This window comes from Coregonus clupeaformis, chromosome 20 (genome assembly GCF_020615455.1).
Source record: "Coregonus clupeaformis isolate EN_2021a chromosome 20, ASM2061545v1, whole genome shotgun sequence".
Taxonomy (NCBI): domain Eukaryota; kingdom Metazoa; phylum Chordata; class Actinopteri; order Salmoniformes; family Salmonidae; genus Coregonus; species Coregonus clupeaformis.
This window is the reverse complement of record NC_059211.1, coordinates 56,468,229-56,535,728: the sequence shown is the minus strand read 5'-3', so window position 1 is coordinate 56,535,728 and position 67,500 is coordinate 56,468,229. Positions and strand designations below refer to the sequence as shown.

At 42.5% G+C, this 67,500-nt stretch overlaps 1 protein-coding gene, 2 long non-coding RNA genes and 1 pseudogene across 5 annotated transcripts in view; all 4 read right to left on the bottom strand.

The window, feature by feature from the left end:
- LOC121543574 (protein kinase C theta type) overlaps nt 1–6,163 on the bottom strand; it is a 17,503-nt gene extending 11,340 nt beyond the window's left edge. The window contains exons 1-4 of one of the 3 annotated variants that reach the window (XM_041853565.2): nt 6,062–6,163; nt 2,444–2,606; nt 1,622–1,988; nt 1,441–1,585 (exon numbers count right to left, since the gene is read on the bottom strand). In XM_041853565.2, coding sequence (XP_041709499.1) covers nt 1,441–1,558 — 118 coding nt within the window. In that variant the 5' untranslated portion in view covers nt 1,559–1,585; nt 1,622–1,988; nt 2,444–2,606; nt 6,062–6,163. Of the gene's footprint in view, nt 1–1,440; nt 1,989–2,443; nt 2,607–6,061 lie in introns of all 3 variants that reach the window. The other 2 variants (XM_045205590.1, XM_041853564.2) reach the window with 2 other exon arrangements.
- Nucleotides 6,164–20,751: 14,588 nt separating this feature from the next.
- LOC123481505 lies at nt 20,752–30,870 on the bottom strand (annotated as a pseudogene).
- Nucleotides 30,871–33,213: 2,343 nt separating this feature from the next.
- Nucleotides 33,214–47,269, bottom strand: LOC123481439. Its single transcript, XR_006657109.1, has 3 exons — nt 47,214–47,269; nt 44,762–44,782; nt 33,214–33,243 (listed from the first exon to the last, which is right to left on the bottom strand). It is a non-coding gene; the product is annotated as an uncharacterized LOC123481439 (long non-coding RNA).
- Nucleotides 47,270–52,586: 5,317 nt separating this feature from the next.
- On the bottom strand, nt 52,587–60,934 carry LOC123481438. The gene is made up of 3 exons (XR_006657108.1): nt 60,848–60,934; nt 56,200–56,384; nt 52,587–52,628 (listed from the first exon to the last, which is right to left on the bottom strand). It is a non-coding gene; the product is annotated as an uncharacterized LOC123481438 (long non-coding RNA).
- Nucleotides 60,935–67,500: the final 6,566 nt, after the last annotated feature.

Genomic DNA, 67,500 nt, shown 5'->3' with positions numbered 1-67,500 from the left:
GGGGAGGACGGGCTCGTGGTAATGGCTGGTTTCCATATGTTGGATGCCATTCCAATGGCTCCGTTCCAGACATTATTATGAGTCGTCCTCCCCTCAGCAGCCTACTGTGGTGTACTGTATACCTACAGTATAGCTTTCACTTCACAGCATTTTCCTTCTGCCATTTGACAAGCATTCCATTCCAGAAATGTATGTTCCTGCCATAGAATGATAATTATATTTCTATGGTTCTATCTCTATCACTGGCCCATAGACTGTCTATTCTGGACAGAGACAACGCTACCAGCTGTTGTCTATACTGAAAATAATTTCCCTCTGACAGGGAAAAACTGCCTAATTCTCCCCAGACAGACGGCTCATATTTTTCATAATGTTGCCTTTGGCATGAGAGGGCAATATGTTTTGCTGTAGTCAGCCCATGTCATCGATCAGATACTTTTTTTTTGCTCTCTGTAGTGGTTAAGTGACATTTGACTGAGGTGTTGCTTTCATATTTCTGTTAGGTGCTTTAGCCACAGTGGAGTTAAGAAACATGTCTGAGCCAGTCACAGCTTTGTAGTAAGGATTCCCCTATACTACAACTCTGACTCCAGACCCAAAACACTCCTCCTCAGTAAGGTGTTCAGTTCAATTTCAAATTGGTCTTAGCAATGATTTCCAATCGCTCTATTGGCACAACTGAATGCAGTCAGTTTGCAGCTGCTTGTAGGCTAGCTAGACCAACAGCGGAATATTGGTGCTAAACCTCATACTGCACTACTATTTACTATCATCTGGGCCTTTTGATGCCATTGCAAAAAGCAGGACAGAAATCATACTGAATTGAAACTGAATGACACAGGTCTTCCTGTGAATACACCCACGCACATCCCGCACACACACGCAGACACACACAAATGCGGACACACACACACACACAGTGTTTCTCTACTACTCTATCTCCGTCCAACTACCAGAACAGCTCTGTGGTTAAAGTGAGAAAGAAGTAGGAAAAACAACCTAGATCCATCCTCTTTCCTTCCCACGTCTCTCTCTGTTTTTAGCCCTATAACTGTCATCTTTACCAACGGTTAAATATAGTCAGCAAGGAAACAAAACTGTCCATTAGCACTCTGAAGTACTGCTAATCAGAGATAATACTGATATGAATCATAAGCCCATTTACACTAATGGAACCCCTGGAGAAGAAAAGCCTATTCTATTGAATGTCTATAAATGTCTTTCTATAAATATGTCTGCCCTCTTTAATGCATAGACACTGTCGGTAGAGTAAACAGTGACACAATCACTGGGCACAACTTCTTTCCTCACTTGCAGCCCATGGGACACAACAGTCCTACAGAAAATCAGAGGTTCCCATGTTTCCCCATCACATCTCTCTGACACACACACACACACGCACGCATGCACACACACACACACACACACCCTCAAACTGACCTGTGTCTACAGCTTCCTTCATGTAGACAGCACAGTATGGATTGATCACCTCTTCATGGTAGGCCAGACCTGGGTCCATCTCAAAGCTGGAGAAGCCGATACGCAGGAACGGAGACATGGCTGCAGGTACCACTCACTCACTGACCTCCAGACAAAAACCTTAACACAACAGTCACACAACCTCCAGAAAACCTTCAGAGAACCTCTCCTGCCACTGTAACAGTGATCCTCGCAGTGAAGAGTTGTGTTTCAGTTCGTTTTTGATGAGGCAAGTCCTTCTCTTCACAGAGAGTGTCAGTGTTGTTTCGGGGAGAGTAGTCTTTGTGTGGATGTCACCCCCCTCTCTGGCACAGGCTCCACGCGCTGACTGGCTTTTTCCTCCAGATGAGAGATGGGTTGGCAAGGGGAGGAAGGGAGGGAGAGAGAGAGAGAGAGAGAGAGAGAGAGAGAGAGAGAGAGGGGGGAGAGAGGAGGGCTCTTTGGCTCGCAGCGGCAGTTCCACCCTTGACGCCTCGCTCCTCTGGTACTGATAAGAACTGTCCGTCACCCTAAGAAAGGAAGAGAGAGAGGGAGAGAGAGGGAGAGAGAGAGAGAGAGAGAGAGAGAGGGAGAGAGGGAGAGAGTCAGAGAGCGAGAGAGAGAGAGAGAGAGAGAGAGAGAGAGAGAGAGAGAGAGAGAGAGAGAGAGAGAGAGAGAGAGAGAGAGAGAGAGAGAGAGAGAGAGAGAGAGAGAGAGAGAGAGAGAGAGAGAGAGAGAGAGAGGGGTGGAGAGAGGATGAGAGAGGATGAGAGACAAGTCACAAGTCAGCATTAGTTATACCAATTCTCTAGAATGAATACCACCAGACCAGTACATAATTCACCAAACAAATACAAACCAGTACCCCTTGTTTACATTACAAACAAACTAATCAGCCCTCTTAGGACCTAAAGCAAAACACCATATATTTAGCACCAAAGACTGAACCAACCAGCACTCTCTGAGTATCTAAAACAGTTCATACCTCCAGGGGCTAGTAAACCTCAGCTAGCCTATTTCCACAGGCACTTTGGAGTCCAGTATAATCCCTGAGTATGAGCCACTGCACACTCAGGTGCTACCAGCTAGCTCTAAGCTGTGGTGGTCCCAACATCAGTGAGCTGTCTGTGGTTGGCTCAGTAGCAGTGCTGATGGAGGAGAAAGAGACTGAGCGTCAGAGTGATATTTGAGGCCAGGCTGTCAGAGAGCTGTGTGTCAGCCTCAGTGTCAGAGAGGAGACTGGGAAGGCCCTATTAATAGATGTGTAATGCTAAACTCTGATCGGGAATACGCAGGGAAGAACTCCCAGCAGTTACAGCCCAACCCGGGCCTGGGTCACCCACAAACATACCTCCCATAAACCCCCCATACCCACATGTGCGCGCACACACACACACACACACACACACACACAGTGCCAAATGCTGTGTGTGATGTCACCATAAGTTCTGTTGACAGGTGTGATTTGTGCAGAAGGATCAACAGAGCAACAACTAAGTGTAACGGATGTCATGCTGCCTGCTTCCTCCTGATTAGTCTCAAACCGAGGCTCGAACCTAGGACCTCTGCCTTGCTAGCGCACGTGACTACCCTCCTGACTAACCAGCGGCGCAAGTGGCGACACCTCAGGCTGAGGAGTAAGTTTCACACATCCCCATGTGCTACTGTACATAAGCAACAACACAACTATTGATATACACACAACAAAGTTCAGTTGTGCTACAGAATAGATACAAAGCTCTTCTGTTCTGGGTAACTACTAGGAATAAATCTATAGTACTATACAACAATATAAAGTACTCAGTCTCAATAATTAACAACTGTTGACACACACACACACACATCCATACCTCCCAAACTGTGATTCTGCACCACCAAGCACTTTGCAGCTCACTTTAGCACCCACCACCTCTCTGCATGTTACATAGCTCTCTCGTTAACATGATGGGACTTCCTGTAGTCTGACTCGTTAACCACACTTCCTGTTTCTGAGCTGAGTTCTGTGAAGTCACACAGATGGGTCTCTCTCTCTGACAAACAAAAGAGAGAAAAACACTCAAATGTACCTACCATGTACCAACGTGACTTCAAGTAACACTAGAGAGGCTGCGTGAGAGATTGTTGGTTTAGGAAATGTTCAGTCAATATCAAAACATGGAGAGTTCAGCTGCTTTGGTTGTTCTGTAACAGTAAGAGACAGTTAGGTGAGGACCACCTCAGGGCATATTGATGTGTGGCCATCACCATCACCTCTCTCATTTCTTTGACTCGCTCCCTCCCTCGCTCCCTCTTTCTCTCTCACTCTCTCTCTGCCTCCCTCCCTCTCTCCCTCCCTCTCTCTCACTCTCTCTCTACCTCCCTCCCTCTCTCCCTCTCTCTCTCTCTCTCTCTCTCTCTATCTCTCTCTCGCTCTCCCCCCCACTCTCTCTCTCTCTCTCTCTCTCTCTCTCTCTCTCTCTCTCTCTCGCTCTCTCTCTCTTGCTCTCTCTCGCTCTCTCTCGCTCTCTCAATTCATTTCAATTCGACTGGCTTTATTGGCATGGGAAACATGTTTACAAAGCAAGTGAAATGGATAAACAAAAGTGAAATAAACAATAAAAAGTGAACGGTAAATATTACACTCACTCATACTATCTCTCTCTCTCTCTCTCTCTCCCTTTCTCTCTCTACTGTGTTGTAAGTGGCCCTAATTCCCATGTATTTATGCTGAAACAACAACAGTGGTCATTGTTACAATCAGAGGTTCTTATATCAGATTAGCAACCCCAGTATTTCTGTTGTAAACCTAGCCACTTCATGTCCTGTACAGTCAAAGTGTTGGTGATGATGATCTGTTGTCACCTTAAGGGGCATAGAGGTTTAACTCTTTCAATACTGTTTCACTCAACTACTCAACTTACTGTAGTGTTTGTGTGTGTATACGTGTGTCTCCCCACAAGCCCTCATGAAAGGCTAGTGATCTCTTTCATCCTGACCTCTCCACTTCAAACAACCACACACACGCACGTACACATGCACACGCACACACACACACAGAGAGAGACTGAAGGTCAAGCACAATGACCATCACCATATAAACAACCTTTTCCTCAGTGTGCCCTTTAATGGACCTTTCATGAGGGTCAAAGTCAAAGAGCCTCCCATCAAACCTTATTCTGTAGGCTACACCATCAGAGAGGAGTGTGTGTGTGTGTGTGTGCAGCCAGGTAACCCATGATATAAGTCAGTATTCGACGTCCATCCATGTCTGAGGCAGTTAGGAGATTACATTGAAACTGGCCACTAGGGGCAACAGTGAGTGCTGTTACCTTCAAGTAGCTTTCAGTTTTGCTGGGGTGTTGTGGACAGGGATGGAGGACAGGTGTAAGCATCTGCCTCTGGTGCCAAAGGTTGCATGATTGAATCCAGCATTAGAAAGTTGTTTTTTAGATTTTTGTTTTAAGCCTATCCCAAAACTTTACCCTAACCTTCAAAATGTGGCTTTAATGCCTAAACTTAACCTTAAACACTTCGATAATTGATGTTTGAAACAACTTCGAAATTTGATGTTTGAGAAACATGGATGAACGTCTAATTCTGACGTGAGACTGTGAGAGCTTGTCGGTGTGTGTGTGTTTGTGTAGTCTTTGAATAACTTCCCTTTGTTGTAATTGACATGGACACATGTGTCTGACATCTGTAGAGGTCCTCAAACATGTGACGGTTAGAGTGTTATGAGACCAAAGGGGAAATAAGAGCAAAGTGGTTGACCTCTGTTTCCACAAAATCCCTTTGAAAGGAATTACAACAAGGTGCTATCTAGAACCTAAAAGGGTTCTGCGGCTGTCCCCATAGGAAAACCATTTGAAGAACCCTTTTTGGTTCTAGGTAGATCCCGTTTGAGTTCCATGTTGAACCCTTTACACAGAGGCTTCTACATGGAACCCAAAAGAGTTCTACCTGGAACCAAAAAAGGGTTATCCTATGGGGACAGCCAAAGAACCCTTTTGGAACCCTTTTCTCTAAGAGTGTAGCCTCAACCCATGAGGTGTGCATCATAATTACATTGACTGATCACATCAATGGAGTACAAGTAAAAACAGCGAGAGCTTTGTCCATAAGTACCACTACTTAACTAATTCATGGCTTACATTTCGAAACATAGTAAGTCTTACAGAACTGAATACATGAAATGCAAAAATTATGTCAGCAAATAAGTGTCCATGGTAGGCTACGAATCCTATTACGCCATTCTACTCCACAAATATGCATATTAGGCTACATTGCAGCATATCATTCATATTTCATTCATCTTTCTCTACCATTGACTATAGGCCTACATCTTCTTGAAGTCTCTGGTGTCTTTTCAAAAGAGAAGATTGTATCTCTGACAAGTTGGTGCATGGGTGGGAAGGTTATAAGTGCATACCAATCAGGAATTACATTTGAAAGTGTCTTTTAATTTGCAGTAGCCTATATTTCAGACTAATGGAATGATCAAAATATCAAAAGAAATCAAAAGAAATAGGCATAGCTAGTAATATACTATTTTCTTCTATTACAGACTGGAAATTAGTCTATATGCAAAATATGAAAAGGTATAATAGAATAAATGCATGCCTACCTTTAAAAGTCAAACTCCAAACTCCAAAACACAACTTCCTTCATTTAAGGCTAATGTCCATGTTGCTGCTTCAGAGTTTTGTAATAACTGTGTGTAACTAGCCTTGTGGAGGCACCAATGATAGCCTATCAGAATAAGTGCACCTCTATTTTCCCACCAGCAGCGCCACCGCAGACATCAAGCTAACGCCCCTTTACTATAAATGGGATACATTCATGAAGGATTCAATGCTGCCCTCCTGTGGAGTAAATGGATATTATAGGTGTGCAAAGCACAGGTAGGCTGGAATATATTTCCGCAATGCGTCTGTGGTTGAATATCGCAAATGGACCGAGTCTTTTCAGATTCTGAACGCTCCCCACTCTGGCTTGTCCTATTTACTACCAGTACTTGTAGAAACTATACCACGTCGATCAGTTTATAATTGGATAGGAAAATTGGCCGAAACCAGGGGTAGGCTATCACGCCAGGAAAGGGTCAGCAGTATAGGGTCATTGGAAGATTGACGATAATCCAGCTGTCCCGCAGCTGTTGAGCTGCTCAATTCCCATTCCAGTTGCAATTCTATTAATTCAACTCATATCGTGCATGTCAGCTGCATCCATTAGATGGCGATACTTGACTATGGAGTAAATGGTGTCTCTGGTGAATGCACAGTACATAATCCACAATGCCTAATATCTGGACGCAGATACTTAAACCATGTGGGTGTGGAGTGGGAGTTATGTGGGGGTGTAAATATGCGGTTTTAGATATATTTCAATGGGGTCTTTTTCTTTACAAAAACACTTGAAAGTAGGCTATTCTACCACTGATAAAAATGAATGTTTGTTGTCTTCCACCCAGTAGGTGCCTGTTAGTCTGGAATCCCAGCGCTTGTGCAATGTGCATCTAATGCTATGCTGGTCATGCAAACCAAGGCTGCAGCCTCAGCCCAGTCAGTCTCTGAGTCAGGAGATATGAGAGACAGCTAGGCAGCCAATGCCATGCGTAAACACAGTACTGTACTGGCAGTTTCATATCCATTTCTTCTGCTATTAGTTAGTCATGCTATTGCATTGAAAACCCTTCACAGTGTAATTTCCCTTTTAAAAAATCCTATGACGTACTCTTATGGTGTAGTATATGGGAAATGTATATTTCTCTCTCTCTCTCTCTCTCTCTCTCTCTCTCTCTCTCTCTCTCTCTCTCTCTCTCTCTCTCTCTCTCTCTCTCTCTCTCTCTCTCTGTGATATAATAAGAGATAGATTCTTTGGAAAAATAAAAGAGAAGGATTTTTGATTAATTCTGCTCTACACTGGTAGTCAATGCCCCTTACTGTTAGACATGATATTAACAGTACACTCTTAGAAAAAAGGTGCTATCTATAACCTAAAAGGGTTTATCAGCTGTCCCCATAGGATAACCCTTTGAAGAACTATTTTTGGTTCCAGGTGTAAGCCTTTTGGGTTTCTTGGACAACCCTTTCTATAGATAGTTCTACATTGAACGCAAAATGCTTCTACCGAGAACCAAAAAGGGTTCTACCTGGAGCCAAAAAGGGTTATCCTATGGGGACTGCCGAATAACCCTTTTGGAACCCCTTTTTCTAAGAGTGTAGCCCAATGCCATTTTATAACGTCATCATTTCTTTTTAATTTCTCTTTTCTTTTTTCTTTACTATGATGTAACCTCTTGGAAAAAACATATATTAATTATTAAATCCATCCAATAAAATCCAAGAGATTCAGCAATTCAGTAGATTTTGTTCCACTGAAAGAGGAAAGCACATTATTGTTTACATTTGTTATCTCTGTCTTTCTCTCTCCTCCCTCTCTCTCTGTCTTTCTCTCTCCCCCCTCTCTCTCTGTCTTCCTCTGCTTTTCTGAAGTAGCCTATAGCTGGGGGAATTTATTTTGCATTGCCAAAAATCCTGTTTGATTGTGACCCAGGTGTGTTAAACCACTAGGACTCCCTACACCATCTAAGTCTTAGTTTCCAGCTAAATTTATCAGCCAGAGCTACATTACACTTGGATTTTGATGGAGTCTTTTAGCTGACAAGATCTGCATAAAACTCCTCAATCCTTTTCCTGTTTAATGAGCCATTGAATTTCCATGTATTAAGAAATGGTATCTTCATAATCTCTCAGCTAAAGCCTCACACCAAACTGCACTTATTACAGTTTTTCTCAATTGCTAAAACACTAAAACCCATTGGCTGAACAAAGTTCTCAGTTGCCTGGACTCATTTAGCTAATTATGCAGTCTGTTGTCAATACCTTCAACCATTTCACATGGTAAAACACAATTTGCAGATCTCACTTAGACTTTTAAGCAAAGCTCTAAACACATTCTCATTCTCAAAACACATTCTGCACTCTAATGCACATGTCATCCATACTGGTAAACACAAGTGGCAACAATCAAATAGAGAACACATGTCATTGATTGAACACAACCACTCAAAATTGATTTAACCTGTTTCAGATGATGCGACACAACCAATATAAGCCAGTTCAGAGAGCAAACAGGTTGTTGAAGGTGGGAAGGAGAAAGTCTGAGAATGGATAGAAGAAACAATGTGAGAGGACGAGGACGAGTGCGTATGCGAGGTGGGCGACGAGGAGGAAGAGGAGGAGGAGGGCAAGAAAGAGGAAGAGGAGGATGAAGAGGAAGAGGAAGACAAAGAGTGGAAATATCTGATGAAATTCGAGCAACAGTCATAGACCATGTTCTTGTCCATGGACTGACAATGAGGGAAGCAGGACTTAGAGTACAACCCAATTTGAGCCGATTTTCTGTGTCCACCATAGTAAGGGCATTCAGAGAAGAGAACAGGTACAGTATACTACTGTATTTTTGTAATTGCAAATTTACTGTACTACACTATATGCATCTGTTTCAATAGACATTTGTAAAGTTAATCACTGTATGTATTGTACTACATGAATATGTTTTGTAACTGCACAACTACTTTTTGTAGAATTGCAAGGCTGCCACATGCAGGTGGAAGGACAGCTATATTAACTCGGGAGCAAGAGGCCGTTATAGTTGGCATGGTCCTTCAAGATAATGCAATACGAGTGATACAAGACAACACACACTTCCAGGGAATCGACAGTGTGAGCATTTCCACAATTGACCGTGTCCTCCATCGTAACAGGATGTGAATGAAACAAGTATACAGAGTACCTTTTGAGCGCAACTCACCAAGGGTGAAAGAACTGCGAGCTCAGTATGTGCAAGTAAGTGTACATTCAGAAACATTTACTGTAATCCAGATTGTCTACAGTACTAACACATACTATGTGAATGACATTACTCTTCAGTACATACAATGTATGTGAATCCGAAGTGCATACAGTAGGCCTAATTGTACTCTACAGTATAGCACTGTCTCTGTTCGACTTACAAAATCCTACATACAGTATATTGTATTTCTACACAGACAATATTTGACTTGAAATCCTTGGACAGACCCCATGAGTTCATCTTTGTCGATGAAGCAGGCTTCAATCTAACAAAGAGGAGAAGGAGAGGCCGAAACATGATTGGACAGCGGGCCATTGTTGAAGTCCCTGGTCAACGAGGTGGCAATGTCACAATCTGTGCTGCTATCAGCAACCATGGTGTTCTACATCACCATGTTACACTCGGGCCATATAACACCCAGCACCTTCTAAGATTTATTGCCAATCTAAGATATATTTTATTTGAGCAGCAGGTTCAAGAGCAGCAGGGTCAAGAGCTAAATGAGAATCCCATTCCCACCTATGTGATAGTGTGGGACAATGTCAGTTTCCACCGAGCTGCTCAGGTAAGGGAATGGGCAGTTTATGAACTTGTACCTCCCTCCATACTCGCCTTTCCTGAATCCGATTGAGGAGTTTTTCTCCTCTTGGAGATGGAAAGTGTATGATAGACAACCCTACACCAGAGTAAATCAGCTGCAAGCCATGGATTTAGCCTGTGGTGATATAGGTGAGGAATCATGTCAGGGCTGGATACGGCACAGAAGAGGCTTCTTCCCCCGTTGCCTCATGAGGGACAATATTGCTTGTGATGTCGACGAAGTGCTCTGGCCTGACCCAGCCCAAAGACAAGAAGAAGCACATTGATCACATGTTTACTCCTTTGATTTTTGTCCCTTTTAGTATTGTATACTGTAGTACAGTGCATTGTAGGCTGTATACTGTACAATGGACAACTTGTATGGCCCTGAACATTGTGCTTTCCATTTGTTAACAGTACTGACTGCTCAATAGATTTTGACTGGTTGCAGGTTCATATCAACAAAGAACAAGAATTACAGTATTACAGAGTCAAAGGACAAGTTTGTGAGATGCAGGGTACAGTACTGTAAAAATAGGGGTACAAGGAGGAGGAAGAACAAAAAACAAAATTGTAAAGAGCAAAGCAGAGTAGTAATTTCTGATCAATTTTGAGCTACTATGATAGAACATGTTTTCGTTCATCAAAAGACAATGACGGAAAAATATGAAATTTGTTTTGAGATAAAACATTTACTTCTCCCTGAGAACTGTATGTTTTGAACAATGTGTTTTCTATTTTTCGGTGTATTGTTTACTGACTGCTTGAGAGTGTATATCATTTTGATCACTTTGTTTATGATTTGAGAGCAGTGTTTGATTTTGAACACAGGTAAAACTGTTTTGAGGCGAATGTTTCATTTTGTGAGAGGAGTCAGAGGTTTTGTAAATAGTGCTTGAAGATGAGGTTTTGTGTTTAATGTTTTCAGGAAATGGAGCACGGTTTCAGAAATGGTGTTTTAGCAATTCAGAAAAACTGTAACATTAACCTATAATGGGGCAACTCTTTCATCTGTGCAAATCTCTCTTTGTGTATGTGAATGGGCAAAGACCTAGTGTGTGAGTTAGTGCACAGTAGTACGATAGAGCTATATTTATCGACATGAGGAGAGTAAGGATGGGAAGATGGAGGACAGAGAGAGAGAGAAAGAGAGAGAGAGATAGAGAGGGGGGGGGAGAGAGCATAAGAGAGAGAGAGAGAGAGCAAGAGAGAGAGAGACAGAGAACAAGAAAGAGAGAGAGAGAGAGAGAGAGGGAGAGAGAGAGAGAGAGAGAGAGGGGGGGGAGCGTAAGAGAGAGAGAGCAAGAGAGAGAGAGAGCGAACAAGAGAGAGAGAGAGAGAGAGAGAGAGAGAGAGAGAGAGAGAGAGAGAGAAAGAGAAAGAGAAAGAGAAAGAGAAAGAGAAAGAGAAAGAGAGAGAAAGAAGGTAGGGGGACGTGTGTGATTTCAAAGTGTTGTTCCTTTGTACGGCTCACAGATACGGTACTGAGGGAGCCAGCCTGTACTCTTTTACACACGTTGCCATGGAAACCAGCCCAGCAGCCAACCAGCTGCTGTAAGAATCCCTAGAAATTCCTCCACACGTTCTCCTCCCTACTACCCCACCCCCATGCACACATGCTACACACACACGCCCACGCACGCATGCACACACACACACACACATACCACCACATACACATATATAGTACACACATAAACATATCCCCCCATCCACAACTAGGGTTTCACAAATCCGGTAACTATCCCAAAATTCCCTGGTTTTCCAGAAAACCTGGTTGGAAAATTCCGCAATCTGGAGAAAAGGATTCTGGAAAACCTGGGAATTTTGGGAAACTTAACGGATTTTTGTAACCCTTTCCACAACACATGCATGAAATGACCTGGTTTAATAGTAAGCCCTCTATAGCAGAACCCCTGTAACGCCTGTAGTAACCAGGGGCACTCCTCTAGTAACCAGGGGCACTCCTCTAGTAACCAGGGGCACTCCTCTAGTAACCAGGGGTACTCCTCTAGTAACCAGGGGCACTCCTCTAGTAACCAGGGGCACTCCTCTAGTAACCAGGGGTACTCCTCTAGTAACCAGGGGCACTCCTCTAGTAACCAGGGGCACTCCTCTAGTAACCAGGGGCACTCCTCTGTAACCAGGGGCACTCCTCTGTAACCAGGGGCACTCCTCTAGTAACCAGGGGCACTCCTCTGTAACCAGGGGCACTCCTCTAGTAACCAGGGGCACTCCTCTAGTAACCAGGGGCACTCCTCTGTAACCAGGGGCACTCCTCTGTAACCAGGGGCACTCCTCTGTAACCAGGGGCACTCCTCTGTAACCAGGGGCACTCCTCTGTAACCAGGGGCACTCCTCTAGTAACCAGGGGCACTCCTCTAGTAACCAGGGGCACTCCTCTAGTAACCAGGGGCACTCCTCTGTAACCAGGGGCACTCCTCTAGTAACCAGGGGCACTCCTCTGTAACCAGGGGCACTCTGCCACACCTCTATCTGAGTTTGTAGTTCAAGGGGATGTGATTGACCTGCTGCTGCTGCCTGCTGTGCTCACACACCCACACTGGCAGGCACGCACACACACACGCACCGACACACACCGACACACACCGACACACACACACACACACACACACACATACAATTTAAAAACACTATAAAGCTAGTTGGAGAACAGCAAAAATGATCCCAGCCATTATCACCTTGGCTGCTGTAGCTTCATTCACCTCAGTCCATCAACAAACCCATAGCCTATAGCCTTTTAGCCACTACACATTTACTCATTTAATCTACAATTCAATATGTACAGAGGGATCTGTTAGCAAAAATATATATTTTATTAACAAAGGGTAAATAAATCTGTTTGCTTTACAATACTTTTTTTGTGTGCAGTTTTACAGCAAATTTCCTGCAATTTTACCCATTTTGCCATGCGGTGGGAAGACATTTGATTGTTTTACATGTATAAGCTAATTTCCTGCAATTCTACACATTTAGTGAGAATGACTAACAAAATCAATGGGGGCCCTTGGAGGTCAGGGCCCCTGGGCACATGCGCTGTGTGCTCAGTAATTCGGCCATGATTACTACAAGTTTAGTTAGCTGGCTAGACTAATTACACTAATTTACCAATCTAAACAGTTTTAACTGACATGGGATAATTGAGTGACTGTCAGTGAGTGGCATACAACAAGAGGAAAACTGCTGATGCACAACCAAATTTCAAAATGGCACCTTGTGTATTCTACTATTCTAACTCTCAACAGTAAGATGAGACCCGACTGAGTTCCCCCAAAAAACAACAACAAATAAAACTGAAAGCTGCGACACACAGACCTACAAAGAGATGCACAGCGAGAACAGAGAGAGATAGACAAGCAAGGAAATGATTCAGCAGAGAAAACAAACCGCAACCTTTGATTTCAGGGAAACCACTACCATTTAACCATGTTGCCTATGAGCAAAGACAGACCAATGTAATACTTTTATTACTGTCATTTTCCACATGGAATGAAAAGTTACACACGCACGCATGTACGTACGCACCGACACACACATAAATGGAGCATGATAATTGGAATATGTCTTGCGTTAAACATCTGGGCTGATTACTTCAATAGGATACGCTACTGAGCATTATGAGAGGGAAATAGGTTTAAAATGGAGCATGGGAGAGGGGGATGAGATAGAGGAGAGGAAGAGAGGAGAAATGAAGAGTAGACGCTCTGTAATGTCCTGTCAGCTCTCAGTCTTGTAGGGTTTGAATTTCACTGACGCAGCGTGAAGCTTTAGTGTTCACTATGACCTTAGAGAGATTGACATAAACCTTCAACAGACCCCCCCATCTCACATTATGTCTACTGACAGATAGTCCCCTTAGGGAGGTTTTAACAGACCACAAAATAACATCCCTGTATCAGAACAACAGGAAATAAATCCCTCTCATAGGTCTGAAATGGCACCCTATTACCTATATAGTTCACTACTTCACTACTTTATAATGCACTACCGAAATGGCTCTGGTAAAAAGTAGTGCACTATGTAGGGAATAGGGTGCCATTTCGGAGGCACCCATAGTCTTGCATTGGATCTCTGTGACAGGTGGTTAAAGAGAGTCCCCAATAGTTTAAGTTAACCTAGTGGAGCTGTAGTTTCATTGTGTTCATTACTTGTAGCTCTACATATACTACCATTCAAAAGTTTGGGGTCACTTAGAAATGTCCTTGTTTTTGAAAGAAAAGCAATTTGTTTGTCCATTAAAATAACATTAAATTGATCTGAAATACAGTGTAGACATTGTTAATGTTGTAAATGGCTATTGTAGCTGGAAACGGCTGATCTTTAATGGAATATCTACATAGGCGTACAGAGGCCCATTATCAGCAACCATCAGTCCTGTGTTCCAATGGCACGTTGTGTTTGCTAATCCAAGTTTATCATTTTAAAAGGCTAATTGATCATTAGAAAACCCTTTAGCAATTATGTTAGCACAGCTGAAAACTGTTGTGCTGATTAAAGCAATAAAACTGGCCTTCTTGAGACTAGTTGAGTATCTGGAGCATCAGCAATTGTGGGTTCGATTACAGGATCAAAATGGCCAGAAACAAACTTTCTTCTGAAACTCGTCAGTCTATTCTTGTTCTGAGAAATGAGATGGTTGGTGATAATGGGCCTCTGTACGCCTATGTAGATATTCCATTAAAGATCAGCCGTTTCCAGCTACAATAGCCATTTACAACATTAACAATGTCTACACTGTATTTCTGATCAATTTGATGTTATTTTAATGGACAAAAAAATTGCTTTTCTTTCAAAAACAAGGACATTTCTAAGTGACCCCAAATTTTGAACGGTAGTGTAGCTGTCCTATAAGTTGTGCAGATATAAGATCCGCTTACTCTGCCTGGTTGTGCCTGAATGAAGAGTTTCCCCTGAATGAAGAGTTTCCCCTCCATGTCCTACTCCACTGTATTGAGTTTGTAGCCTCCTTGACCTCTCTCTGTCTATGATTTGGTTCGGACTCACATTCAATCTTATTGTTAGAGCTGAGGGAAGATATTTGTGATGTATTTTTTGCCTCAAGAGGCTCACGACTCGTTTCTTCTTTTCTCTGCTAGCTTTGCTTGGCTGGGTGGCAGTCAGGAATGCATTAATAAATGATCAAGGAAATCAAAGGCTTACCAACCGCATGATTGGATACAAAATCTTGAATAACCAGTACATGTAGACAATGTATATCATTTGAGAATTCTGATATGAATGTTTTTAAATCATTTGCTACCATTTTAATGCATTTAATGGAAACTGTATTTGGTATGAAAGCCTAACGACAAGCAGAGAAATTCAAATCCAACTGATGCCTTTTTTCTCTATTTCACCTTCACTAAACTACCCCTCCCAACACACACACACACACACACCTCCCTCCCCCTCTAACACACTCCTGTTGTGCTTCACTGCTAATTATTTTTCAAAGGAGCAATTTATTTCAATTTTTATCATTTCATCCATTCCCCCAATGATAACATCAGTGAATTCATTATCTTTGAGAGAGGGAAAAATATTAATATTGTATCTCTCCGTTTCTCTCTTTTTCTCTGTCTGTTTTTCCCATTTCAGATGCATCCTTCACTTTGTAAAGGCATATGGAAATGGCTGAGGAGCAGATGGTGATTTGGTCCCAGGGGCAGTACAGATGACTTATGAATAATGAAGAATAGAGAGGAAATTGTTTGGCTGGTTACACAGAGGTGTGATGTTATAGATACACAGTCGTTCCACACAGCTAAACCTTAATCAATAGTGAATCATTTCTGAATGATGCACCCACAGCGCCACTTCATATCTGTCTGCTTGAACTACTTGTTTATCAAATGGCTTATTGACAGACAATTAATGTAAGACAAGGTTCATTTGAATGATGCCGTTTTTGATCAACTACTGTAATGTACAAAGTCTATTCCCTTTGGAAATGTCCTTTACTTCAGCTCCTTCATTGAGAGTGTGTACTTTACTAAATACATCAGTTTATTAAATTAAAACAAATCAAATTGTATTCGTCATATGCTCCGAATACAACACGTGTAGACTTTACTGTGAAATGCTTGCTTACGAGCCCTTCCCAACAATGCAGAGTTTAAAAATAAAAATAAAATAGTAACACAAGAGGAATAAAATAAAATACATGAGAATGGAGCTATATATAGAGAGTACCAGATCAATGTGCAGAGGTATGAGGTATTTGAGGTAGATACACTACATGACCAGAAGTATGTGGACACCCGCTTGTCGAACATCTCATTCCAAAATCGTGGTCATTAATATGGAGTTGGTCCCCCCTTTGCTGCTATAACAGCCTCCATTCTTCTGGGAAGGCTTTCCACTAGACATTGGAACATTGCTGCGGGGACTTGCTTCCATTCAGCCACAAGAGCATTAATGAGGTCGGGAACTGATGTTGGGCGATTAGGCCTGGCTCGCAGTCAGCGTTCTAATTCATCCCAAAGGTGTTCGATGGGGTTGATGTCAGGGCTCTGTGCAGGCCAGTCAAGTTCTTCCACACCGATCTCGACAAACCATTTCTGTATGGACCTCGCTTTGTGCACGGGGGCATTGTCATGCTGAAACAGGAAAGGGCCTTCCCCAAACTCTTGCCACAAAGTTGGAAGTACAAAATCGTCTAGAATGGCATTGTATGCTGTATCGTTAAGAATTCCCTTCACTGGAACTAAGGGACCTAGCCCTAACCATGAAAAACAGCCCCAGACCATTATTCCTCCTCCACCAAACTTTACAGTTGGCACTATGCATTCGGGAAGGTAGCGTTCTCCTGGCATCCGCCAAACCCAGATTCGTCCGTCGGACTGCCAGATGGTGAAGCGTGATTCATCACTCCAGAGAACTTGTTTCCACTGCTCCAGAGTCCAATGGCAGCAAGCTTTACACAACTCCAGCCGACGCTTGGCATTATGCTTGGCTGCTCAGCCATGGAAACCCATTTCATGAAGCTCCCGACGAACAGTTCTTGTGATGACATTGCTTCCAGAGGAAGTTTGGAACTCGGTAGTGAGGACCGAGGACAGACGATTTTTACGCACTACGTGCTTCAGCACTCGGAGGTCCCGTTCTGTGAGCTTGTGTGGCCTACCACTTCACGGCTGAGCCATTGTTGCTCCTAGACGTTTCCACTTCACAATAACAGCACTTACAGTTGACCGGGGTATCTCTAGCAGGGCAGAAATTTGACGAACTGACTTGTTGGAAAGGTGGCATTCTATGACGTGCCACGTTGAAAGTCACTGAGCTCTTCAATACGGTCCATTCCACTGCCATTGTTTGTTTATGGAGATTGCATGACAGTGTGCTCGATTTTATACACCTGTCAGCAACGGGTGAGGCTGAAATAGCCGAATGCACTAATTTGAAGGAGTGTCCACACATATATATATATACACACACACACACACACACATAAATATATATATACACTACCGTTCAAAGTTTGGGGTCACTTAGAAATGTCCTTGTTTTCGAAAGAAAACCAATTTTTTTGTCCATTAAAATAACATCAAATTAATCAGAAATACAGTGTATAGGTTGCGAGCTTTTGTGAAAGAGCACAGTTAGAAAGATATGGCATATAGAAGCAAACCGGATGGACATCATGAAAATGATTGGAGAGTTTGAGGGTAGAGGAAGTTCAGGAGTAAAAACAAACAAAATAGAATTATTGTAAAATTGACTAGGTCTGTAAAATGTATATAGTATGTATAAGCTGGAAGTAGAGGCCTAAGCATTGTTGTTCACTAGTTTTATGGAAGGGGTGGTGGGGTTGGAAAGTAATAAAGGGAAATATATTTAAAAAAAGGATATGTATGTATGTATATATATATATATATATATATATATATATATATATATATATATATATATATATATATGTATGTATGTATGTATGTATGTATGTATATATATATATATATATATATACATACACATATATATATATATATTTGCGAGAGAAGAAAAACATATGGGGATTGGAAGTGATGCAGACAATTACATTGATGGAAATTACAATCTATCTGCAATATTAAAGCTGATCTACCCCCCAAAAAAAATAAAAATAAATGTTCTGAAACTCGTCAGTCTATTCTTGTTCTGAGAAATGAAGGCTATTCCATGCGAGAAATTGCCAAGAAACTAAAGATCTTGTACAACGCTGTGTACTACTCCCTTCACAGAACAGCGCAAACTGGCTCTAACCAGAATAGAAAGAGGAGTCGGAGGACCTGGTGCACAACTGAGCAAGAGGACAAATACATTAGAGTGTCTAGTTTGAGGAACAGGCGCCTCACAGGTCCTCAACTGGCAGCTTCATTAAATAGTACCCGCAAAACACCAGTCTCAACGTCAACAATGAAGAGGCGACTGCGGGATGCTGACCTTCTAGGCAGAGTTGCAAAGAAAAAGCTATATCTCAGACTGGCCAATAAAAATAAAAGATTAAGATGGGCAAAAGAACACAGACACTGGACTTTTTCTTTGTTTCTGGCCATTTTGATCCTGTAATCGAACCCACAATTGCTGATGCTCCAGATACTCAACTAGTCTCAAGAAGGTCCGTTTTATTGCTTCTTTAAATAAGCACAACAGTTTTCAGCTGTGCTAACATAATTGCAAAAGGGTTTTCTAATGATCAATTAGCCCTTTAAAATGATAAACTTGGATTAGCAAACACAACATGCCATTGGAACACAGGACTGATGGTTGCTGATAATGGGCCTCTGTACGTCTATGTAGATATTCCATTAGAAATCAGCCGTTTCCAGCTACAATAGCCATTTACAACATTAACAATGTCTACACTGTATTTCAGACCAATTTGATGTTATTTTAATGGACAAAAAAATGTAGAGGTCTGTAATTTTTATCATAGGTACACTTCAACTGTGAGAGACGGAATCTAAAACAAAAATCCAGAAAATCATATTGTATGATTTTTAAGTAATTCATTTGCATTTTATTGCATGACATAAGTATTTGATCACCTACCAACCAGTAAGAATTCCGTCCCTCACAGACCTATGATAAAAATTACAGACCTCTACATGCTTTGTAAGTCGGAAAACCTGCAAAATCGGCAGTGTATCAAATACTTGTTCTCCCCACTGTATATATTTTACACACATACATGTATATATATAGTGTATGTACATGAAGGCAGGGTAAAGTGACTAGGCAACAGGATAGATAATAATAAGAGTAAAATAAAGAACAGAGTAGCAGCAGCATGTGATGAGTGTAAAAGTGTGTGTGCGTAATGTGTATGTATGTGTGTTTGTGTTGTGTCAGCCTGCATGTGTGTGTGGGCGTATGTAGTATATGTGAATGTGTGTGGGTTTTGTGCGGGAGTGTCAATGTAGTGTGTGTGAGTGAGTGTGTATATTAACCAACATACATTTACTGAAAACGGTATAGCCTAATAATTCTCATTTGATTGTTGTCCCTCACTCCCGCTTTCTTTATCTTTCTTACTGAACGACCAGAGCAGTGCTGTCGTGACCCAGATATAGGCCTGCTGCAATGGGAGTGCTGTAGTGTGAGAGCACAGAGAGGTGGTTAACCACTCACATTTTCACACTCTTCTTCCCCTCAGTGCTCTCTGTTTCCCAGGCCTGTACAGTCTATCACAGTTGAGTCCTGACACACACTACTGCTGCTCTATATGAATGGAGATAAGGAGGTCTTCCCATGAGCCACTTACCTGGGACCATATCCAATCACAACCCTCCATCTTAACTGACAGGCCTCTCAACACTTGCCAAAAATGAACTAAGGAAATAGAAGACATGGCAAGGATCGAAGCCATTTTGAAGATTTGACAAAATATTGTCGTTGTCTGTAGTTGCCAGCTCTTACTCTCAATATTGAGCTATTGTGTTATCAAAAGAGTTACTATCACATTCACTGTTTGAATGCATTAAAATCATCGACTGACTTCAGAAGATAATGTCTGAAATTGCCACTTGTACATGAGATAATAAATGCCGCTTTTTTTTATTTAAACCAGTTAAACGGTTGTTTACTACTCTGCAATCAAAATGTATCCCGTTTGTTTCCAGATATAGCTGGGAAAAGGGAAAATCATGCAAAACAGACGTTAGAAATTGTGTTGCCAGGCAACCATTTGAGGTAGCGGTTGATTCAACCGCTTTTCAGACTGGCTCAATCGAAAGTGTCAGAGTTGGTGTGTGTATGTGCTATTGAATTAATTCAACTGTGCAGTAACAGAAAATTGGTGAAGCACGACTCAACTTACTGCTGTGAAATACCCTCATCTCAATATGTACTGTCTGTATTAAATTAAATGTATATTACATTAAGAACATGCTACAGTCTTGGAAATACAATAGGCTACTAGTCACTGCCTGTTGGAAGAATCACAATGAAATCCAATCAGTAATGAAATGGTTATTACTACCTATGTACTTCATTCAGGCCTACCCTCCAGCGAGTTTATACATGGTAAAAAAAAAAACACCTTGATGAATTCTTAATCTATATAAAAACTAGAAAACAAAGCATCACTACAAAATCAGTAGAAATTTATTTTCTTATCAACACTTATCAAAAATATCTTCACCGCATTTTGCATAGATGGATACCAAATATTTTACATTGTTAAAACAACTTATTAAAGTGAAAAGTCCAAAACAAAAAGAGGGTTTAGCTAATTCAGGACTTTGGTCACACTGTAGATACTATCAACAAACTATCTATTTCTAAGCAACATACTATCTGTTGATAAGCAACTGCTTGCTAAGGTTAGGGTTAGGGTAAGGTTTAGAATAAGGGTTAGGATAAGGTTTAGGTTAGAGTTAGGGCTAGTAGATAGTTAGTTAAAATGTTACTGATAGTCTGTAGCGCATCTACAGATGGACTATCCAATTAAAGCGTTACCAGGATTTTCTACAATCTGTTAATGAGAAAATGCAGCAGACCTACTATTTCCCTATGTACACAAGAAAAAACAGATAATTTAATAACAGGACTAAATTAATATTGACTGGAATAACTCATGAACATCCTTAAATACATATTTGAAACCAAATACTTTCAATAGCCTATCAACTCTCTCTCTGAATATAGTTTTCTTACAACCAAATAAGATATATTATTCCTATTCAATAAGGAATACAATAAATATTGCAAATATATTATTGTAAGTTACTAACCAATTTTTGTTAATCAAATATATTAACCTAATTTACTTAAATATAACAAAGAGAGAAAACATTTAACAAATATTTAATAACATTTGTTCATAACTTAAACACTGTCAGGGCCATCAGTCTCAAACAGCATGTAAAAAAAAAAAAAAAAGATATTCCAAGAAAATAATCCTCAATTTCAAAATGTTCCAAGAACATAATCCTCAATTTTGATCAGTTTCTTCACAGATCTGTATTCCATATGGATTTACTCATATGTACCGTACTCAACTATCCACAGTTGACTGATCCTTCCACACAGTACTGTGGAAATCTGAACCTTCCAACCCATCTCTGCCTGCTGTCGCAAATGAGGATGATGTCCTGAGCTCCGTATGTGGGTAGCTCCTCCTCTGCTTTCTCTGACGTCACTTCCTTCTCTATGTGACATCAGTAATCCACGGAAAAGTGGCCGGGTAATCCATGTCCAGAATTTCAGAATTCCTAAGCGACAGCATTACCAGTTTTCCCACTTTCCTCCAAGCCTTCCAGACCAGGTAATCCCAGACTTGGCATTAAGCCAAATCATCTCTCCTCCTCTTCCTCAGATGAAGGTGTACTGGGTGAGGCATCTCCAGACAGTCTGTTCCCTACAGGGTAAAGGTGCCAGGTCAGACGCCCAGGATCAGTTGGCGTACTGGGCATAGAAGGCCACCTTGACGCGCTCTATCTGGTGACACAGCTTGATGGCTGGACCCAGCTTCAGCTCCATACACTCCTGGACTGTGGGCAGGGTCAGCAACAACAATGCCTGGCCATCTATGTCCTGCAGAGAGAAAGAGAGAATACGATAAGAGTGAGTGAGTGAGTGAGAGAACATGAGAGTGAGAGAGAGGATGACGATGTTAATGATAATGTGAAGACAGAATCTGTACATCAAACAAGAAAGTGTGTTGTTTTGGGGACGTGTGTGTGTGTGTGTGTGTGCATGTATTTCAGAGTGTGTGCACAGTGTGTTTGTACCTGCTCCTGGAAGATCTTGGCGAGAGCAGCACAGTCAGTGGAGGTGATGAAGGTGACCACGTCGTCTACGGACCACTCCAGAGGGTTCCTCTCCAACACCAGCTGGCACTCCTCCTCACTACACTCCACCTGCAGGACCACAGGACACATGGCCAGAAAGATGAATCTACATACAGGGCCTATATCGACTGAATATGACATCAGGACGTCATTCACTGACCATACCTGGGGCACCGGCCAACAGGGAGTCAAAAAAGCACTCATCAAATACTAAATCACATCTTCATTAATGTGGGTCTGTGTATGTGTTTGTCTCTGCGTGTAGCATTCTATCTCACCTGCATCTCCTGTCTCTTGGGTGGGTGGTACTTGTTTCCCTGGTTATATGACAGAGACCGAGTGCTCCGCCTCCTGCTTTCAGGACCCTCATGGCTGCCCGAAGCTATGCCGGTATGGGTGGCCCTGCGTAGCGTCACGGCACGCCGCGGCCGGCTGTTAGCCACCTCCACAGAGGAAGTGTCTGTGTGGTCCTCTCGCGGCTCAGAGCTGGTGCCTTCTTCACTGCCCGACTGCAACATAAGATCCTCTTCATCATCATCTTCATCACTGTCCTGTAGGGAGTTATAGGGTCAATCTTAGTGCAGTGACAATCAAGTCCATTATAAAATAGAGAGAGACGCGAAGAGGGAGAAAGAGAGAGAAAGAAAGAAAGAGAGAAAGAAAGAAAGAGAGAGACAGAAAGAAAGAAAGAAAAAACAGAAAGAAAGAAAGCGAGAGAGAGAGAAAGATAAAGAGAGGGGGAGGGGAACACAGATAGTAGATATGTATTTGTATTTATTATGGATCCCCATTAGCTGGGGTCCAGCAACATTAAGGCAGTTCATGCAATTTTAAAAACATTACAATACATTCACAACACACTGTGTGCCCTCAGGCCCCTACTCCACCACTACCACATATCTACAGTACAAAATCCATGTGTACGTGTGTGACTGAGGGCACCAGCATTTACTCTTATACACATGACAAAGAGAGACATGGAGAGAGCGACAGACAGACCGAAATAGAGAGAGAGACAGACCGAAATAGAAAGAGAGAGAGACAGACCGAAATAGAAAGAGAGACAGACATACAGAGAAGAGAGAGCGAGAGAGAGACCGAAATAGAAAGAGAGACAGACATACAGAGAAGAGAGCGAGAGAGAGAGAGAGAGAGAGAGAGAGCGAGAGAGAGCGAGAGAGAGAGAGAGAGAGAGAGAGAGAGAGAGAGAGAGAGAGAGAGAGAGAGAGAGAGAGAGAGAGAGAGAGAGAGAGAGAGAGAAGAGAGCGAGAGAGAGATCTGTCAGACCTGTGGTGACCCTGCAGGAGTGTAGTCCACTGCAGACGAGCGTCGTTTCTTCTGGACAAAGATGGCCTTCCTCTTCTTCCGGCGTCGTGTGGGTTTGGCCTCCAGACTCTCCTCTCCTCCAAACGGCTTAGACAGCTTCCTCTTCTTACCGTAGTAATATGCTGGGGACACAACACTCAATACAGTTCATATTGGCTCAATTCTGACGCAGGTTAGCTATTAATTTAAAGGGGGTTTTAATCAAACAAATGGATGTGTGTATTTTCGTGTGTGTGTGTGTTTTTTGTGACAGACACACAAACTCACACTTGTAGAAAATTACTGTATTTGTTCGCGCACGCACACACCAACCTACAAACATATATGAAGTTGATCTTAGTTCCCATAAACAGAAACCCACACATAAACACACATGTACAGTAACCACACCCTACACACACTTACTGTATTTGGTCTTGGTCTGCATGGCGCAGTTCTCAGGGCACTTGTCTGTGACTTGGACGGGGCTGAAGAGGTTGGGACAGCACTGCAGCTTCACACACACTTTACGACAGAAGTCTGGGATCTGCTCTGCCAGACGCACGATCCGGATGGACGATCGATACGTCTTCCCTTTGTATCTAAGGAGTGGAGTGAAACATCAGTGTCAGCTCAGGCCAATAGTATTATTCATACAGGACCTTGCATGTTTACGAGGAGCATGCATGTTCTGATGTGGCTTGTCTTGTGACTTTGTAAAATGGGTTCTAATGGTCATTCCAATCCTGGTCGAGCTCCTCCAGGTGGGACTCACTTGGCTTTGAGGGTCTCCTCGTGGCAGTCCCAGTGCTGGTCCTCTACATCCTGTAGCTCCCTCAGGACACGCCCAGGCTTGTAGGCTGCATTGATCAGCATGCTCAGCACCTGCATGGGGACACACAGGAGATAACTGTGGAAGCTGAACACCATACTGAACACACTTTCTTTAAGACATTTTTTCTCTCTAGTTTTCAAGTTAACGTGACACGAAAACTAGAGAACAACTAAAACCAGTAGAACACAAACACACAAACCTGCAAACACACTTAAATGAGCAAGGACACACATTCACACACTCACACTAGGGGGTATCTAGGGAAATTAAAGGCTGTTTTTGCTGAGTTACTGCGCACGCGCGTGTGTGTGTGTGTAAACAGAAATGACTGACAGTTCACATTCAACTGAAGCTGCTGCTGAGAGACTGCAGGTGGTTAACAAGACATTTCCTTCTCTCTCTCTCCCTCCCTCCCTCCCCTCTCCAGTCCTTTAATTAGGCATATGCCTCTCTACCTCCTCCAGAATATGTTGTTAGTTTTTCTGATCCCCTAGGGCTCTGGTCAAAAGTTGTTAGTTTTTCTGATCCCTTAGGGCTCTGGTCAAAAGTTGTTAGTTTTTCTGATCCCTTAGGGCTCTGGTCAAAAGTTGTTAGTTTTTCTGATCCCTTAGGGCTCTGGTCAAAAGTTGTTAGTTTTTCTGATCCCTTAGGGCTCTGGAATAGATTTGGGTGCAACCAGTAGGTTGATGTTCCTCTACCTACCTCTTTGAGGACCAGAGTGCATTTCCCCGGCCCTACAGCCTGTGGCAGCTCAGCGATGCGGCCCTTGTTCAGGTAAGGGCCAGAGAAACAGCGGTGGTTCACATAGATCCTGGAGCAGCAGTATCTCCCATTGGCTGAGCCTGGGGAGGAGAGAGAAGCATCACGGGACATCAGACAATCCGCCAATAACAGACAGATATAAGAACGTCAGGCAGCCTATCAAGTTTAATCTCTTGATAGACTATATAGAAGTCCAATTAGTGAGAAAAAATCTGAATTGGGCTGCGTTTGAACTACAGCCCAATTCTGATGTGATTTTACTAATTGGCCTTTTGACCAATCAGATCAGCGCTGAAAAAGATGTGACGTAAAATGATCTGATGTGATTGTTCAAAAGACCAATTAGTGGAACAAATATCAGAATTGGGGCGGCCTGTGTAAAAGCAGCCTAACACTTACATTATGTATGACTTTTGTTATAAAACTCCACTGCACTGCCTTGTTAATGAGGCTTGTATAGAGGTGTGCTCTACATAACAATGCAGTGTGATTCCACACCTCAGTTTACACTTTGTTACTCATACACCTGTAATTGCACAGCTCCGGTTGAATAGTGATTAGACAAATTATAAATATATAGAAGGGCATGGGCCTCTTATGGACACAACACTGATGCACCCCCCACACGCGCACACACACACACACACACACACACACACACACACACACACACACACTTAATAAATAAACATAACAATGGCTGTGTAAAATGTTGAGAGGGAGTATGTGCTAACAGAAGTGTAATATTGATTAAAATGTAGAGGTTTGTTAGGAAAGCAACACTTTTCTGAGACAAGCTGTGAGGTACCAATCAGCGATTGTGAAGCGCAACTGTTAGGCAGACGAATGTTGTTTGCTCATAAATATGAATCTGCTTTGAAACAGGTGTGGCTAATGAACACAACCCAGGTACACACACACACACACACACACACACACACACACACACACACTCATTCTGTTTACAGGGCTTTTCCATGTTAATCATGATCATCATTAACTCTCATTTTCATCAATAGCTGTAAATAAATCATCTCATATTTGAATTATGAATCTTGTTTACCCGTATCCATGGCAACGGGCTCGCAGAGGTTGAGAGGGATTGTCTCCACGGGTTGGGGCGGAGCCAGCCTACAGACAGAATGTCAATCAATCCATGAACCAATCAATCAATCAAGTGAACAGCCAAGCCGTCCAATCATTCAATCAACGATACAGCTATTTAAGACCCTGTCAGATTTAGCTTAGTGTGATACATGTCCTTCCCCAAACACTACTGAACCACAATGGAAAAGAATGAGGGATATTGATGAATGAGTCCCTTTGGGGGGAGATATGGTAAAACAGGTTAGGACGACAGGGGTTGACAAAGTGTTACTGAAAGCCTCATATGTTGTCTCTGAACGACCACATCCCTGATCCTTCAGAGCTACGTTTCCCAGCCGCTACTGAAACATGTCATTTGTCAATATAACAAATCTGTCCGCTGAAGAAAAGGCAATTTCGAAGTGAACAGTTAGCTACTGTTTCGGTGGAAAGGGTATGGTTTGAGAGAGAGGGGCCTTGAGGCTTTTTAAGGAATCTACTTGAGTGTGTTCTCCATCTAGGTTTTTTTATTGTAAAGTATAAGGCGTGCATTTCTGTGGGTGCTGAAATGGTTTGGCAATGCATTGATTTGTTTTTAGAGTGGAATAGCAATCTGTGTGATGGAACTGTTAAAGTGCTGGATGGGGATTTTCAAAAGGGAATGGAATAGTGAGGGTTTTAAATTGGAGTGGTTCTCTGTAGTTTTGGAGCATCAGCGAACTTACTGCTTCTCTGGTTGTAACGACGGCAATCTTCTTCTGCTGCTGGCCTGCAATCAACAGAAAATAATAGGGTTTGCACTATGCACAGTGTGTGTGTGTGTGTGTGTGTGTGTGTGTATATGTGTGTGTGTGAGAGAGAGATGAGGGATACATACAGACAGGCTTCAGTGGTGGAGTCAAGAGGTAGGCATTGGTCTCACACCATCCTACAGGAAAGATGTCCATGGACTCCACATCCACAATACACTCCGGGACGGACTTAGGCAGACCTGGAGAGGGACAAAAGAGCATGGGGTAAGACAGCTGTCCATGCACGCGCATGAACGCACGTACACACACACACACACACACACACACGTCTCACCTTCCAGTCTGAGCCACAGCAGAGCGACCCCTGACCTGTGTGATCTGAGCCACACACACCTCGGATGGGCCTGACAGGGTTAATGGCCTCCAGCCACATGTCTTTAGCGAAGCCTCGGCTCTGCCATGCCTACAGACACAGACAGCCAATGGGATAAACAGTAGACATAACAATGGATCCTTCTGACAATTGAGAGGGAATGTCTGTGTTGTTTATGTATAATCATTCATTTAAAAAGGTGCAATATGCAGAAATCGCTCCACCATTTCCTTATGTGACAAAACAAGCAGTCATTGTGTACAGACTCATTGTACCATCTAAACCACTGTGAAAAATATTTTCCATAAGCAAAAATATTGTATTTTCAGCTGTTTGAAACTGGTGTACAAAACCTAAAGTAAAAGACACAAAAACGAAACTTAACGGGATGCATAAAACAGACCCACCGCGTCTTAGACTTGCTTTCAATGAGAATGACAGATCTATGACTGACATTTCTATGTGAATTTGGTCGGGTCGCCCAAAAAGTGACATAATGCAGCTGTAAGGGGGATGGGGACAGGGATGACAAGAGGGAGATAGATGGAAAGGCAGGAAGGGAGGGGGGAGGAGGGATGGAGAGAAGGATGAGGACAGTGGGGAGAAGAGGCATTGAGAGAGGGAAGAGGAGCGGGATGGAGAGAGAAGGATGAGGCAAGGAATTGAAGGAGGAAGGAAGATAAAGTATCTTACGTCAGGGAAGCATGCGTCAGGGGCGGTCTCAGTCCCACTCTGTTTCAGGTAGTCCGCCCAATCAAAGTCCTGGCTCAGGTAGCCCCTGGGCCGCTCTAGACCAATCCCGTTCTTTAGACACCACTGGACGGGGAGGATGCCCGGCGACTCAGCATGGCACACCAGGGACAGGGGTGTGGCCTCTGGAGTGAGGTCATCCACTGTGACCTGGAAGTAGTGCTCATTGTAGACCTACAGAGAGAAGAGGAGAAAGAATGATGGGGGCGATATAACCATGGCTTCATTAACACATAGAAACACTTTTAAGGGTATGACTAGGTTTGTTTGGTGGGGTTAGATACAGTTGGCTAAGGTTTGAGATGGTCAGGTAGGCTCACCTGTGTGACAGATACAGGGCAGATGTAGAACGGCTCCAATGGCGACACCATCTCCAGCTTCATCCCCGTCCTGAAGGAGTGTTTGATCAGGTCTGCATGGTCCTGAAACAACCGAGTCACAGTGTAAAACACACACGTTATAATGGTCATTGCAAACAGGCTTTGTTAACAAACACTAAAGCAGTGGGGTTAGGCTATATAATGAAAATATGATTACTTTGTCATTACTTACTAGCCTGCTCAACTGCTCAAATATGCTCTGAGTTAGATCAAATAATGCCTATGTGAGTCTAACTAATTGTCTGTGACAGGTGTATTTGACCTATAGAGACAAATATAGCTAGCTAGTATGGTCCTTTAAAACCCACTGCCATGGAGGCGTGAGGCAATCAGACAGGTCCAGCCAGATCACTGTAGTCTGTATGGACAGGTACACACCCAGACTTAAGAGGGGCGTGGGAAAGACAGCAGCTTATCACTACACACCCACCACAAACACACACACCATAAACACACACACACAATAAACACACCCACACACACAAACACACCCACACACACAGATAGGAGCGGAGGTGTCTGAGCCATGTAGCATAAAGATTTTACATTGACATTTCAGTCAATTAGCAGAAGCTCTTACCCAGAGCGACTTACATTAGTGCATTCATCTTAAGATAGCTAGCTGAGACAACAACATATCCCAATTGTAGTAAGTACATTTTCCCTCAACAACGTGGCTATCAGCAAAGTCAGTGCTTTTTTTTTGCCATGGGATTTATTTATGATACTCTTTAAAGAGGTAGGGTTTCAGATTTTTCGGAAGATGGGCAGGGACTCCGCTGTCCTGACATTAGGGAGAAGCTTGTTCCACCATTGGGGTGCCAGGACAGAGAAGAGCTTTGACTGGGCTGAGTGGAATCTGATAACATGATATTGTCTGTTAAATGACTGATTGGAACTCAGGGGTTTGACTACATTGATTAAGTGAGTATTTGATTTGTGTAACTGTTTAACCACCAGCCCACATGGCCTGATAGCACACACAGTAAGAATTGTCATGGGAACTGATGAACCTGCACACCTGAGCAGGCAAGAGTACTCAGGAAGTGGGTTGTGTGTAGAAGCACTTCCTGTGTCACAGGGCTACTTCCTGTGTGGCTGACCCTCACCTTAAACACCTCCAGGGGCAGTGGGTTCTGCTGGGCCCGCTCCGCGCTGCCTCAAGGGCCTCCCTGCCACTCGAGGGGCGCTCTTCAGGCCACGCAACTCTGAGACGAGAGAGATGACAGTCAGAGTATAACTCTCAAACTCAGCATCAAATTAAAAGACCTTACAAATCTCTCCCAACTGTTTATTTAAAAGGTATAGTGGAATATTTTGGCTATCAAGACCTTTTTCTACTTGGCATGCTAGCTGTACCTGTAGACCTCTAGTCATTGTGCTAATGCTAGTTAGCAATGGCTCACGAAACGACCTTTAACTTCCTTCATGCAGACATAAAAATGGTATCCATGAGTTCATCTGACTCTGGGTTAGTAGAAAAAGGGCTTCATTGCCAACATCTCACACTATCCCTTTGAGCAAACCTCTCCCAGTGCTTCCCAAATGTTTATATTTTTAAATCAAATGTCATTTAAAGGAATAAGTCTTACAACCACATGACCCTCCCCTTCCCCCCTCCTCCCACTCTCTACAAACTGGCTTAACTGAAACCTGGGACTGGAGAAACTCATATGGAGTTGTAGCATTTTCCATTTTGTGTTACAACAGTCTACCAGTATATGTATGTCTGAAGGAAAAATATTATGTGTGTCATTGCAAGTGTGAGTGTGTTGCTATGATTGTGACATTGCGTGTGTTGTGTTCTGTGGAAAGGCATTTTTTTATACAAAGTCATCAGTTCTGTAGAAGTTGAAACTGAAAGATCTACATCTCGAATATGAACCGAAGCCACATGTTGAGTCATTCAGAGAGAGAGAGAGCGAGAGAGCGAGAGAGCGAGACAGAGACTTCATAAGGGGGTTTATGATATTGAACAGAGAGAAGGTAATCTCCCAGCTGTTCTGAATGGCGTAAAACATAGTCATAAAAAAACGTGTGGGTGTAACATTGATCCTCACTACATCAAGGCCACCATTTTATCCTAATCTATGGCTCTCATGGGATATGATTCATAAGTATCCCCTTAATAAACCGTAAGTCCAATAGAGTTGGAGAGTCCTGGAATGTTGCAGGTTTTCGTTTCAGCCCAGCACTAACACTAACACAGCTGAATGTGACCCAGAGCCCCTCACTCCATGCAGTTATGACCCCGCCCCCTTACCTGCTGGGGGGCTTCAGTGACAGGCGGTTCTCCTGAGCCCAGCCCAGTGGGCGGAGCCTCACGCCGAGGTAGAACAGCCAGGTGTCGTGGGCGCGTCTTGAGACCCACATGGCGCAGGCGGAGCCTCCCGCCGATGTTCTGGGCGACGCGGGAGGCCCAGTAGAGGGAAGGGTCAGTGAGGTCCCGTACCTCCATCACCGAACCCTCCAGAATCAGGATCCACTGTGTTCTTCCCCCTCAGAGACTGGATAGAAGGATGTGGATGTGGAGGGGGAGGGGAGGGGAGGGGAGGGGAGGGGAGGGGGAGAGAAAAAGGGAATCAATGGAAAGAATTCAAATATTAAGCTGATCTACCCCAAATAAAACAAATTAAAATGATTTAAAAAATCAAATCTCTGTGTACAGTGCCTTCAGAAAGTATTCACACCCCTTTTTCCACATTTTGTTGTGTTGTAGCCTGAATTTAAAATAGATGGTGTCCCCCAGGGCTCGTTTCTAGGCCCTCTCCTCCTCTCTCTATACACCAAGTCACTGGGTCATATCCTCACACGGTCCCTCTTATCATTGCTATGCGGATGACACTCAACTACTTTTCTCCTTCCCCCTTCTGACACTCCATGGTGTCCCCCTCCCAGAGTGCAAAGAACCTTGGCGTGACCCTGTCGTTCTCTGCACACATCAAAGCAGTGACTCGCTCCTGCAGGTTCATGCTCTACAACATCCGTAGAGTACTACCCTACCTCACACATGAAGAGGTGCAGGTCCTAATCCAGGCACTTGTCATCTCCCGTCTGGACTACTGCAACTCACTGTTGGCTGGGCTCCCCGCTTGTACCATCAAACCCTGCAACTTATCCAGAATGCTGCAGCCTTCCCAAGTTCTCCTATGTCACCCCGCTCCTCTGTACACTCCACTGGCTTCCAGTCGAAGCTCGCATCCACTACAAGACCATGGTACTTGCCTACAGAGCAGCAAGAGGAACTACCCCCTCCCTACCTTCAGGCTATGCTCAAACCCTACAGTTTTCAACCCCTTGGTAAAAAAAAAAAGAAAAAAGGCAGACATTGAATATCCATTTGAGCATGGTGAAGTTATTAATTACACTTTGGATGGTGTATCAATACTGTACACCCAGTCACTACAAAGATACAGGCGTCCTTCCTAACTCAGTTGCAGGAGAGGAAGGAAGCCGCTCAGCGAGGCCAATGGTGACTTTAAAATAGTTACAGAGATTAATGGCTGTGATAGGAGAAAACTGAGGATGGATCAACAACATTGTAGTTACTCCACAATACTAACCTAAAGTACAGAGTGAAAAGAAGGAAGCCTGTACAGCAGGGTTCTTCAATTCCGGTCCTGGAGGGCCGGAAACACTTCTGTTTTTTATTTCTACCTGATAGTTAATTGCACTCACCTGGTGTCCCAGGTCTGAATTAGCCCCTGATTAGAAGGGAGAGGATGAAAACAGAGGTGTTCCTGCCATCCAGGACCGGAATTGAAGAACCCTGCTGTACAGAATAAAAAATATTCCAAAACATGCATCCTGTTTGCAATAAGGCACTAAAGTAAAACTGCATCAAATGTGGCAAAGAAATTAACTATATGTCCTGAATACAAAGCATTATATTTAGGGCAAATCCAACACATCACGGAGTACCACTCTTCATAATTTCCAAGCATGGTGGTGGCTGCATCATGTTATGGGTAAGCTTGTCAACGGCAAGGACTAGGGAGTTTTCTTTTTTGATAAAAAGAAACGGAATAGAGATAAGCACAGGCAAGATTTCTAGAGAGATTCTAGAGAAAACCTGGTTCAGTCTACGTTCCAACAGACACTGGGAGAAAAATTCACCTTTCACCAGGACAATAACCTAAAACGCAAGGCCAAATATACACTGGAGTTTCTTACCAAGACGACATTGAATGTTCCTGATTGGCCCAGTTACAGTTTTGACTTAAATCGGCTTGAAAATCTATGGCAAGCCTTCAAAGTGGCTGTCTAGCAATGATCAACTATACACATTTTTAAAGAATGTGCAACATTTGTACAATCCAGGTGTGCAAAGCTCTTAGAGACTTACCCAGAAAGACTCACAGCTGTAATTGCTGCCAAAGGTGATTCTAACATGTGTGAATACTTATGTGAATGAGATATTTCTGTATTTAATTTTCAATACATTTGCAAACATTTCTAAAAACATGTTTTCACTTAGTCATTATGGGGTATTGTGTGTAGATGGGTGAGAGCAAGAATTTTGAATTTAGGCTGTAAGACAACACAATATGGAATAAGTGAAGGGGTATGAATACTTTCTCGAAGGCACTGTATGTCTGATTTCCCCTCTTTGAGAGGGAACTGGTATTATCTGGGGTGAAACCTCAGCTCAACATACAGAGCTCAACAGATTAGCTAAAGCTCTAAATGTGTTTCTCTATCTCGTTTCTCCGTCCAACGCGCACTGAGACAGTACTCACCCCTTCCAGTAGGTTTGCTGGTGCGGTCCCGTGAGCCAGTCAGAGTCCTGGATGAGAAAATCCTGTCCAGTCACTGTACTTCTCTTTGATGGCTACAAGACAGAACAGAGAGAGAGATAGATGGTCAAATATACTGTGCATGCAAAACCCTACATGACAATGCACTTACATCCCTATTAGCACCAGGCTAAGCAGTGAACAACAGTGGAAAACAGTTAGCTACAGAACACTGCAGTATAGAGCAGTCCACACAAACAGGTGTTTAGAGAGATACAATGGGAGTATGGTAGAATAAGGCAGGCATGAACGCAGACACATGTATCACCCTCTCCAGAGCCATTTAAACGGCTGGTTCCTGCTCATTTGCATAGGACATGTTTGTTTACTCCACTTTCTGTTTCCCACAGTGCAACAGTAGTGATGTATAATTCATGGTGCATCGTGGGTCTTGATTTGACTTTGACTCCACGCTGACTAGTGACTTCCCACAGGCATACACAGGTCTACCAAAGACAGTACAGTATGAAGATAGGCAGAAAGTGCTTCTCCAATAGAAATCCCCGAACACACTTGTAGGCGATGTCATGGGCGACATTGGCTAGCTAAGCTCATGCATAGAAACATGTCATGGGGGTTTAACGGTCGTCTCGCACCGAACTGCGCATGTGCAGGCCGTCAAATCAAACGCACTCCTTCGATATAAAGTTGTTTTCCACCCTAAAATGTAAACGTTTCAGTTTGTCAATTTCACAAGGTTGGAGTAATACCATGTTCAACTACGTAAGACATTGGCTCGAAACTAGGTTGTGCTTTTAGTTTTCAAGAAAATGAACAACTAAGGCAAGGTGTCAAACTCAATCAGCACAAGGGCCATATTGAAAAAAACTCCAATGATTTTGCGGGCCAGACACTGCCATTTGGCGTGCAGCACATTGGCAGTGCTTGCTGTGACTTGTAGTGCAGCGCATCGCGGGCTCTATGGAAGCAGGCCAAAATGAATTGACAACCTAAGTCATTGCATAATTGGCCCAGCGTCGTCCGGTGTTTGGCCGTGTAGGCGTCATTGTAAATAAGAATTTGTTCTTAACTGACTTGCCTAGTTAAATAAAGGTAAAATAAAAAATAAAAACATTGTGCAGGCCTTGTGTTTGACACTTGTGAACTAAGGAATAATTTTTTACTTCTCTCATTGACTTCTCAACCCCCCAAAACCGGCCTGGTCTGCTTGGTCTGTTTCTACAATTGTTCCCAGAAGTCTTGCGATGATGTTTAGAAACTCTGTGGTTTCTACTAAGTCACACATCTCTCTCAAGCAAAACTAGAGTAATCTATTTTTAAATGACAAATTATTCACCCCTCTCCAAATACATCTAATACTCTAGGTTTACAGTCACTGATTGGACTCGCAAAGATTCAGAGAATATCTGACTCACTGGGGCAAGTTGAAATGAGTCACCGTAGAATGACAAGTGGCCAGCAGTAGCCTATATCATGGAGGATTACACTGCTATCTGTTATTAAGCTAAGCAACACTTAGAAAACAAATAGAATAATTCATTCCTATGGGAGAGAACAGAGGTATTTTTCCCTCATTTTATATTATCCATTAGTATATTCTCTGAAGCCAGATGAGACAGATTTAGAGAAAGTCAATTAATTTTCCTACAAACAAATCTATCTCGGGACATGGCCGATCCGTTTTCCATACATGGTGCAAATACAGTTACAAAGTAATGTCTCTCTGCCCCAGTACATCTCTCCACCACCCCTGGTTAATAATAGTGTTTTTCCTGTCAGAATATTTTCTTTCCCACACACACACACACACACACACACATACACACGGTGCTCCTGATGATCTCCGTGTGCAGAAATAGATAAACTATTTTTACAGATCCTGTTAGATTAGTCATCAAGCCATTCAGAATAGGCCACAGAGCAGAATGCAGGCTGCCCTTCCGCCATCTGAACTTCAGCCCCTCCCCTCTCTCCCTCCCTCCTTTTTCTGTTCTACCTCCTGCTCCCTCCGGTCCAGAGTGTAGTTACAGTACTAGTTTGCATGTAAATAATACACAAAAAATATATATATATATATATATCTTGCCCATCCTCCAGGCGATAGACTGAGGCAAATCCTGACTTCCACAAAACAATAACTGCATAATTTACTTTGAAGAGAACCCCCTCTCCCCTTTTTCGATCTTTCGTCTTCTCCCTCCCCCAATCCTCTCCTCTCTCCTTCTCTCTCTCCTCTCCTTGATTTTTTGCTATACTTGGAGACATCCAAATAAATATCCACCATACAAAAAATATCTGATTTGCATATCCAACAACAAGACATTGTGTAAACAGACAGTGAAGGCTAATTCAAAAGCTTATTTAAGATAATCAAAGTGATTATTAAAAAAGAACAAGTCTGGCCTGTATCATGGCAGGGAGGGATGTTTTATATGTGATCACAGCAGTACAGCAGATTCTAATCAAGGTTAATGGGACCAAATTAGACTGTTTATTCTCAGTCTAACTCTACAGTGCTTATCTAGTCATTATTATTACAGTGGCATTGTAAACCACACTATCTACTAAGTCTCCAGGGATCCTGTAAGACTGAATTAATAGTATAACCATAGACCATATATCAGGGTTTAATATCTATGAGTGTAACAATCTAATAATTTACTGCTAGTACATACAGTGAGGGAAAAAAGTATTTGTTCCCCTGCTGATTTTGTACGTTTGCCCACTGACAAAGACATGATCAGTCTATAATTTTAATGGTAGGTTTATTTGAACAGTGAGAGACAGAATAACAACAAACAAAAATCCAGAAAAACGCATGTCAAAAATGTTATAAATTGATTTGCATTTTAATGAGGGAAATAAGTACTTGACCCCTCTGCAAAACATGACTTAGTACTTGATGGCAAAACCCTTGTTGGCAATCACAGAGGTCAGACGTTTCTTGTAGTTGGCCACCAGGTTTGCACACATCTCAGGAGGGATTTTGTCCCACTCCTCTTTGCAGATCTTCTCCAAGTCATTAAGGTTTTGAGCCTGACGTTTGGCAACTCGAACCTTCAGCTCCCCTCCACAGATTTTCTATGGGATTAAGGTCTGGAGACTGGCTAGGCCACTCCAGGACCTCCCAATGTGCTTCTTCTGAGCCACTCCTTTGTTGCCTTGGCCATGTGTTTTGGGTCATTGTCATGCTGGAATACCCATCCACGGACCCATTTTCAATGCCCTGGCTGAGGGAAGGAGGTTCTCACCCAAGATTTGACAGTACATGGCCCCGTCCATCGTCCCCTTTGATGCAGGAAGTTGTCCTGTCCCCTTAGCAAAAAAACACCCCAAAGCATAATGTTTCCACCTCCATGTTTGACGGTGGGGATGGTGTTCTTGGGGTCATAGGCAGCATTCCTCCTCCTCCAAACATGGCGAGTTGAGTTGATGCCAAAGAGCTCGATTTTGGTCTCCATCTGACCACAACACTTTCACCCAGTTCTCCTCTGAATCATTCAGATGTTCATTGGCAAACTTCAGACGGGCCTGTATATGATTTCTTGAGCAGGGGGACCTTGCGGGCGCTGCAGGATTTCAGTTCTTCACGGCGTAGTGTGTTACCTATCGTTTTCTTGGTGACTATGGTCCCAGCTGCCTTGAGATAATTGACAAGATCCTCCAGTGTAGTTCTGGGCTGATTCCTCACCGTTCTCATGATCATTGCAACTCCACGAGGTGAGATCTTGCATGGAGCCCCAGGCCGAGGGAGAGTTGACAGTTCTTTTGTGTTTCTTCCATTTGGCGAATAATCGCACCAACTGTTGTCACCTTCTCACCAAGCTGCTTGGCGATGGTCTTGTAGCCCATTCCAGCCTTGTGTAGGTCTAAAATCTTGTCCCTGACATCCTTCGGGAGCTCTTTGGTCTTGGCCATGGTGGAGAGTTTGGAATCTGATTGATTGATTGCTTCTGTGGACAGGTGTCTTTTATACAGATAAGAAACTGAGGATTAGGAGCACTCCTTTTAAGAGTGTGCTCCTAATCTCAGCTTGTTACCTGTATAAAAGACACCTGGGAGCCAGAAATCTTTCTGATTGAGAGAGGGTCAAATACTTAATTTCCCTCATTAAATGTGAATCAATTTATAACATTTTGACATCCTTTTTCTGGATTTTTTGTTATTCTGTCTCTCACTGTTCAAATAAACCTACCATTAAAATTATAAACTGATCATTTCTTTGTCAGTGGGCAAACGTACAAAATTAGCAGGGGGATCAAATACTTTTTTCCCTCACTGTAAGTACCCCATTGTTTAACCAGGTGGGTTGTTGACAACAAACTACCTTCTAGAAAAAAAGCCAAAATACACAAAGTGGAAAGACTAATCAACAGCAGACATGCAGGTGAATGTAATTCATAGTCAGAAATGTAGCTCCGTAGTCACTGAATAACAGCCAACAGGACAGACAGACACCTCTCTGTTCTGATAGGCTAAATCATGTGTAGGTGTTTTACGACGGGGAGACGCACTAGCTTGTGATGATGTTAACCATTAACGTAAAGCCATGTTGATGAGAAGTCAGGAGGGGAATAAGAGACAGGCATGAAATATGAATTAACTCAGAGACGTGTTTACAGTAAGTGCGGTGAATTTACTGCCCCCAGGACATAAGGGGGTTTAGAGTGTGTATGAGGAGTGGGTGTGTGTGTGTGTGTGTGTGTGTGTAGGTGGGGTGGGGCATTTGTAAATTGCTGCTATAATGACATGCTTGGCTAAACCTAATAGCACCTGGCTAGGTAGAGAAAAAGACTGCCCTCTAAAGACTGCCCTCTAAAAGACTGTCTCACACTAAATACATCCAGCACTAGTTATATAATCATTCTGAAAATGGAGACAAGCAAATGAGATTGGGATATGGGACTACACCCATCCACACCATACTACACACACACACACACACACACACACAAAGCAAATACAAAGCTGTTGCAAATCAGGTGGTGGAGATGGGAGGATTGGTAATTTGGGTATCAAATCAGTCCTGGCCTGCTCTTTCTGAGTGCCTTGTGTTAACTTGGCTCGTCTTTGACCAGGATGATGCGTGTGTGTAGTCCTTCCTGCCAACTAAGGATTAACTCATGCACTATTAAGGACAGAGGCAGGTCACACACACACACACACACACACACACACACACACACACACACACACACAGCTGTAAGCCTGAGCCCCATCTCAGAGCCTCATCTCTAGCAGGTCCTGGCAGGAAGGAGTGAGTGTGGCGAATGCATTATGCAAATGACCTCTGTGGGGTTCTGAGAGCAGCGCTGTTATCACATGACTAAACTTGTGATACACTCAAAGCTCCCACACAAACAGGAATGCAAACAAATATGAAAAGATACACACACACACACAGGGCTTGCATATGCAGCCAAATATTTTGCTGTGCGAAATTTGCTGTGCGAAATTGGAAAAATGTAAAGCGTAACAATATTTAGCTGCACATTTCTCAAACAAGACAGGCTGAAGCCCTGCCCCCTGTCACTCAACAGGCAGGCAGCACATAGACAGCTCCCTCCACGCTGTGCCTGTTTCTCTCAGCATGCACTCAACAGATTGTTCCAAAACAACAACAATGCTGCTCAGTGGGCGGCTCCTGAAAAATTCTCAGGGGGCAATTTTTCTGATGATTTAGGTGACCTACACACATTTTAAAAAAGATATGTCCAGCAACAACATGAAGACAGGGCAGCATATAAGTCAATACCATGGAAGCATTTCATTGACTGATCTCAAAAGTGTTGGCTTACCAGGGTTGGTGGAGCCCTCAGTTTCATCTTTGCCTCGCAAAGCTAACTCAAACACTCCGCAAAAACTTCACACACTGGATTAGCGGCGGAGGATGTGGCGGTTCTTGCTAATGTCGTAGTAAATATATTTGTTATAGTGAATATGGAATATGATATGTTGAGTAAAATGTTGTGCTAAGATCTATTTAGGTCAGGAGCTGGTTATAAGTTCTGTTCCTATCCAATAACAATGGACAAAAGGGTCCTATCTTGTCAGCCAAGGACAACACCCACGTATAGGCCTCTCAGTTCTTCCAACTCACGAGTTCTTGCTCTGAGGACACACACACACACACACACACACACATCATCACTGTTAAACACACACACACACACACACACACACACACACACACACACACACACACACACATCATCACTGTTAAACACACACACACACACACACACACAAAAATCCCCTCTCTTAGGCTGAACATTTGAAGACAGAGAACCCGACTCAGAGCCAATGCAACAGTGACAGTAGCCTGGAGGGGACCTCGCCCAACTCATCAGGACCAATCAGAAGATCAGAACTACTAGATTCAACCTACTTCATTTATTGCATAAAATGTCTGCACAGCACACAATGTTTCGGGCTCTCTTCAGATAATAATAATAATAATAATAATAATAATATGCCATTTAGCAGACGCTTTTATCCAAAGCGACTTACAGTCATGCGGTGCATACATTTTTGTGTATGGGTGGTCCGGGGGATCGAACCCACTACCTTGGCGTTACAAGCGCCGTGCTCTACCAGCTGAGCTACAGAAAGTGATACTCATGGATGCGCATCGCAATTGTAAAATGTCAACACAATTGGAGACACCACGTCATTTTGGAGACATGTTATTGACAGTAAACTATTGTAGATGCGACTGCTAACTAAATAAAACATTTTAGCGGCTAGCTAATCATCTTAGCTAAATGTGGGGGCAAACAATTCAGTTATTTACCGTTAATTTGAGGGATTGGGGGCGAAATAAATCGAGTTACATAGTGATACTTTACGATATACTGTATTGACAATATCGCAATATTTTAGCGCTAGTTGGCTGTACCTGCACCAAAACACCATTATTGTTCCTTCATAGCTTGTTCTCAATCTTTTCACATTGGGAGCCAATTTGTTTTCAGCACTTTTATTTCCATGACTGATCAAAACTCGTTCTCATGGCTTTCTGATCCCTGCAACAGACATATGGTGCGAATAAAATCACAGTATCGAATCGCAATACGTATAGAATCATGAGACTCGCAATGCATATATCTTATCGTGAGGTTCCTGGCAATTCCCAGCCCAAGTTCATTTGCCACAACAAATCTCTTCGCTAGCAAACGCTGATGTCTTCTCCCAAAAACGGCAAATGTCTCCAGCAATGTTTACTTTTTTGACGTTCTATGGCATCTCCACTTTCCAAGCATATATGACCACATGTAATATTTTGGTAAGTGATGCAAATAGTGAACTATGTAGGGACAGGATGTAAAATATATGTAGCTGCAGCAATTTATCTTATCTGATATGTAAGTAATGGGGCTTAATGTATAGCTCCCTAAGAGTTTGATTGAACGGGTTCGTGCACGCGCGATTCCAGATATCTTTACCTCTGAATAAACTGCCTTTATTATACCCTATCCACCCTGTCCAAAGTCTCTACTTGGTCTCAGTTCTCCAGTAAACTTGTGATTATCAACACTAACCTCATCGTTGTGGCGAGTGGACAGCTAGCCTGTATCCCCTCATCCAGTTGAGTGGCAATGTTCTTTTTTCGTTAGTACCAATTTTTTGGAAAATCCTCGGGTGTAGGACTTCTCCGCCTTTAGTAGAAACCTGTTGAATTATTAAATTTGGTCTGGGAGGTCCTAATTGTTTCGTGCGAATTTATCTTGATTTGTTCGCCACAAAAAGGAACTTCTTTCAAAGACACAATCGAAGTTGCACTGAAGGCTAGCCATTTTTACAGTAGTAGTGAATTGATTGAGGCTACTACCCGGTCTTTCTTAGTTACGTCCATGGTTACGTTACGTATGACGAAAGTGCAGTGCAAGCCCTCAGACACCCATAGAGATTGTATTGAAAGCTCTGAAATTTGAAAAAAAAATAGATTTTACATGGGAGTCTATGACAGACTTCTGGGCGATTTTCAACCTGACTGAAATCGCCCAAAAAAGGGGGTGGCCATTTGAAGACCGACTTTAGCCTGATTGGACATTTAGTGGCAGATCAGACCAGACACGATCTAGATTACAACACTGATAACTACTGTTGCCGTGATATAATTGATTAGAAAAAATCCCTTCCTTTTCCCCGCTTTGGCAGTGCGGTCGCCCATATCGCCGCTATTGAACACACACGCCCCTGATGCTGCTTTCCACATTGCTTCTAAATATGAATCCACATCTTCTCCTATTATAATAATAGTTTGTGAATCTTGCTCTTTGCAAAACGCCAGTTAGTTAGTCTAAGGAAACTGGCATGTGCCTAAAGCTCATCGTTAATGCTACCTTTACCTAAATGCACTAGCTAGGGCAAAAGCAACGTTAGCTCTAATACAGGCTGCTACCAGTGATGGTGTAGATCAGCATGTTGTTTGTGCAAAGAGCATGGTTCTGAATCAGATAGCCTATTCTAAACTCTTTGTCTAATATAACTATGCATTTATTCAAATGCTATTAGGTACCCTGGGAAACACTGACCAGCACTTTGGTTCCTACCCTGTCATAAATCCTACCTAATTTGTTGTCATGCCAAACACCAACCATAGAATTAGAATAATCATTATATTTCTATGATTCCAAACCGCTCACCGAAGTGTTTTAATCACACTGAACAAGAAGCCAGATGGGGAGGTCCTGGGCTGGCATGGTTACACAAGTCTGCGGTTGTGAGGCCGGTTGGACGTACTGCCAAATTCTCTAAAACGATGTTGGAGGTGGCTTATGGTAGCGAAATGAACATTCAATTCTATGGCAACAGCTCTGGTGGATATTCCTGCAGTCAGCAAGCCAATTGCATTCTCCCTCAAAACTTGAGACATCTGTGGCATTGTGTTGTGTGACAAAACTGCACATTTTAGAGTAGTGCGCCTAACTTCACCAGTGCTACCAATATATTTTTTTAATTTAGAGCCCTGCACACACACACACACACTGGTAATTCTGAGTAGGAATCTTGGTGAATTCTGAGAATTGTTGTAGAATGTGCCGAGCTGGCAGTGTCAGCCATGTCTAGACAAGCTAAGATCCTAGGCTGAGACACCTGCTGTCCAGTGGAAAACCGTCTGAGAGTTTCATGTTCGTAATACACACTGGTGGAACAGGAAGATGATATGCACATCCTAAACTTGAGTATACCGGTGCTAGGATAAAAAATTATGAGTCATTCTTGAATTGCGATGGTAAATGCTGTTCCTTGACTTTGGCACCATGCAAAAACAATTTAAAATGACAAAAACATAACAAATAACACTTTCTGTTTTATTTAACTGTTATTTATTAAGAAAACATTTGTTTATTAGGTACACCACCCCGTTCACGAAAATGGTTCACTCCTAGACAGTGTGTCACGTGGCCGTGGCTTGCTATATAAAGTAGGCAGACAGCCATCGAGGCATTCAGTTACTATTCGATTGAACGTTAGAATGGGAATAACTAGTGACCTAAGCGACTTTGAGCATGGTATGAACGTCTGTGCCAGGCGCACCAGTTCTAGCATCTCCAGAAACGGCCCGGCCTCTTGGGCTTTTCACACATGACATGTCTAAGGTTTACCGAGAATGGTGCAACAAACAAAAACATCCAGTCAGCGCAGTCCTGTGGGCATCAGCTCACTGATGAGAGAGGTCGAAGGAGAACGCAAGAATCGTGCAAAATAACAGGCGGGCCACAAACAGGGCAAATAACGGCGCAGTACAACAGTGGTGTGCAGAATGGAATGCACAACTTCGTCGGTCCTTGCCACGGATGGGCTATTGCAGCAGATCACACCGGGTTCCACTCTATCAGCTAAAAACAATAAGAAGCAGCTCCAGTGGGCACGCAATCCCGGTTCTGTTTCGTCATGCTGATGGCAGGATTTGCCGTGAAGCAGCATGAGTAAAGTAAAGATACCTTAATAGAAAAATTACTCAAGTAAAGTCAAAGTCACCCAGTAAAAATCCTACTTGAGTAAAAGTCTAAAAGTATTTGGTTTAAAAAATACTTAGTATCAAAAGTAAATGTAATTGCTAAAATATATACTAAGTAAAAGTATAAATAATTTTAAATTCCTTATTTTAAGCAAACCAGACTGCACCATTTTCTTGTTTTTATTTATTTATAGATAACACTAATTTACAAACGAAGCATGTGTTTAGTGAGTCCGCCAGATAAGAGGCAGTAGGGATGACCAGGGATGTTCTCTTGAATTAGACCATTTCTCCTGTCCTGCTAAGCATTCAAAATGTAACGAGTACTTTTGGGTGGCAGGGAAAATGTATGGAGTAAAAAGTACACCACTGACACAGACACACACGTTTCTAAAGTTATATTCTAACTCTGCCCCCTCATCTCTCTCCTCTCCAGTTAAGACAGAGCCTATAAACAACAGTGAGACTGACTACCACATAATGTGTGTATGTAGGTCCTTTTATACTGCAAACACATCTATTTGTATGCATTGTAGAAACTACTGGAGGCTAGCAAATTGTCTTGTCCCACTGGTGACGTGTAGAGGTGTAGTGACATGGTTTGGAGATTTAGAGATAGATAAGCCTATATATTATTTTGAATAATGAACAAAAGTATTTAATATATTGTATAGATCAACAAAACAAGGAAGGCTATTAAAATACTTTCTTTTTTAAACTAGTATAATGTGTGTCCATCAGTTTTATGTTATTGGTGTTACCACCTTGAAATCACTGATTACAAGGACCTTGAGCATTCTCTCCAGTGGCAAACTGTTATCGTGGAGGGGTCTATATTAAATAAACGTATTAGTATATCACACCCTGTTAGTATGTCATACATTTGAGGATTCCATTAATAATTTGGTGTCTAAATCCAAAGTGTCACTTGGTATTAGTCAATTTAAAATGAAAGGAAATAACATGAGCAAAATGATGAATCATATCACTGTAAATAATTTTTAAAGGATTGATGACCTTAGATTTGAGAATTTGTGGCCTCTATATTCCCGAAAATCCTAATTGACCTAAAATGTATATTTGATGTTACCAAAATGTCATGCCCAAATGCCACCGTAATTCAAGAACCCCCCTAATACAGATATAAATGAGGCCAGCACACTTCTAACATCTATCCCTCCAAAATAATAGGTGGTGGAGAGGTGCAGAAATGGGGAAATACAGAGGGCAATGCAGAAAGACGTGGGGGGTATAAGAGTCAAACAAACTCTGAAGCAACTTCCTGTAAGCTGACAGGAAGGAGGAAAAGGAAGCACACATGCAATGCTGAGAAGGTTAGTGATTTGCAGAATCCTTGGGACGTCCCTACCCTAAACCCTAACCCTAACCCTAACCCCTACCCTACCCTTAACCTAACCATAACCTTAACAAAAACCCTACCTAACCCTAATAACCGTTTTAAATGCCAACTTCGATGGGGTGACGTCAGAGTTGGACGTCCCAAGGATCCCATTTAAACTTTTTCTTGCTGAGAAGAAACATTGGTCCATGTTAGCAGTTAACAGCTACCTAGAGCCAGCAGGCAGGCAGGCGAGTTAGTCAGGAAGACTGATAGGGCTGCTTACCTTTTCTTAGGTAAACGTTATCTGAGAAACAGAAAGAAATAAAGGTAACTGTAACATAGAAACACACAAACACACACACACACACACACACACACGCATCACAACGCATACACTCACTTTGCTTGGCATGATGCAAGAGGCTTGATGACAAATAGCAGTGAAGGAGAAAATCACTGTAATTTGATCAATTATAGCATGAAGGAGAAAACATGAAGAGGAAAGGTTGTCTAAATTTAACCTAATATTACTTTCCCAGCTTAGTGAAACATACTACAGCCTTCCACTCCCCACCTGTTCCTCTTCTGCAAATACATTAGGTCTGCCAGCCCTATTCACTAAGCCGTATACAGTAGCTAGCAAACACACATACACTCACACCAACAGTCTGTGTCCACCTCTCATGTAAACCCTTATTATAGACAAACCAATAAACACAACATCTCTTGAGTCAAATCTAAACGAGAGAGTGTGTGTGTGTGCAATGGTGTGTGTTAACTACCCAGTCCCTTGGGTGTCATCTAACCCACTAAACATGCACGGTTATTACAGAGTCCATTTCATAGCCATTCAGTCCCCTCACCCCATCAGGTCTCTGCCAACACAGAGATACTCTCTTTTTCTCTTGTGGCCACTCATGCTCCAGTGTATGTGTTAAAAGATCAATTAAAGCTACATAAAAATCAAGCACATTTTATCCCCCACTGCTGCAGTTTCTATAGGCCTTTTATATATATTTGTACACTGTCCTATTTTTCCCCCGAAGTGAGATTTGCCACCAGGTAAAGATTGCGGTGTGAAAATAAAGTCAATTAGAAGCAAATTCAGCTATTGTCTCCTTGACAACAAAAATGCTCCCAAAAATCACCATAACTAAATCTGTTATGGAGGGTGAGTAATGTCGGATGAGATGATCCGTGGTGTGAAAATACCTTTTCTAGAACGACACTGAAAGGAGGATGCTAAATTATAGATGCTAAATTATAGATGGCATTTATTTTGACAAGCTTTGGAAGGGGTGAAAGAGAAGGATCGGGGGTTGGAAGGGAGAAAGTCATGCTAGTTAGAGCAGTAGAGGTGGAGAAAGGGTGACTTGCTTTATTTACCGTGGCTAATATTACATGAGGTTAAATTTAGCGTGTGTGTGTGTGTGTATGTGGGGTGTGTGCGTTCAACAAACTAAACAAGCTAAATAAACAAATCACATTATGAGCAACCTCGTGTTCATCCGAGTCTACCTTGAATTAAAGTTGCTGAATGTATTTGGGTGTCAGTTGTGTGTTTCTGTGGGCAGGTTTGACTGGACAGTGCAGTCAACTGTTGTGTGTTGGCTTGACTAGGCAGAATGAGCTCACTCTCTTATTGACTCACATGGGCCGGGCAGGGGAGAGTGTCATAACAGGCTGTGTGTGTGTCTGTCTGTCTTGGGACAGGCTGCACTGTCTGTCTATGTGAACAGGTTATATTGGGGTCTCTACAAGCTGCAGGTATTTTATTATACTATGAGGTCTGGTAAAGTCCAGCTACAGGTGTTTTATTATACTATGAGGTCTGGTAAAGTCCAGCTACAGGTGTTTTATTATACTATGAGGTCTGGTAAAGTCCAGCTACAGGTGCTTTATTATACTATGAGGTCTGGTAAAGTCCAGCTACAGGTATTTTATTATACTATGAGGTCAGGTAAAGTCCAGCTACAGGTGTTTTATTATACTATGAGGTCAGGTAAAGTCCAGCTACAGGTGCTTTATTATACTATGAGGTCTGGTAAAGTCCAGCTACAGGTGTTTTATTATACTATGAGGTCTGGTAAAGTCCAGCTACAGGTGCTTTATTATACTATGAGGTCTGGTAAAGTCCAGCTACAGGTGCTTTATTATACTATGAGGTCTGGTAAAGTCCAGCTACAGGTGCTTTATTATACTATGAGGTCTGGTAAAGTCCAGCTACAGGTATTTTATTATACTATGAGGTCTGGTAAAGTCCAGCTACAGGTGCTTTATTATACTATGAGGTCAGGTAAAGTCCAGCTACAGGTGTTTTATTATACTATGAGGTCAGGTAAAGTCCAGCTACAGGTGTTTTATTATACTATGAGGTCTGGTAAAGTCCAGCTACAGGTGTTTTATTATACTATGATGTCAAGTAAAGTCCAGCTACAGGTGTTTTATTATACTATGAGGTCTGGTAAAGTCCAGCTACAGGTGTTTTATTATACTATGATGTCAAGTAAAGTCCGCTACAGGTGTGTGTTCAGTATAATTCCTCAAGTATAAAAAATGAGCAATAAAGCCACAGATGAAGAGGGTGTGTTTATTCACTATAGACTAAGATGTGTATATTCACGTGTAAAACGCACATGTAAAGGTGTGTGTGATCAAATATCATCTCACAGCTCCAGGTGTGTGTGTGTGTATGTGTGTGTGTGTGCATGCGAGTTCCCAGGTGGTGCCCCTACCTTCAGGGGGTTGGAGGGTCTTGTTGTTCTGGGAGCACCAGCCTACTGGGTGGAGTTCAGCGGTCATGACATCACACCAGAAGTCGGCCTTGCGGTCATCTCCGTAGCCCACTGAAGCGCAGCAGCAGCAGCTGGCCGAGGTGGTGACGATGGTGGCCACCCAGTAGGTGTCTGGGCTGCTCTTATTGGCCACTTCCAGCTTCATCCCCCGGCTGGAAGCTACTCTGTAGGCTGATGTCCACCTGCGAGGACCAATCAGGAGCACCACGTCACACAAGAGCCCGCCCTCACTTACACTGATAGGTGAGCTTGATTATAATGGGCTTGCACTTAGTAGGTAAATCAAGTGCATTGGGCAAGATAAAGCACATCTATACATTGACGTTCTAAAGTGAATTACATCACAGGTCTACATGCAAAATGAGGGACGTCTGACTGGCTCGCTGAGCCATGATTGACAGAGTAAAACACAGGTGGGCCACAGGTAATGAACAGGTATGACACAGGGATTTCTAAAGCTCCCCACCCACACTACCTGTTTATTCAACCACTTTGAATATTCTAAACAATCTGGCCTTTACGGACAGTGACTCACAGAGAGAACATGAGGGGGAGAGAGCAAGAGATAGAGCACATATCTAAAAGGGCTAGTGTACCAGGAAATTGATAATGTAATGTGTTTCAACCATAGCCACAGGCTGCACTCACACTAACACATATCTAAAACCCATTATATAACACACAAACACATGCACGCGACACACACTGCCTGTGTTACTGGAAAAAGCCAACATCTTAGAACTAAAACAATGCAAATGGCCTCATGACTTCCTGATAGAAACAAAAAGCAACTATGCTGTATCACACTGGATGGCTTATGTAAGAGAGGCAGAGAAACAGAGCGAGACAGACAGAGAAACAGACTGACAGAGAGACAGAACGAGACAGACAGAGAAACAGACTGACAGAGACAGAACGAGACAGACAGAGAAACAGACTGACAGAGAGACAGAACGAGACAGACAGAGAAACAGACTGACAGAGACAGAACGAGACAGACAGAGAAACAGACTGACAGAGAGAAAGAAAGAGAGAGACCGAGAGAAAGAAAGAGAGCGACCCCACAAGGAATCACTGTTTCAATTGGCACTAGGTCTGTTGAGAGCATGAGAGATATTTCACTATTTCACAGAAATCAATGCTAAATAAAAAATAAAATACAAATAAATAACAGAAATACCTTATTTACATAAGTATTCAGACCTTTTGCTATGAGACTCAAATTGAGCTCAGGTGCATACTGTTTCCATTAATCATCCTTGAGTTGTTTCTACAACTTGATTGGAGTCCACTCTGTGGTAAATTCAATTGATTGACATTGGAAAGGCATACACCTGTCTATATAAGGTCCCACAATTGACAGTGAATGTCAAGAGCAAAAACCAAGCAATGAGGTTGAAGGAATTGTCCGTAGAGCTCCGAGACAGGATTGTGTCGAGGCACAGATCTGGGGAAGGGTACCAAAAAATATCTGTGTAGATTGATGAGGGGGAAAAAACAATTTCATCAATTTTAGAATAAGGCTGTAACGTAACAAAATGTGGAAAAAGTCAAGGGGTCTGAATACTTTCGAATGCACAGACGCAACAATGAGAGAACAGGGTATGTCATCTCTGGTATAGGCGAGTCTCCGTCAACAGCAGTGACTCTGAATATGTACAGTGGGGAAAAAAAGTATTTAGTCAGCCACCAATTGTGCAAGTTCTCCCACTTAAAAAAGATGAGAGGCCTGTAATTTTCATCATAGGTACACGTCAACTATGACAGACAAATAGAGGAGAGAATTTCCATAAAATCACATTGTAGGATTTTTTTATGAATTTATTTGCAAATTATGGTGGAAAATAAGTATTTGGTCACCTACAAACAAGCAAGATTTCTGGCTCTCACAGACCTGTAACTTCTTCTTTAAGAGGCTCCTCTGTCCTCCACTCGTTACCTGTATTAATGGCACCTGTTTGAACTTGTTATCACGTATAAAAGACACCTGTCCACAACCTCAAACAGTCACACTCCAAACTCCACTATGGCCAAGACCAAAGAGCTCTCAAAGGACACCAGAAACAAAATTGTAGACCTGCACCAGGCTGGGAAGACTGAATCTGCAATAGGTAAGCAGCTTGGTTTAAAGAAATCAACTGTGGGAGCAATTATTAGGAAATGGAAGACACACAAGACCACTGATAATCTCCCTCGATCTGGGGCTCCACGCAAGATCTCACCCTGTACGGTCAAAATGATCACAAGAACGGTGAGCAAAAATCCCAGAACCACATGGGGGACCTAGTGAATGACCTGCAGAGAGTTGGGACCAAAGTAACAAAGCCTACCATCAGTAACACACTACGCCGCCGAGGGACTCAAATCCTGCAGTGCCAGACGTTTCCCCCTGCTTAAGCCAGTACATGTCCAGGCCCGTCTGAAGTTTGCTAGAGTGCATTTGGATGATCAGAAGAGGATTGGGAGAATGTCATATGGTCAGATGAAACCAAAATATAACTTTTTGGTAAAAACTAAACTCGCGTGTTTGGAGGACAAAGAATGCTGAGTTGCATCCAAAGAAACACTATACCTACTGTGAAGCATGGGGTGGAAACATCATGCTTTGGGGCTGTTTTTTCTGCAAAGGGACCAGGGACGACTGATCCGTGTAAAGGAAAGAATGAATGGGGCCATGTATCATGAGATTTTGTGTGAAAACCTCCTTCCATCAGCAAGGGCATTGAAGATGAAACATGGCTGGGTCTTTCAGCATGACAATGATCCCAAACACACTGCCCGGCACGAAGGAGTGGCTTCGTAAGAAGCATTTCAAGGTCCTGGAGTGGCTCTAGCCAGTCTCCAGATCTCAACCCCATAGAAAATCTTTTGGAGGGAGTTGAAAGTCCGTGTTGTCCAGCGACAGCCCCAAAACATCACTGCTCTAGAGGAGATCTGCATGGAGGAATGGGCCAAAATACCAGCAACAGTGTGTGAAAACCTTGTGAAGACTTACAGAAAACGTTTGACCTGTGTCATTGCTAACAAAGGGTATATAACAAAAGTATTGAGAAACTTTTGTTATTGACCAAATACTTATTTTCCACCATAATTTGCAAATAAATTCATAAAAAATCCTACAATGTGATTTTCTGGATTTTTTTCTTCTCATTTTGTCTGTCATAGTTGACGTGTACCTATGATGAAAATTACAGGCCTCTCTCATCCCTTTTTAAGTGGGAGAACATGCACAATTGGTGGCTGACTAAATACTTTTTCCCCACTGTATTTGAGTGTGGTCTTCAGCAGGAGTCGAACTACACTGTGTTTGCCACCTTCTCCTCCCTGCTGAATCCTCCTCCTCCTCCCCTCTCCCTCTTCCCTCTCTGTGGATGACTTCGTCAACCATTTTGAAAAGAAGGTTGGACGACATCCGATCCTCATTTATTAAGTCAAATGACACCGCTGGTCCTGCTCACACTGCCCTACCCTATGCTTTGACTTCTTTCTCCCTCTCTCTCCAGATGAAATCTTACGACTTGTGACGGCCGGCCGCCCAACAACCTGCCCGCTTGACCCTATCCCCTCCTCTCTTCTCCAGACCATTTCCGAGACCTTCTCCCTTACCTCACCTCGCTCATCAACTCATCCTTGACCGCTGGCCATGTCCCTTCCGTCTTCAAGAGAGCGAGAGTTGCAACCCTCCCCTCAAAAAAACCTACATTCGATCCCTCCGATGTCAACAACTACAGACCAGTATCCCTTCTTTCTTTTCTCTCCAAAACTCTTGAGCGTGCCGTCTCTAGCCAACTCTCCTGCTATCTCTCTCAGAATGACCTTCTTGATTCAAACCAGTCAGGTTTCAAGACTGGTCATTCAACTGAGACTGCTCTTCTCTGTGTCACGGAGGCTCTCCGCACTGCTAAAGCTAACTCTCTCTCCTCTGCGCTTATCCTTCTAAACCTATCCGCTGCCTTTGATACTGTGAACCATCAGATCCTCCTCTCCACCCTCTCCGAGTTGGGCATCTCCCGGCGCTACTCACTCTTGGATTGCATCCTACCTGACAGGTCGCTCCTACCAGGTGGCGTGGCGAGAATCTGTCTCCGCACCACGTGCTCTCACCACTGGTGTCCCCAGGGCTCATTTCCAGGCCCTCTCCTATTCTCTCTATACACCAAGACGACACACAATTCATTTTCTCCTGGTGGCGAATCGCATCTCTGCATGTCTGGCAGACATATCAGTGTGGATGTCGGATCACCACCTCAAGCTGAACTCTCGGCAAGACGGAGCTGCTCTTCCTCCTGGGGAAGGACTGCCCGCTCCATGATCTCGCCATCACAGTTGACAACTCCATTGTGTCCCTCCTCCCAGAGTGCAAAGAACATTGGCGTGACCCTGGACAACACCCTGTCATTCTCTGCTAACATCAAAGCGGTGACCCGATCCTGCAGGTTCATGCTCTACAACATTCGCAGAGTACGACCCTACTATACACAGAAAGCGGCACAGGTCCTAATCCAGGCACTTGTCATCTCCCGTCTGGATTACTGCAACTCGCTGTTAGCTGGGCTTCCTGCCTATGCCATTAAACCCCCACAACGTATCCAGAACGCTGCAGCCCGTCTGGTGTTCAACCTTCCCAAGTTCTCTCATGTCACCCCGCTCCTCCGCACACTCCACTGGCTTCCAGTTGAGGCTCGCATCTCCTACAAGACCATGGTGCTTGCCTACGGAGCTGTGAGGGGAACGCACCTCCTTACCTTCAGGCTCTAATCAGACCCTACACCCAAACGAGGACACTACGTTCATCCACCTCTGGCCTGCTAGCTCCCCTACCTCTACGGAAGCACAGTTTCGCTCAGCCCAGTCAAAGCTATTCGCTGCTCTGGCACCCCCAATGGTGGAACAAGCTCCCCCACGATGCCAGGACAGCGGAGTCACTGACCACCTTCCAGAGACACTTGAAACCCTACCTCTTTAAGGAATACCTGGAATAGTATAAAGTCATCCTTCTCTCCCCCAAAAAAAATAAAAAATAAAAAGGGCTTGTCCCACTGGCTATCATAAGTTGAATGCACCGATTTGTAAGTCACTCTGGATAAGAGCGTCTGCTAAATGATGTAAATGTAAATGTTTAACATCATTAGCTAAAGTACATTCTCACTCAAACACATGTTTAAAAAGAGATTTGCATGAATGCCACTCATTCAATAACAGTATTTACAAGATGTTGTGTGGGTTATGGAAATGTAAAGAACGTGTGTTTTTCACTCACATGTTTAAAAGCGGTGTGGGGTGCAGCGGTCGCCCCGTCTCCTCTAGGTACTCCCTCCCAATTAAAGTCTGCCTCTTCCTCCATGGAGTCTGCGTCTGATTGAAGAAGCACTTTGTCAGTCATTTTGACTGCCACCAACCCAGTCACAATTACACTGACATGACAAAACATAAAACTCACCATAAAAACAACCATAACAGCATCACACTCAATAATGACATGTTTTATTTCATTAAATAGCAGAAACAAATCATTCAGTCGACATTCATACGGTTTTAGACTAGGGGATATCGTCTATATGAATGCAGCTGCCACTGTATTGAAGCCATTGGACGCAGTTTATCATAGCGGTTTATCATAATTTATTGCGGGCGATAGGTTCAATACATGTCTGCATTCTGTATCAAAGTTCGGGCCGCACTGTGAACCCGAATGAATATATACAAATAAAATAAAAACTAGCCCTATATGCTTTGAGAGGTCCCGTGTGACTCAGTTGGTAGAGCATGGCGCTTGCAACGCCAGGGTTGTGGGTTCGATTCCCACGGGGAACCAGTACGGGAAAAAAGTATGAAAATGTATGCCTCTTCAGTAAATCTGAGCGAACATTATTTTTTCAGTCTATTCCGTTCAAACAACTAGAGTCTATGCGCACATTGTAATCAAAATTAGAATCTTAATTGCTGCATTTAAAACTGTCCTTTTGTGAGGCGCCGCTAGGAGCTAGTTCTGTACGATGGCGAGTGGTGGGGGTCGATAAACCAGAATTGGGGGATCCTCCATTGTTTAAATCTCCAGTTTGGGAACATTTTGGCTTCCCAGTAGATTACAACGGCAATGGACAGAGAGTTGTGGATAAAACGTTTACAGTATGTCGCCAATGCTCAACGAGAATAGCCTATGCAGCTGCTATTTTTTTACAGTCTTTGATTTATAGATGCGGATATGCGCCCATTTTCGGTGGTTGGGAATAGACAGATTCAGCACCTTGTGAAAGTGCTCGAGCCACGCCATTCGAACTTCCCTCCTGCACCCATTTAAGCAAACCGGTAGTACCCGCTCTCTATAAGCAAGCCAAAGCTTTCAATGAATTGGCCAATGCACCCTGTGTTGCACTTTCTTAACAGTGACAGCCCATTACATTACCCCCAGAATGGGAGATATACAATGCACAGACAAGCCCCCTTTATGAGAGTCACAACTGTGCATCTGGCACTTAAGAAGGCAGTGTCATGGTATTCTGTAACCAAGAGGAAGTGGGAATATACCACATACGACAAAACAAATTCCACTTCAACAGCCCTCCAACTGGTAATTACTAGTGGGAACTCGTCTATCATCCTGAGCACCCACTTCTCCCACATGGTGACCTCTGACGTCACCTACTAAGGAAACGCCTTTATAACAGTATTTTCAGCAGTTAAAATAAATCCATTCTGGTGGTTTTGAACTCTAATTTGTTTACAAGCATGATAGTTTATGGTTGACGCTGCTTGTTAGCCACTAGCCAATCTGCATTTATCAACGAGTTCAAATAACATGAATGCATCCATCTGATAACTCGTAAATTCCCACCTCCCACATGGTTACAAACGCAGCATCAGAGTGGAAACTTGACAGGCCCAACATAACAATCCTGTCACAACAGACAATGCCAGGAACATTGTGAATGCTGAACATTGAGCATGGCATTTCATTTTCCCGCAGTACTGAAACTGAACCGTGACCCCAAAACCGCAACACGTACTGATCTGTGGGTTTGGTGAACCGTTCACCGCTACTTATAGAGATGTACAAGATACCAGACCCGGTCTCAGGGATGGCTAACTCTGGAGATTCCTTCGATCTCCACTGAGCTGGGTAGATCTGCTTTTAGTTATTTTGCACCTTCGTGTGGAATGATCCCCAATGCACTTTAAAATTTGAGGAATTTTGGCTCTAGGGCACTTCAGACTGCTGTTAGGGGACCTGTTTTACTGGTCTGTTTTTTATGATTGTGATTTGCTTTTCATGTATTGTTGTATATAATAACGAGTATTTTAATGTGTACATGGATGTGTAGTTTAATGTGTATATTGTATTTTTATGTGTATTCTTGTGCAGGGCTCATCTGGAAAAGAGACCTTGGTCTCAGCATTGACTCCCTGTCAAAATAAAGGTTAAATAAAATGTTAATAAATTACAATGCAGTGGGAAAAAGCAATGAAACAGGAATAATGTTGTAAACAAAACAGTATATTTCCTCAGTCCCTAGCGAAGGAGTCGAGTGAAATACAGTTTGCGTGGAGTGGGAAAAATGTTTTACGCCTTCATTCTGCAACGATCAAAGTCACTGTGTAAACAGATACGTCATAATTTAATGAGACAAGCAGGGAGATCTGATCACACACACGCACCAATGTAATTTCTCTAAATCTATGGGGAAGGAACTTTATAAAGAACACAGCAGGAACCAGCTAAAACAAAGTTGTCTCTTTTCAACCATCCAAAATTAGGTCACTTGAAAATGTATCTGATTTTTTGTGAGTTTTATGTGTGTGTGTGTGTGTGTGTGTGTTTTCCACGTAATGCCACTAATGTTTCTCCTCAAGGTGAGAACTGTTCAATTTTCCCGTGGGAGACTGATACTTGGACAAGGTATAATGTGTATTCTCTGTGTGTGTGTGTGTGTGTGTTTGTGTGTCTCTTGTTCCTGCTGTGTGGTTTCTCCTCTCTAGGCTGTGTCTCATGGGACTGAGTGTGTGGGACTTAACCTGCACCAATGAGAGAGAAGAAACTACCTGTTGTTGCAGTCGGGGGCTTTCTGAAAACAATCTGCTAAGCTTGATCTTCTCCCTTACACATAGTAGTGTGTGTGTGTGTGTGTGTGTCTGTGTGTGTTTGCGTGTTCACACTCCTCATCCCCAGACCTTTACAAAGGCTATGACATCATACCTTCCACTATCCATCTCAACCTGATTCAAAGGGGTCATGTTACGAACGCTGCTTTTAACAAAAAGTAATCTTGTCATTCAAGCGTATTTGGGATTTAGAAAAGCACTTTAAAAATCCTTTAATATATGTTTTAGAATTAAAAAGATGTTAGATCAATCGTAGTGTTGAGAAAATGCTCCTAGGTGAGTTGCATTTCCTCTTTCCTTTCAGCCAGACAAAACTTTCCTGTTTTCTATTACTTTTCATCCGAGTTCCACTTTTCCAGTCTGTTCATTTGATAAGAAGCACCTTGTAGGGCTGAACAGAACAGAACAAGGAAGTGAACACAGGAAAAAAACAATGACAGAGAGACTCTAACTATGACTCTACAGTCAGCGCACATCCCCACACCACTGACCCTGACCAGGCAAACTGGACCAGATTCTCTCACAGCTTGACACAGTGGCTGCTGCAGATTCCTGCTGAATAATCAAAACAAAAAAATAGTCCCACTATTACGCATTCTGAGACCTTGGTGAAGGTCAATAATGGTGTGGCATCTCAAAAGGAATGTGAAAAATTGGAAAATGGCTGCTTTTCAATGCAATCACTGAGCATTTTAAAACCACAACCCCTGTTGTGATTGTGATACAATGGAGATGAATGGTTGTACCCTTCACGTGTCATCAAACAATGGCAGACAAAAAATTAGGAAGGGATCGAAGATTAAAAAGTGTAGGTAAAATCCCTCACCTGAGTGCACCTGTTCTTCTCTCCCGTTGGTCGGGCTGTGGGATTTCCCTGTGGAGAGGGCGAATGGCCTGTCCTGTGGGTGGGACTGCATCCTGCTCTCTCTTCCCGGTAACCTTTACCTTTTTACCCTTAGTCCGTCTGTCTTCAGACTCCTCAGTCTTCACTGCATCTCCCTCATTCCTCCACTGTGTCACACAAAGGAGGAGTTAAGTAGGAATGGAGCATTCAAATCCATATCATGTCCATCTAAACAATTACCACTATAACAGTAACGAAAGACAACATGGGCATTTATTTCAGACCATACAGATGGAATAGCCTCTGTTCTACTAATTATATTTGTACAGCATAGAATACCTGTTCAGCACAGTGTGTTTCTATGTCTCTGCTTTAGTAGCTGGTAGAGCACTGGCGCTTGTAACGCCAGGGTAGTGGGTTCGATCCCCGGGACCACCCATACACAAATGTATGCACGCATGACTAAGTCGCTTTGGATAAAAGCGTCTGCTAAATGGCATTTTATTATTATTATTATTAGTAGTAGTATGCGAGAGCAATGTACAGTTTCTGCTGTTGTGGATTTGCATACCTCAGCACAGCTCTCCAGCCACAAGAGAGATAACCAACCACAGTTTAAATAAGGTAGAAGACCAGGACCGACACAGCAGAACCTCATAATAACTATGCCACAGAGATCAGCGTTACATAAACCATTAAGAAAGAAGAGGTATTTCAAAAGGTTTAATCACTCATATAGGAATCATAACGCTTAGACATAATTTAGTTTTTGCTTTATTTAAAAGATCTTGGAGAAAAACAAACTAAATATTTTCCTATTGTTTTTCCACTCTGTCTCTTTCCCAGATCATGGTTACGTTTGTGATATTTTGGGATAACTGCCATATCTCTCAGCCTCCGCAATGACTCACTCTAACTGCACCCACTTCCATCAACTGTTCAATTAACACTGATTCAAAGAGCAGATTCATACCGATGCCCTTCAATCAAACTAATACACAAAAACAACTCTCTGCAGACTTCACACATTTGCCTAAGCATTCAAATGAGCAATAGGCAATGTTCTGTGCTTGTCATCATCTGTTTTTATAGCATGAGGAACATCACTGGAAATGCATTTAAATCAACTCGTTTCTTCATAGCATAGGTGTGTCCTTTCACTACATGTAATCCTTCTGAATGTGTCCTCTGTCACGCAGGGATCCAAACACACATCTATCCATAGCGTAAACAACATGCTGGTCTAATTGGACTCACATGATGTTGGCCCCTGTTCCTCTCCACTCTGCCTGATAGTCCACACTCTCCAGGACGCAAACATAGGATCCATCTACTGACTTCAGTCCAGAAACTATCAGAGATCACAGTCCACAGGGTCCATTAAATAACTAAAATGTAGTATAAACCACAACGTCTAGGACACAATCAGAGAAAAGCACATATTTACATGTAGGTTTACAGGATAAAGAGAACCCGGGCAACTTGTCTCTCACAGACAGAGGGTCACTTATCCCAGAAATGGTGTCACTGATTTAAATCGAAGAAGGTTCACTATTATTGCATTCAGTTAAGAGGATCTAAGGCTGCGTTTACACAGGCAGTCCAATTGATATATTTTTTTCACTCATTGTTTTTTTTACCAAAAGCAGCCAAACTAAACCACTAAATGAAAACACTATTGGTCCATACTGGTCCCCAGCATCCCAGTGAGCAGCCCAGATTGTCTCCTGGGGATTAGGCTGATCTGTGTGTTAATCTGAGACGCAGGTCTTTCCTGGTTAAAGCCTCATCAGATTGAGATGGAGGGGGCGGTGTTATTGATTAGCTTCGATGAGTCCAGTAGGCACCACACGCTGTCCCTTCGCTGCCTTTCTCTAAAACCCCAACCAGGACAATATAAATACTTCATGGGGAATTGACAAATTAACTAACACTATTTGGGCTGGTGTGTCCTTCCTTATCTCCCATCATATTTTTGTTTTTAGGAATCAACATGACACAATTCGATCCTGTTAAGAGTAATGATATCTCTCAACGATTTCTACACTTCTCTGTTTTATCACTCACCATTCATTCTATGTAATCTATAATATTACATCCAATGAAAGATTTCATGATTTATCAGTATCTATGAAGTATTAGTAGAATATATCAGTAGAATATAGTGTCTTGTCTCTATGGCACATCTAGCCTGGTGTGTTCCTTAAACAGCCTGTGATGCTGTGTGAGATCAGCTGACTGACATATTTAAAAGACTGAAGTGCAAACAACAACTGCCCCGGGCAGACAGACAGACAGACAGGCCACAATGCACAGAGGCAATGAGAAAACATACTAATGAGAGCCTACTGCCTACATCAGCAGCTTCAGTCAACTTCTCCAGCATCAAGCCATTGTTTGAGTAACATCACACCAGAAGGGCTATATGATTACTTTTTCCATCAACTCAGAAATTATCGAAAATAGATGGAAATGGATATTGTTTGATCTTATTCCAAATGCTGTGTTGTATAATATGTTTTTGTCTTCTCTGAAGAAAAAACATCTGATGTAGGCTAATCATTGTACAGCCTTTTTACGCAGAGCCAGTTGTGTCTGTTATGCTGACTCTTATGCCACGTGACTCATTATCTCTCCTACAGACATTGAGTTGCTCATGATCGGGTCAAAATAAGAACAAAAATATTTTTTTTAACCTCCTGTGATTCATTCATCCATACACCTCACTGAAGACTCTTAGTGGAGAAAAGGAAATGTGGCTTTCTTTACATTACAATTAATCTAGTCAGCCAGACACTTCCCATGAGCAATTAGCCTGGGGATGTGGTTACCTTGCCATTATTTCACCTGAAACTATAGCAGACACCTTTGAACTGATGATGTCAAGTCACAGCCTTGACCTAATGACTTAATACATCCGTTTTCCATATCATTTTGTTATGTAAATCACTGTGAAAGACGTGTTAATAATGTAAGTTGTTCTTGGCTAATACAATTCTCTGTCTTCACTCACAGAGCAGTGCCAATCCATCAATGTTTTATCTGTTTTTCCTTTAGAACCTTATCAGGGACATTTACATACAATGGCATGCGTTATCAAAATATCGATTATAAACGGCGCTGAGGAGTACATGAATAAAACCATCAATAACCATGCATCCTTGATCACCGTGATCTTTACCCCTATACCAGATCCCTGGACACTTCATAGGGTTTTACAGTAAAGAGGCGAGATCTTCTCCATGATGTTGCTTGCTTCCATTCCATCTAGGCTACACCAGTACCAAGGAAAAACGATCTCACATGACAACCACGGACCTACCGTATGTTTTAGGGTTTTATGGCAATACGCAGCCTGAATACGCATGAGTGCACATGCACATCACTGTTCATTTGGTAACGTGGCTTTATTTTTATATTCATTATGGAGCTGAATGTAATCCCGAAGAGGGATCATCAGAATAATGCGCAACTAAACTCCGGATTTGCTGACTGCCCGCAATAAGTAAATAAAAAATTTAATGGATATACGCGCGGTTTAACCCAATTAGCAACTTCGTCCATCACATTTGGCATAACGTCGGATTGGGAGAATTACCTCGTGCAATTTTACAATCATCAAGATTGATGTTAAAACCTTGATGGATGATTAAAAAGACAAATGGAACCGTTCATCAGACCATTATTCTATGTGTACTAAATAACGATTAAAAATAGATTGTAACTGCTAATGCTGAAGAAGTGAAACAGGAAATGTAGCTAGGTCTACTGTGCATTTGTGGGATACGTGTGTCGCCGACGTCCTCTCAGTGCGTAAGCAGTCAGTAATTTGTATTTGGCACTTCGCTAATGTACTTTGCACACAAAGTATTGCAGCAGAAAAAAACTCGAACGGTATTGTTAAACGTCCACTTCTAATTTAATTCATTAGAGCTCGTTAATGTGCATCAAAAGAAACTGGAACTGGACGGTTAACTGCAGTAATTGTATTTTTTCCTCATTCAAAGATTTTACATGCAGTTTTTTTACACACCATAACCCGCCATGTTGAAAGTGGTTTGACATATTGGCAATGTCCGGTATTTTCCGATGCCTTTGCGCACCTATGTGTGGAAAAAGCATGACACACCTAGACGTTTAAACTGTAAATATGAACATTTAAAACGAAGTCAGGGGTGTGAACTTATGAGCATTTCACTATTTTATCGTTTTCAGTGGAAAGCAGACCGTTAGATGGAAATTCATTTATCAGGCTTATTGAAATGTGTTTTTCCTACGCACCGCAAGCATTAAAATAAATGTTTATGTAACCAATTTATTTTTGCATCAAGGTTTACATTATGCCTTTCAATAAAGAAAAACAATCATACCAACTAAATTGAAAGTGCCACGAAGCGACCTTCTCACCGCATGTGAAAGCTATAATTACGCACGTAAAAACACTTTGAACAACTTGGCTTCTGAATGCGCCAGTATTTCTGTTTCTAGAGAAACAGCCTAGAGTCGGAGTGGTTAAAGGTTTACGCTAGGAAAAACCTCTCACGGTGGATATTTCGTCGAGAAAACGACGGCTCTGGATTAGTAACCTACATAAATATTTAAAGAAGCGTCAACCTGTCACCTGTCTTACCTTAATGATGTTTTTTTCGCGTCTAATTTGCGAGCCTTTTCGTTCGGTGGAAGCCAGCGAGCGACGTCTTTCAACTGCACAGCACAGAGCTCGTTCCAATATGGCATCCCACATCTGCGCATGTCCAAAAAATCTTCAGATTATTTTCAAACCAACTCCTTCAATGACCTTTAGTGCAGTTGCGAAATTTGTTCAGCCAATTATAAATAGAATGTCGAAGTAGGCTACCCACCCCCATATTTCAACCCCTCGGTCTTTCATAGCTGAAATACACAATACATAGATATTGGTACCAGTGTGTTTACACAATGATAAAGCCACCATTTTTACACTTCTGAACCAATTCATGATAGATGTAATGATATTTCCGAATACGTTTTTCATTGTCAAGACTAATTGTTTTCATAATGGAAATATTTACATTTTAGTCATTTAGCAGACGCTCTTATTCAGAGCGACTTACAGTTAGTGAGTGCATACATTTTTCATACTGGCCCCCCGTGGGAAACGAACCCACAACCCTGGCGTTGCAAGAGCCATGCTCTACCAACTGAGCTACACGGGGCCCAATACTATATAGGCTACATTCTGTTAAGGTTGTTTTTACATGTGAAATATAAGTATCCAATACCAGTGGCGGCTGGTGAAAAATATTCTCGGTGGGGCTGTGCCATACTTTTTTTTCCTGTAACCATCGCGATATATTTTAACACAAACTGCAGGACAGCAGTGCTCAGTGAAACATTCAGTAATTATTTAATGCCAATATTAAAAAAGTTGAGGCATTCTTACACAAAAACATATTACACAAACCCAAGCCTTTCATTTGCATTTAAAGTGAACTTTTCACCATTGGTAGTAAACAGGCAACGCAACAGGCATGCTGTCAGAACAGAGTGGAAAGTGGACAATAACATGAAATTATTATAAAGTTTATAGGAAATCTTACACTGTATGAAAGGATGTATAATATAGAAATGGATATCAAGTGGATGAACTCAAACCTTTGACTGGAAGAATAGCATACAGTATTTTATGATCATACTAAATGTGACTAATTGTTAATGTGCTCCAGAACTGCAACAATTAATTGATACAAAACAACATATATACAGTAATATTAGCAAAGACACTATTAAGACTTTCTAGAGTACCATATATAACTGGATTTTTTTATGCTAAGGTCAACTATATACAAAGAAACATGCCAGAGCTGCTCTGTGTGTGTGTGTGTCTGTCATCTTATTTGTACAGGAATTTTGCCCGTCTGTCCTTCTGAGTGGCAAACCTCTCAATGACCCTTTGATTAAAGTCAGGAATGTCCCTGACAAGTTTCTTCTCCATGGAGAGCATGGCCAGAGCGTTCAGGCGATCCTGTGTCATGCTGTTTCTCAGGAAGGTCTTGATCCTTTTCAGTGTAGAGAAGCACCTTTCTGACTCAGCAGTTGTCATGGGTGTGGTGATGAGGATCTTGAGGGAGGCTGGCAGTCTCTGTGAAAGTGCTCTGAAGGTTGTTCTCCATGAAGAACTGGTACAGGGGCACTGCACCACTACAAGCCTTGAACTCACTGTTCTCATAGATGAGGGACAGTTTGGTTTTGAGCTTGGCCTTGTTCAACATGGGGTACGCCTCCACGGTTGTTTCAAGCGCTGTATCGGGGAACTTCACACTGTGTTGTGGGAACAACTCTCCGTGCAATAGTGTTGCGCTGATGAGGTGCTGGGTGAAGGAGAACCTCTCTTTGGCATGACTCAGGATGGTATCACATACCTGTAAAAGATACATCATCAGCTTTAATTTGCAATTAAGCTATTTTGATGCAAGTGATCCTGACTGACACATGCCTATGTCCAACTCAAGTATATGATTACCAAGGTGCTGATTGTTCAGGGTTTTGGCTACATACTACCAGGCCTGAAAAAAGTTCTAGGTGGGAAACACTGACAATTACATCACAACTTACCTCTATAGCCAACCTCTGTTGTTCTCCTGGTCCCAGCATCCTCCGTCGCTTGATGGGCTGTTGCTGCTCGTCAGATGCGCTGTCCCCACACAAAGAGGGAATTGAGGCCCTGGGTCCAAAAAAATAAAGTTTAATTTGATAACTTGCAATCAGACTTCTTAACTCACTGTAATTCCCCCTCAACACACAACCAGTGACTTATATATATATATATAGACAGACAGACAGACAGACAGACAGACAGACAGTGTGTATATACACACAAACTATGTCTAGTAACTGCTTTTAACCTGTGATGTACATAATTAACTGATGTTATTACGTTTTAAAGCCTTTTTCTATTACATTTGTGAGAGGGATGCAACATAATTTTGTTCTGCTGTTCACTTAGCAATAAAGTTAATATTCAATAACAACTAGGCCTCTTCTAGAAATTGACCTGGTGGACACCTGAATAATTATTACAAACTGTGTAGTACTTTCCTGCATTATTATCAACGTCTGATTGTGTCTTCTCTTTCCTTTTAAAATACTAAAACAAATATAATTGTGACGGCTCTATGATAATCACTCACACAAGCACCAACTGGCAGTGGGTGGAAAGCGTCAGTCGTCTCGTCAGCTTGAATGGCGATAAAATCAGCACTCTTTACTTCCTCCAGGATGTAATCCTTAAGCATTGACAGCATACAGTCCAACAGCTCGTTCTGTATCGTCTTTGACGTGCCCTTAAAACGGTAGCTGTCTTCAGGTGCTCCTCCAGCACACTGTCGAGGGAGGCAACAAAATCCACTAAGCCCCGGAAAATGCCGGGGTTGTCTGAGGAGTCAGTCTCCTCGTGCCCACGCAAGGCCAACTCAAAAGCCCCACAGAACTTCACACAATCGATAATTTTGGATAGAATGTGCCTGTTTTTATCCACCTCCTCATTGTGTTTCCTCACCGCAATCCTGTGGCCGTCATCCAGCTGCGTAGCAATGTTCACCCCTTCCTAATACAGCTAGCTTTACAGAGTTGTCCATGTGTGCCCTGGTGTTCTCATGTTTCTTTACCTTCTCTGACAGGTGCTTCATATCCCTCACTCCGGTACCTGTCCATGCTGAATCTGAACCCGTCGTTTTAAAAAGCAAGCACGGAAAGCAAAATAAAGCATTAGCATCAGTGCACCCAGCTAGCCAAGCCTTCCTGGTGTACCAGCTACGGGAGAAGCCGCGCATATACTGCTTCCCTTTCTCGCTAGCCTGCTGTCTGATTGAGAGGTCAGGTTGATCTGGGCCCAGCTCTTTCACCCGAACTTTCTCTGACAAAGTTCTCCTCTCAAACGGATCTTGGAGGAGAGATTTCACCGAGTTAGGTTGGGTCTTGGAGGAGTAACGTTTGCGTTCGCCATTGTTGTCTAGTAAAAATGGCGTCACTGGACCCCGGTCCTTATTTTATCAGGGGGCGAGCTTGGGGCGGTAAAATAATCGCCCTCCTTGGATTCGATTTAAGATCGCTTATTGACTACATTTTATGTCATACATTCATATCTTAAATTAGCAATTGGCTTAACTGCTACGTAGACCCGCCTCCTCGGGGCACTTTCTGTATCGCCCAGAGCTGACGAGCGTTTGACAGGCAGAGGAAAGGTTGCGAATATGATTTTCTATCATATCTTACACATATTACTGTGTGCATTCCATATTTCAAACACACAAATATTGACATACTGATGTTTTTATTATTATTATTATTATTATTTTTTATTTTTTTATTTTTTAAAATAATTTTATTTAAGGGGGCGGCGCCCTAGCGCCCTCTATCGGCCAGCCGCCACTGTCCAATACACAAATCCCAACAGAAGCCAATAGGCATACTGTATAGCCAAATATAAAAACCTGTTTAAGCCTGGAGCCAAAATGCTTGTCTTACAACTATTTGATATTCAAATAAATGAACAAACGTATAGGCCTATGCATGTGCTACCCCCGTCTTTGAGAATTACATTGGCACTGTTTTTGACGGTTACAATTGTGTCTTGAAATACATAACCCTTTCTTTCGGTTAATTGTGTTTTTTCTTAAGAATTATGCTATTCAACATATAAAGAAACGTAACTAAATGTTCAGTGTGCACGAGAGACACGAAAGCCTTGCACAGAAGTCGTATTCTTTTTGATGGTATTAATTTGAAAGGTAAGTTAAAATGGTATCGTTTTTTAACAGCTCAATTTGTGTTGTTTTTGTAATGTTAGTGCTTACTGTCAAAACTGTTTCCACTTGACTGAAAACTGAAAACGTTTATACACTTTATTAAAATACTTAGAGTAGCCTACATGAGATAACACCATTGACATACATTGATAAAGGTGAGTATGCTCATGATCATTCTGTCAGTCAACCAAGCCGTTGTCTTCATGCCGTCCAGAAGCAAATTGGGGTATAAGGGCTTCATATGGTCCCAGTTCGGCCCATGTCTCCAAAGTCCCAAATTGAAGGCGACTCAGCAAAGCATGAACGTTTGAAGTTTCCATAAATTGAATTGTATTATCAACCATAATATGATCAGGGTATCTTCATGACAATGTAACAAAAGCATCGCATTCAATGGATATTGCATTAGAAGGAGGCGTATTGTCCTGTCACATTTCTGGACTGCCTCATGTACTGAAGTGACTGTCATCATTTTATTGCTCTCACTAAATGACACATATTTAACATATCTACTCTATTTGGAAGATTGTCCATTTCATCAAATAATTTTTATAGCGTTCACGCATTACTGTAACATTAAAAGGTATTTCGTACCAAAGTCAATACTATCCTCTAGTGGTAAGAGCGTGTGAAGGCCCACTTACCAACTGACTGGGAATAGATAGACATGATGAGGGTATAAAATATAACACATTTTGAACTGTCTTGAACTGGGTATCATATCTTATGAGGATATTCTTTTGGCTAAAAACATTTACATAAAACATATTTTTTGACATTTTACAGACGCTCTTATCCAGAGCGATTTACAGGAGCAATTAGGGTTATGTGCCTTGCTCAAGGGCACATCGACAGATTTTTCACCTAGTCGGCTCGGGGATTAGAACCAGCGACCTTATGCTGGCACAACGCACAACGCTCTTAACCACTAAGCTACCTGCCGCCCATATGTATGATTGTTTGAAAACTATAGTTATAACAGTGTGATAACAGTGTATTGTGTAGGTTTTAGGCCTGTAAAATGTCAGGCTATAATGTTTGGTATAGACTATGAGTAAAATAAAATAAATAAATTGCGGAACAATAATGCAAAATCTAAACTGCGCAATATAGCCCTACTTGTTGGATAATGATTTTGGGAAACCCTACAACCTCCTTCGGATGTCTTCATCCCATAACAGTGCTAGCATGAATCAGCATCATCTTCCACTTGCAACTCTCAAACAAAAAAGCGGGCAGTCACTCAGATAGGCCTACCGAATCGCCTGAGTTGCCTAGCGAGCACCGGCATCATCCGCACCCCTCTGGTTAAGCGAATGCTTCTCCGCGGCTTCGCGCCTCCCGGTCCATCCCGGTGTAGGGAAGTGTGCGTGTGCACATGGTGGTGAGGTGCTGGTAACAGATGGTTGGTTAGAAGCGCGCGGTTTAATCTGCCAGAGAAGAGGCTTTAACAAGCGCGCGTGGGAACGGATTATCCCCCACGTGCGACGCATGCATTGCACGGGCAACTGCCCTTTGTCTGTGTGCCAGTCAGACGAAAAATGATGGTTTGTCTCTATAACTCAATAACTCCCAAATTCATCTTGCCTGCCTTGACAATGACCATGGAGTAGGCCTATCATAAACCATTGGATTGAATGAAATACCATAGGTCTATTGCAAACCCATAGGCTATGGCTATTGATTGAATAAGTCATTAATTAGATGCCAATTCCCTCCTCATTCCATAACTGGACAATAGTGGCTTCGTGACTAGGCCCTAAAGCGCACAGCCCCTTAATCTCCAACTAAAGGCCATTCAAAGTCAGTTTAGTTTATTAACACTAGAAAGGCCTTGAGGATCCTACTTTGAGCCAATGAGCAGTTATTTTGACAGCAAAAGAACAGTCTAATAAATAAATGTAATACACTATTGCAAAAATAATGATTTGGTTGTGTTTATGAAGGCTTGGGTGACATTAGAATATGTTACCCAATAAAACAAAATCAAAGAGCATTTTCATGAGTTTATGTTAGTGTAGGCTATCTCTGGTGCACATGGAACAGTTATTCTTGGAAAAGGTGATATTTTCTACTAGAGCTCATCTCTTCAATTTTGAGAGTTATTTGTCAAGGGTAAGTGTTTTGGAAACATCAGAATCTGCTCTTTCTGATACTATACAGAAGTCAAACGGTCTTACCTGCATGTAACTCTGTAGGAGCCTCAGAGGATTTGAAAAAGTCCATTTTTGGTGCTCTGTTTCCCTGCCTTTGTGTCAATTCCAACTAAACTGCACTGTCTCTTCATATTCAATTTGACAATTGACAATATTGTCACCCATCAGTCAATTTAATATTGTCTTTAGGCTAACTCTATTATTATATTTGTGAAATTATTTTCAATATAGTTTAGGTGTAGTTTAGATGGGCCATCATCAGCTGCACAGGCTGACTGCTGGGGTGAATGACTGACGGTGAATGAGGGGAAGAAATAAATACATGTCCTTTTGAAACTGCA